The sequence below is a fragment of the Desmodus rotundus genome, chromosome 8 (genome assembly GCF_022682495.2).
Source record: "Desmodus rotundus isolate HL8 chromosome 8, HLdesRot8A.1, whole genome shotgun sequence".
Lineage (NCBI taxonomy): Eukaryota > Metazoa > Chordata > Mammalia > Chiroptera > Phyllostomidae > Desmodus > Desmodus rotundus.
The window spans coordinates 52,818,646-52,879,593 of record NC_071394.1 but is presented as its reverse complement, the minus strand read 5'-3'; the positions used below and the strand labels follow the sequence as shown (position 1 = coordinate 52,879,593).

The 60,948-nt window shown below is 43.3% G+C and overlaps 1 protein-coding gene and 1 non-coding gene across 2 annotated transcripts; both read right to left on the bottom strand.

The window, feature by feature from the left end:
- Window positions 1-11,574: 11,574 nt before the first annotated feature.
- On the bottom strand, window positions 11,575-19,251 carry LOC139441095 (ral guanine nucleotide dissociation stimulator-like). Its single transcript, XM_071222138.1, has 6 exons — window positions 19,205-19,251; window positions 16,836-16,958; window positions 15,338-15,448; window positions 13,292-13,485; window positions 11,796-11,973; window positions 11,575-11,634 (listed from the first exon to the last, which is right to left on the bottom strand). Exons 1-6 carry the CDS (start codon window positions 19,211-19,213, stop codon window positions 11,575-11,577), a joined length of 675 nt encoding a protein of 224 aa, XP_071078239.1. The 5' UTR covers window positions 19,214-19,251.
- Window positions 19,252-54,030: 34,779 nt separating this feature from the next.
- LOC128781560 (U2 spliceosomal RNA) lies at window positions 54,031-54,222 on the bottom strand. Its single transcript, XR_008427581.1, has one exon. It is a non-coding gene; the product is annotated as a U2 spliceosomal RNA (small nuclear RNA).
- Window positions 54,223-60,948: the final 6,726 nt, after the last annotated feature.

Below are 60,948 nucleotides of genomic sequence, written 5' to 3'. Positions count from 1 at the left end.
TACATGGCTGATTTCCACTTGCCTTTCCAGAGACAGGAATGTTGCCAATGCCTTTTAGCGAACTCCTGCCTATGAAAAACCCCTTCCCAGATCTTCTTCCCACATTGCCGTTCCCTCACCTTCTGGTGTTACATTCTGGGGCCCTGGATACTCCAGATCCACACAAAGAAAATGGGCCTGACAAAGGTGCTGTGAAGTAGGGATGTTGAACTTCACCAAGGCTTGCTTACAAAGGAACAAGGACAAATGTAAGGGCTCGCCAAACCCTTGCATCTGGTCTGGCCAGGTTCCCACTGTAGAAGCCATGGCCCTGTGGAGAAACAGATGGGGATCAGAGTCAGAGTCTGGAATCCTCCTTCAACACACCATCCCCGGACAATCTTGTCTGGGATGGGGCCTTTGTGCATGCCCATGCCCAACCAGGGCACAGCCCAATGCCACCCCTGACCCCTGTGTGGCTTTCCTGGGGAGAGCAGGCCTGGAAATGCAGTAGGTTTAGCATGGACACCCTGTGAGTCTTTTCATTCCAGTGACATATCTTCTCAAGGTCTACACACTGCCTACCCCGACTCTTCATGCACCTGCTCATCTACACTGAGGCTTGAGGGAGATTGCTGAGCAGGCTCTGACCACATGTCCTGTTTGGAGCCTGGGGATGGTGGTGAGGAGAGTTGATCTGGAGAGGGGAAGGCTGAGGAGGAGTGGACTGGGGTGGGTTAGGGACACTAGGGCAAAATGCTGCCCAGCATCTGTACAGTTCTATGAAGCCAGGGGCCCCATACACAGGTCTCACTATTCTGTCCTTTTGGGGTAGAAGCCACCAGGGATCAGGCTGCCCTGGAGAATCAGATGTGTGAGATCTTGTTTATGCCACCTTCCCTGTCACAGCCAGTGTGCTCTCAACAAAGGACGTCTTCCTTCTAGACCCAACACCAACCACCTTTCTATTTCATACCTTGGTAAGTGTCCAATTTCATTATAAGCAGGTAGACCTTCAGGTGCCGAGAAGACCTGGATCATCTCTGATCTAATGGGTAGACGACAGGAACTGAGAATGGTATCTACTGTGACTGAGTGATTTCTTGAGTAGAACTGAGGCCCTGGGATTCTGTCTCCTTCATTCATTGAGTTGTGCTAAGTGCCTCTAGAACAGCCTACTTGTAGTAGGTCCTTCATACACAGTGTCAAATAAATGAAGTCCAACCAGAACATCCCAGATATCTGATGGAGCTGGGGAACCCTGCTAACCCCAGAGAATCCAAATGTGGCAACGGTGAGGAAAAGGGCAAAGATCACCAAAGTGATTTCTCCAACTTCTTGACAGATTGTCTTCCACTTGCTTTTCCAAGCTCAGAAATGCCATAGGCTATGATGGGTGAGGCAGGGGAATTTCCATGGTGGGCAGAAATAAATAATAAAGGCCATGAACAGACACAGCATATCCAGAAGCCCTGTATGTGGAGCCAGGTGCCAGCTGAGACCTGCGTCAGTTGTCCCCACAATAGTCCCTGAGAGAACCTTATGAGGTGTGTCCTGGGTCATCCCACATTTCAAAGGAACAAACTGAGGCTCAGAGAACCATGGTGACATTTTTACGACATACAGCTAGCAGAGGCAGAAACACAGCCATGCTGAAAAGGGGGCATATGCTCACCGAGAAAGCAGATCTTCCAAGAACATTTGGGCTCTGGAGAAAGCCTGGTACGTGGACGTGAAGGTGGTGAGGTGTGAGATGTTCCCACCGAGGAAAGCTGGAGCCACGACATCTGCCACCTTCATCAGTGTGCCTCCCTTGAGGGCCTGCCATTTGAAGGATTCATACAGGTTAAGCATGAACTCGGCTGCACTGTGAGTTGCAGCAGTAGAGACATCCCATCAGTGGCATCACTGTGAATCCTCAGGAGTACTGAGGTCTGAAGCTCATCCAAAACTCCCAGCCCCTCAAGGCCTTGTGCAAGAGAAGGGTCAGGAGTGCCCAAGCTGCACAGGGTTTTATCAATAGGTTTTAAAAGTACCACCTATGTTTGGAAGATGGGGCTGTTGATATAATTTTTATTTTCTAGATATTATTTAAAGATTTTATTTATTTTTTAGAGAGAAGAAGGGAGAGGAAATGTGAAGGAGAGAAACATCAATGTGTGTCTGCCTTTTGCATGCCCCCATCTGGGGACCAGGCAGGTGCCCTACACTTAGAATCTAACTGGCTACACTTTGATCCACAGGCTGCCACTCAACCACTGAGCCACAGCACCAGGGCATATTTCTAGACATTTTATTTAAGATGAGGCATAACAGACGTTCCACACTCATAGTCTATGAAGAGCTTTACACACACAGACCTCGAAGAGCACCCTCATTATAGAGATGAAATCCCACAGGTTTGGGCATGTCAAACGGCTGCTCACGGTCACACAGGTTAGAATGGAGAATTGTCCAAAGCTGGGGATGCATGGCATTTCCTCTTAGTTACCTGAGCCTTATCTGTTCCTCACATTGATGGAAATGATTGGGGAACACTGTCCCTCTCCATCTGGGAAGTGTGTACAAGAGGGAGAAACACAGCCTATGAAAACCAGTGACTTCCAAAGCACCTATTTCCCTGTCTTTTAGAGGAAGGTAATTTTGAGATGCAGAAACTGCACAGGGGGAAATTCCTGGGAACTCCTGACTGGGGAAAGCTTGTCACCAGCAGGAGTCTGAGCAGATGACTCAGGAAGGTCCAATTCCTGTGGATGGAAAAAGCTGACAGGTGAGTCATAGAAAGGAAGGGGAAATGAAAAGCAAGGAACACTGGCATTGCCTTGGAGAAGTTGAAATCAGATTGGTAAATTTTCTTCCTTTAAAAAATATTGTTGTTCGCTGACCATCAGCCTTATTTTCCCCACGTTGCTCTAAATATGAACGAGTGAGTAACCTGCGGGCCAGACCGGGCTCAAGGCACCAGCCGTCATCACAAAAGTTCTGTTGGCGCTGTCATGCCACAGACTTTTCAGTTTGGAATCTGGCTGTAGCCGCTAAAACTTTACATGTTCACTTCTCCCAGCTGAGGAGAGTGAGGTAAACATTGTGGTCTTAAGTTTGTTGACCAAATTTGATGACTTCGGAAATCCTACAACTTCAAAATGTGCCTGTATGAGTATGTGCTAAAGCAAGTTATTAAGGGTAGGGTTAATTCAGGGATATGGCCCTTAACACAGTATCACCTTACCCCTCCAGAGGGGTCAGGTAGACACATGGAAGCACAGAGGGGATTCCATGTGACAAAGAGTGAAAAGATGGCCATGGATAAGCAAGGAAGAAACCCCTCAAAAGGAACCAGCCCTGCCAACACCCTCACTTCGAAATCCTCTTCTCTGGAATTGTGACCAATTAAGTGTGTGCTCTGTGTGCCATCCCGTGGGGTCCTATGCTACGGCAGCCCCAGCAAACTTATTCTGGCAGTCGGACACGCTTGAGTGATCCTGGTAGCACTGCTGCTATGGCACATGCAGTGAGTGCCACAAGGTCCACCAGCGCTGAGAGGCTGCGGTGCTGTGTAAACAACGTGCATTATTGAAGAAGGTCTGCAGGTCTGGTGACCTCACTGCTCTGCAGGTATTTGGAGCATGTTGTTTAAAAAAGAACAGAAACTGAGAAGGAAGAAGGCGGAGCAATGAATGGGAGTCTCACTGACCTCCTCCCAGAACCGAGTGACAACTCAATTCTGGGGATACTTCCTGGAACAAACAACTGAGCAATAGCCAGAGAGAAGCATAGAACTTCTGCACAACCAGCTATGGCACAACCTGACTGGTAAGGAATGGGGTACAGAATGGAGGGGGCTGTCTGGGCTTGTAGAGAGAGTCCCAATGAAGAGGAACGCAAAGAGGCCCACTGTGAGACACATCATAATTTAAATGGCAAAATTTAAAGAAAAGGGGAGAATGTTGAAGGCAGCAAGGAAGAAACACAAAGTAATATACAAGGGAGCCCCAATAAGGCTACGAGCTGACTTCTCAAAGGAAACTTAGAAGCCAGAAGGAAATGACAAGTAATATTACAAGTGATGAAAAACAAAGACCTGCAACCAAGACTACTATGTCCAGCGAGGCTCTCAATTAAAATGGAAGGCCAAATAAGGAGCTTCCTGGAAAAAAGAAGGCTCAAAGAATACACCTCCACCAATCCAGCACTGCAACATATGCTAAAGGGTCTGCTTTAAGATGAGAAAAAAAGCAGTGAGAGAGAGAAAGGAACAAAGGTACAAAGGGAGTAAAATGGCAGTGAATAAGTACTTATCAAGAATAACCTTAAATGTAAATGGATTAAATGCTCCAATCAAAAGACATAGAGTAGGTGAATGGATAAGAAAACCTGACCCACACATATGCTGCCTACAAGAGATCCACCTGAGAACAAAAGACCTGCACAGACTGAAAGCAAAGCACTGGAAACAAATATTCCAAGCAAATGGGCAGGAAAAAAAAAGCTGGGGTAGCAACACTTATGTCCGACAAAATAGACTTCAAAACAAAGGCCATGAAAAGAGACACAGAAGGACATTTCATTTTTCTCAAGGGAAGAATCCATCAAGAAAACATATAAATTATAATCATATCTACACCCAACATAAGCGCAGACAATTATATGAGGAAAATTTTGCAGGAATTCAAGAGAGTTACAGACAGCAACACAGTTATATTAGGGGATTTCAACAGCCCACTGTCAAAAATCAATAGCTCTTCCAAACAAAATATCAACACGGATATTGTGGCATTGAACAATTGTCTACATCAAATGCATATATATATATATATATATATATATATATATATATATATCCTTTCATCCTAAAGAAGCAAAATACACAAGGAACACAAATGCATAGTACACATGGAACATTTTCAAAGATAGACCACATTATAGGACACAAAACAAGCCTCAACAAATTCAAGAACACAAAATCATATCAAGTATCTTCACAGACCATAAGGGCCTGAAAGTAGCAACCAACCCCAAGGAAGACCCTCAAAAAATTCAGACTCCTGGACATTTGCATAGCATGCTGTCAAACAATGAATGGGTTAGGAGTGAGATCAAGGACAAAATCAAAAAGTTTCTGGAAGCAAATGAAAATGAACTCACAACAGTCCAAAATTCATGGGACACAGAGAGGGCAGCCATGAGAGGGAAGTTCATAGTGATACAGGCTTACCTATAAAAGATAGAAACATTTCAAATAAACAACCTAACCCTACATCTGCAAGAACTGGAGGAACAACAACAAAGACAGCCCAGAGCAAGTAGAAGGAAGGAAATAACCAAGATCAGACCAGAATCAAATGATGTAGAGACTAAAAGCTCAATTTTAAGGATCAATAACTGAAGGAGCTGGATCTGAGAAAAGGTAAACAAGATCAACAAACCTTTCAGCAGACTCATCAAGAAAAAAAAGAGAGCTGAACAAATAAACACAGTCAGAAATGAAAGAAGAGACATTACAACTGACACAATGGAAATACAAAGCATTGTAAGAAAGTACTATGAAGAACTATATGCCAAGACATTTGAAAACCTTGGTAAAATGGCCAAATTTCTAGAAAAACACAATCTTCCAAAGCCGAATGAAGAAGAAGCCGAAAGCTTAAACACACCAATAACAGCTGATGAAATCGAAGCAGTAATCAAAAACCTCCCAGCACACTACACCCTGGACCAGACGGTTTCACTGGAGAAATTTTACAAAACATTTAAGGGAGAGCTAACCCCCATGCTTCACAGACTATTCCAAAACATCCAAGAAGATGGAAGACTCCCAAACTCTTGTTATGTAGCCAGCATCATCCTAATCCCAAAACTAGAGAAAGACACAAGAAAGAAAGAAAACTACAGGCCAATATCGCTGATGAAAATAAACGCTAAAATCCTCAACATAATAGTGGAAAAACGCATCCACCAATACGTTAAAGAGACCATACACCATGATGAAGTGGGATTCATCCCAGGGATGCAAGGATGGTACCATATTTTCAGATCAATAAATGTAATATATCACATGAACCAAATGAAAGCTAAAAACCACATGATCATATCCATAGATGCAGGAAAAGCTTTTGATAAGGTGCAGCACCCATTTACGAAAAATACACTCAGCAAAGTGAAAACAGAGGGAGCATTCCTCCCCATAATAAAGGCCACATACGAGAGACCTACATTTCCCATTTGTATGGGAAAATGTATTAGCCAATGAGATCTTGGACAAGGGTTTGATCTCCAAAGTATATGAAGAACACACATGACTCCACACCAGGGAGACAAATAATCCAATCATAAAATCCAACATCATACTCAATGGGCAAAAACAAAATGCTTTCCCACTAAGATCAGGAACAAGACAAGGATGCCCACTTTCACAACTTCTATTAAACACAGTATCAGCAGTCCTAGCCATAGCAATCAGGCAAGAAGAAGAAATGAAAGGCATCCAAATTGGAATAGAGGAAGTAATACTGTCATTGTTTGCAGATGCCATGATAGTGTTCATAGCAAACCCTACAGACTACACAAAAACACTACTCAACCTAATTGGTGAATTGGGCAAAGCAGCACGGTAATAGTCAATATTCAGATATTGAAGGCATTTTTGTACACACCAACAATGAAATATCAGAAACAGAAATCAGGACAAAAATCCTATTTGCGACAGCAACTAGAAAAATAATGTACCTAGGAATAAACCTAACCAAGGAGGTAAAACACCTGTACTCAGAAAACTATACAACACTGAAGAAAGAAATTAAGAAAGACACAAATAAATGGAAGCATATACCACATTCATGGATTGGAAGAATTTACATCATCAAATGTCCATACTACCCAAACCAATTTATAGATTCAATGCAGTCCCTATTAAAATGCCATGACATATTTCACAGTTATGGAACAAACATTTCTAAAATTTATATGGAACACAAGCGACGCCAAATAGCTGCAACAATTTTGAGAAAGAAGAACAAAGTAGGCGGGATCACCATACATGACATCAAACTCTATTACAAGGCCACAGTAATGAAAAGAGTCTGAGAATGGCATAAGAACAGACACATCGATCAGTGGAACAGAACAGAGAGCCCAGAAATAAACCCATGTCTCTATGGTCGAGTAATATCCAACAAAGGAGGCAGAAGGATAAAATAGGATAAAAATAGCCTTATCAACAAATGCTGTTGGCAGAGCTGGACAGCTACATGCAAAAAAAAAAAGAAAAAAGAAACTGTACCACCCACTTACACCATACACAAAAATAAATTCAAGATGGATAATAGCCTTACGTATAAGTCATAACACCATAAAAGTCCTAGAGGAAAAGATAGGGAGGAATATCTCAGATATTCCACACTGCAATTTTTTTAACTGATAAGTCCCCTAGAGCAAAGGACATAAAGGAAAGAATAAAAAATGGCACTTCATCAAAATATAAACTTCTGAATGGCTATAGAAAACATTGGGAAAATGAAAAGGGAAGCAATTGTATGGGAAAATGTATTAGCCAATGATATCTTCAACAAGGGTTTGATCTCCAAAGTATATAAAGAACTCACATGACTCCACACCAGGGAGACAAATAATCCAATCATAAAATGCTCAAAGGACCTGAACAGACAGTTCCCTGACAAAGACATACAGAGGGCCCAGACACATATGAAAGGATGCTCAGCATCACTAACCATCAGACAGATGCAAACTAAAACCACAATGAGACAGCACTTTACACTGGTCAGAATGGCCATCATAAACAAATCAGCAAAAAATAAATGCTGGCAGGGTTGTGGGGAAAAGAGAACCTTAGTGCACTGTTGGTGGGTTGAAAACTTGTGCAGCGTCTGGGGAAATCAGTAGAAATTTCGTCAAGTAACTAAGAAAAGAATTGCCTTTTAACCCAGAAAACCACCGCTGGGATTATACCCTAAGAATCCTGAAACACTAATTCAAAACATTCTATGCACCCTTGTGTTCATAGAAGGACGATTTACAATAGCCAAGTGGTGGAAGCAGCCTAGGTGCCCATCAGTAAATAAGGGGATGGATAAACTGTGGTCCAATTATACAATGGAATACTGTGCAACAGAAAGAAAGAAGGAGCTCCTACCCTTCACAACAACATGGATGGAACTGGAGAGCATTATACTAAGTGAAGTAAACCAGGCAATGAAAGACAAATGCCATGTGATCTCACCTATAAGTGGACCTAATTAACAAAGCAAACAAGCAAGGAAAATATCACCAGAGACATTGATATTAAAATCAAACTGACAGTAAGCAAAGGGGAGAGGAGAGGGAAATTACATGGGAAAGAAGAATGGTCATTAATGAACGTGTATAAAGGACACATGGAATAAGACAATGGGGGATGGGATTGAGATGCAAGGTAGGGGAGGGTATGGTGGGGAAAAGTGGTGGTGGGGAAATGGAGAAAACTGTATTCGAACATCAATAAAAATTAATAAAACATAAAAAGAAGAAAAACTATCAAAAAGATCAAGAAAAATACAACTATGCTTGGGGCCACTATGAAGAAAACTATTATTCCTAATAATACTATTACCAAAAGTACTTTCTATTTATCCTCACTTGTAGCTGCAGGGAGAATTTGAGGTCCACATTCCTGTGTACATGGCACTGTGGGACAGTGTAGGCAAAGCCATTGGAGATCCCTGGGGGAGACCATGGATCGAGTCTGGTCATGGGCACTAGAATGTAAACTCCATGTCACAGGTGTGGAGAACCTTTGCAGATAGCTCTAAGCTCAGTGTAACATGTGCTGGTGTCAGTGGCCTGATGCACCTGACCCTTGTCTAGCCAATTAGAGTACTTAAACCCATTGACAAGCTCCTGCAGGATGTCTTCGTTGAATCTCTAGAAACACTAACTCAGTACCAGGTCAGTGGGCATCAGGAACACTCCAAACCATCTCTGGTTCATCCTTATAGCAGCCCTAGCCAACGGATACACTTACAGGGACACAGGGAGGATGTTCCTGGCAGCCTTGCTGAGGTAGAAGCAGAATAGAATAATCTCAAGGTCCAAAGTCAGTGAATGGCTGAACACTGGAAACTACCTCTTTGAAGAGATAATATAGACACGAATAAGGTGCCATCTCCTACCTGACTATATTACAATGGTTCGCCCTGGTCTATGAAATGAAAACTTGCAAAGAAATAATCCAACATTTTAGTTTCTCTTCATGTCTATGTACGATGTCCCCCACCCCCATTCCATTGTGGTGATCTGTAAGACTTGGAGGTCTGCAAGGAGACTGGAGCTGACTAATGTACCAGAAACTTGGGGTTGTAGGAGAAACAACAAAACAGAAAACTGTAAATGTTCACGTGTTCTACTGTGAAGGGTGACATATTTTTTTCTCTAATATTCTTTCAAATGTGTGAGGAGTGTCTTTTTCGCATCCAGCCTAGCTGATGGGAGAAGTGGAAGTCCAGGTTCCTATGAGTACAGGATTGTGGGACACTATATAAAAATCACTAGGAGGACACTGATGTGGCCATCCCCATATTGCACCTCATATGTTTGGCCTCTCAGGTGTTCCTGAGTTCCTGGGTGTGAGGAATGCCCCAGCGCAGCTCTCACCTTAGACCAGCACTGGACTATTGTGTTGGCCTGGTGAACCTGCACTCTCTTCAGGTAAAAGTTGGAGTGGGACTCATGGACCACTTGGTGGATGATGTTACCATTGGACCTCTGCAAACATAGAGCTGGGTACTGAGCCAGAAGGCAGCAGGAACTCTCCACACAAGCATTTGTCCCATGAAAGGGCAGACCTAGCAAACTAGTACACAGTCTGTCAGGACACAGTGACGATGTACCTGGTCAGCCTGCTCAAATGCAGCAGAAGCGCATCATGGCAAGGTCTAACAATATTCAAAGGCTGAATCACTCAGGAAATTTACCATCTCTATAGGAAATGTGGAGATGAATAAGGCCACAGCTGATGACCCTGCTGGCTTAATATGGTTTGATTGCTTGATGAGATACCAAATACAGACTAATATATGAAATATGTTAATCCATCCCATTTTTGTTTGTTTATTCATAAAATGAACCCTCTCTGTGTGGTGATGTGTGGAGTTGAAGAGGTTCAAGGCCAGTAGAGTTGACTACTCAGCAGGATACATGTTACAGGTAGTTAAAAAATAGAAACGATAAAAAGGGAAAAAGGGTGAACTTTTTTCTCTACAATTCTAACCTATGTGAGGCTTGGATATCCACCGTGTCAGAAACCTAGTTAGTAGGATTGGAGGTACAGATTAATTTGGGAGTGGACATGTGAAATCCTCGATGCCCCAGATTGAGTCTGGGTTATGATCCCATCTCAGTCATCTCGGGGCTCTGGGTGTGTCTGTCTCTCAGCTCAGACAGACACTGGATGGTATCCCCGGCCTGGCACACTTGTGCCTTGAAGAGGCTGATGGCATAAGTGAACCCATCAGCCAACTGTGCTATGAAGTTCTCATTGGACTTCTGCCAAGAGGGAGCCCAGTACCAGCCTAGGTCTCACTGGCGGCCTGTCTGGGTGTTGGCATTGCGGTGATTCCCACCACAATTTCCGCTCCCAACATCAGGCAGTCCTTAAGCAACTAATTATGGTTAAGTGAATTCAGTGATGTGGGTCTTTCACCAATATGACCATTGTCCTTAGAAGGGGAGGTCAGGACACATGGAAGCACAGAAGGGATTCCCTGTGAGACAGCTTTAGAAGATGGCCAAGTATATAGAGCAAGGGAAGAACCTCTCAAAAGGAACCATCCCAGCTGACACCCTCAAGTCTAACTAATACTTTCGGGAATTGTCAAAAATTAAGCGTCTGCGCTAAACACGACCCAGTGGGGTCCTGTGTTATGGCAGCTACACAGACTTTTACATCTCTCGACAGTTATGTTATCCCGGCAGCACTGCTGACGTGGTTCTTGACATGGGTGACACCATGTGCTCCAGCAGTGAGAGCCTGCATTGCTCAGGCGAACAGCCTGCATTACTGGAGAAAGTCTGCAAGGACAGTGCCTCTCACTGTTCTGCAGAATGCCTGGGGCAGCTAGCTTAAAAAAGCAGAAACAAAAACAAACAAATAAAATTGGTAAAGAAAAATACAAATATGCTTGTTGTCTACTGTGAAATTAAACAACATAGGTCTCCTAATATTCTTATTAATACAGTATTTTCTTTCTACAACACTTGAAGCTGCAGAGAGAAGGGGAGGCCTGAGAACTTTTTACTTGGGACTGTGAGACACTGTAGGGAAAAGAACTGAAGGTCCCTGGGGGAGCCCCAGACTGTTCTGGGGCCCTGGCATATAATCTCAGGGTCACGGGTATGGAGACCCATGTGGGCTAGCTCTCACCTCAGAGCAGCACTCTCTGGAGTCATTGGCCTCATGAATCTTCCACTTGTCCAGGGAGGTAGAGTAATTGAACTCATTCAACAGCTCCCTGAGGATGTGCTCATTGCAAAGACGCCTGCATCCTGGCTTCTGCTGCTTCATGCCTGGTCTAGCCAGAGCAAGGCCTCTAGCTGAAAAAGGCACTAGCTCTTCAGCAGGTCCTTCCTGTAACTGTGCAGTGCATCTGAGCTCAGCTGGTAGATCTGGAGCATCAGAAAGAAACAGATTTAAACACATAGCTGATTTCCACTTGCCTTTCCAGAGACAGGAATGTTGCCAATGCCTTTTAGCGAACTCCTGCTTATGAAAAACCCCTTCCCAAATCATCTTCCCACATTGCCGTTCCCTCACCTTCTGGTGTTACATTCTGGGGCCCTGGATACTCCAGATCCACACAAAGAAAATGGGCCTGACAAAGGTGCTGTGAAGTAGGGACGTTGAACTTCACCAAGGCTTGCTTACAAAGGAACAAGGACAAATGTAAGGGCTCGCCAAACCCTTGCATCTGGTCTGGCCAGATTCCCACTGTAGAAGCCATGGCCCTGTGGAGAAACAGATGGGGATCAGAGTCAGAGTCTGGAATCCTCCTTCAACACACCATCCCCGGGCAATCTTTTCTGGGATGGGGACTTTGTGCATGCCCATGCCCAACCAGGGCACAGCCCAATGCCAACCCTTACCCCCGTGTGTCTGTTCTGGGAAGAGCAGGCGTGGAAATGCAGTGGGTTTAGCAGGGACACCCTGTGATTCTTTTCTTTCCAGTGACTTTTCCTCTCAAGGTCTACACACTGCCTTCCCCAACCCTTCATGCACCTGCTTGTCCACACTGAGGCTTGAGGTAGATGGCTGAGCAGGCTCTGACCACATGTCCTGTTTGGGGCCTGGGGATGGTGGTGAGGAGAGTTGACTCTGGGAAGGGGCAGGCTGAGGGGCAGTGGAGTGTGGTGTGTTGGGTCCCTGGGGCAAATCGCAGACCCCTCTGCTTCCGGTTGTATGAGGCCAGGGGCCCTATCCACAGATCACTCTGTTCTGTTCTCTTGGCATAGATGGCGCCAGAGCTCAGGCCTCCGTTGGGAATCAGATCTCTAAGAGTTTGTTGATGCCAGACCCTCTCCCCCACAGCCAGTGTGCTCTCAACACCGGAGCCAACACCTTCTACCTTTTTATTTGATTCCTTGATGAGTGTCTATTGTCACTATTAGCAGGTAAGTCTTCAGGCGTCCTGGAGATTCTGATTGTATCAGAACTAATGGAGAAAGGACAGGACCTGAAAAAGATATCTATTGTGACTGACTGGTTCATTGAGTAGATTTGATGCCCTGGGATTGTGTCTGCTTCATTCACTGAGTTATGCCAAATGCCTCTAGTATTGCCTACTTGTAGTAGGTGCTTCACCCACATTGTCAAATAAATGAAGTCCAACCATAACCATCCCCGATATCTGAGTGGGCGTGAGGACCCCTGCTATCTCCAGAGATTCCTAATGTGGCAATGCCAAAGACAAGTGCAAAGATCAATGAAGTGCTTTCCCCAACACCTTGACAGATTGTTTTCCTCTTGCTTTTCCAAGCTCAGAAATGCCACAGGCCCCTATGGCTAGACAAGAATTTTTCTGTGGTGGACAGAAAAAACAAATTGCCATGAACAGCACATCACATCTAGAATCCCTGTCTGCAGGGCTACGTCCAACTAAGACCTGCCTGGATTGTCCCCACAGTAGTCCCTGCGAGAACATTATTAGCTTTGTCCTCTGTCATCAAAGGAACTGACTCTGGCACAGGGAGATTGATGACATTTATGTGGCACACTGCTTGCTGTGAGCAGAATCACAGCTGTGCTGAAAAGGGGGCACGTGCTCACCGAGTCAGCAGATCATCCATGAGCGTTGGGGCTCGGGAGAAGGATGGGTGCCTGGTCCCGAAGGTGGAGAGGTGGGAGATGTTTCCACCCAGAATAGCTGGAGTCATGAACTCCGCCAACTTCTTCAATGTCCCTCCTTGGAGGGCCCGCATTCTGCACGCTTCTTCTAATTTCAAGCTGAACTCAGCTACACCCTGTGTAGGACCAGGATAGACACATAGTCAGTGGCATCACCGTGAATCATGAGCAGTACTGAGGTCTGGAGTTTATCCAAAACTGTCAGCCCATCAGGGCCTTGTGGAAGAGAAGGGTCAGGACTGCCCATGCTAAATAGGGTTTTATCAGGAGGTTTTAAAAGTACCATAATTTGGGGTGTAAGGGGGTATCGATTTAATTATTCCGTTCTAGGCATTTTTTTTTAACATGAGGAGAAACAGACTTTCCATAGTCATAGTCTTATGAAGAGCTTAACACCCACGACACATTAAACAGCACTGCCATCATAGAGGTGAAATCCCACAGGCTTGGGAATGTCAAATGGTGGCTCAAGGTCATGCAGGTTACAAGTGAGAAGTGCCCAAAGCTAGGGATGCATGGCATTGCCTCTTAGCTACCTGAGCCTTACCTGCTCCTGACATGGATGGAAATGGTTGGGGAACACTGTCCCTCCTTATTTGGGAAGTATGTACAACATGGAGAGCCACAGCTCATGAAAACCAGTGACTTCCAAAATGACACTTATTTCTCATTCCTGTACACTGAATGTCATTTTAAGATGCAGAAATAACACAGGGTCAAATGCCTGGTGACACATGACTGGAGAAAGCTGGTCACCAGGCAGGAGTCTGGACACATGACTCAGGTAGATCCAAATGCTATGGATGGAGACAAGTTGACAGGTGAGTCAAAGGATGCTGGGGAAGAATGAAAAAGAAGGAACACTGGGATTGCCTTGGGCACGTTATAATCAGATTGGTAAATTTTTCTTTTTCTTTTTTTATTGTTGTTCAGTTACAGTGGTCCGTATTTTCCCCACATTGCTCTCACTGTGAATGGATGAGAAACGCTGGCTGGGTGCAAGGTAAGAGCCACCATCAAAAAAGTTCTATTGGCACTGGAATGCTACAGATTTTCCTTTTGGAATCTGGCTGCGGCTGCTGAAGTTTTATTTGTGTGTGTCCTTTCAGGTGAGGAGAGTACAGGTCAACATTGTGGTCTCAAGTGTGTCATCCAAATTCCAATGAGTTCGGAAACCCTCGCATTTCAAAATGTGCCTTTAGAAGTATGTCCTAAAGGAGGGTACTGGGGTCAAGTGAACTCAGTGATGTGACACTTAACCCAATATGAGCAGTGACCTTAGAAGAGGACGGGAGGACACAAGGAGGCACAGAAGGGATTGCATGTGACACAGAGATAGGGACAGCCATGTACGAACATGAGATAAACCAGTCAAAAGGAACTAGCCATGCCCACAATCCCTCTTCTAACTCTTAGTCTCTGGAATCGTGAAAAATTAAGTGTCTGCTCTCTACATGACCCAGTGGGTCCTGTGCTGTGGCATCCTCAGCAATATACACAGTTTCCTGGGACACACTTAAGTGATCTGGCAGGACTGCTGACACTGCACCTGAGGTGAATGACACCATGTCCACCAGCACTGAGGGCTGCGTGGTGTGGCAAACTCGCTCTGTTATTGGACATGGTCTTCAATGACTGTTGAACTTACTGCTATGCAGTAATGTGGGTCAGGTAATTTTAAAAAAACAAAACAATCAAAAAAAATAAGAAACATACAAATATGCTTGTGGACTACTAGGACAAAAGAATGTGTTCTAAGTATACCTATTACAACAAGTATTTCCTTTCTACTCTCGTAGCTGGAGGGAGAAAATGAGGTCCAGATTCCTGTGTATATGGCACTGTGCATCAGTGTAGGGAATGCCAGTGGAGGTCCCTGGGGGGGTCCCCAAATGGAGTCTGCTCCTGGGCACCTGAATGTAATCTCGGGGTCATGCGGATTTTAGACCCTCCTGGGCTAGCTCTCACCTTAGAGCAAAACGTGCTGGTGTCGGCAGACTGAAGCACCTTCCCCTTGACTAGCGAGGTGGAGTAGGTAAACCCAGTCACAAGCTCTTCCACGATGTCTTCATTGAAAATCTGCAAAGACAAACCCCATACCCAGCCAGTAAGCACCAGGAGCCCTCCAACCAACCTGTGGTTCTGCCCTGTGGCAGCCCTGGCAAACTGACACAGTCTATTGTGACCCAGGGATGATGTTACTGGCAACCCTGCTGTAGTAGAAGCAGAACTGATTCAGGTCAAAGGCCAGATTACAATGGTTGCCCTGGTCTGTGAACTGAAACGTTGCAGAGAAATCCTCCTATATTTGACTTTCTCTTAATTTTGTGTACAACACCCCCTAGTCCAGCGTGATGATGAGCAAGATTTGGAGGTCTGCAAGGACTGTGGAGCTGACTATTCCACCGGAATCTTGGGGCTCATAGGAAAATCAACAAAAACAGCAAAATGCTAATGTTCATGACCTCTGCTGTGAAGTGTAACTCAATTTTTCTCAAATTTCTCACAAACATGTGAGGAATGTCTTTTTCCTGTCTTACATAGCTGGAGGGGGAAGTGGAGGTCCAGATTCCTATGTGCATGGGACTGTGGGACACTTCAGAAACAGTACTGGTGGAGCCATGAGGAAGCCATCCCCATATTTGAGCCTAGATGCTTGGCCCTCTCAGGTCACCTCGAGTTCCTGGGTGTGGAGAATCCCTGGGCCAGCTCTCACCTGGCACATTTGCTGGATGGTTGCATTAGTGTAGTGCACCTGTGCCTTAACCTTGTAGATCTTATAGTCGGTCTCATGCACCAGCACCTCAATGATATCATCACTGGAGCTCTGCAAAGACAGAGCCGGGTACTGAGCCAGGAGTCCTCAGTAACCTTCCACACAGTCTGCAACCCTGTGTAATGGAGACCTAGCAAACTAGCACACAGTCCCTCAGGATGCATGAGGCTGTTCCTGGTCTCCCTGCTGAAATCACAGCAGAATGGCATCATGTCAAGTTCTCAAAACAGAATCACTGAGGAAAATTACCTTCTTTATAGGGTAATATGGAGATGCTTAAGGCCACAGCTGCTGACCTGGCTTAAATTGGTTTGTGTGTTCTGTGAGTTGCCAAGTTCCAGACAAATGTATCAAATATGTAAAATCCTCCCATGTTGGTTTCTTTGTTGTTTTACAAACACCACCCTCTATGAGAGTGTAGACTTGAAGGTGTTCAAGGACGGCAGAGCTGACTACTCTACAAGATACATGTTCCAGGTATTTAAACAATTGTAACAAGTAAAATGGAACAGCAAGAATATTTTTTTTCTCTATAGTTCTAACAAATATGAAGAACAGATTTCCACCCTCCCAGAAACCTGGTAGTAGGATTGCAGTTACAGATTAATATGGAAGTGGACAAGTGAAAACCTCGAAGCCCCAGATTTGAGCCCCATCATCTCAGGGCCCTGGGTGTGGGCCAGCTCTCACCTCAGACTGGCCATGGACAGTGTTTCTGGCCTGGTGCACTGGTCCGCTGTACAGGTTCAAGGCATAATGGAACCCATCAGCCAACTCTATGATGTTGTGTTGGGACTTCTGCGAAGACCGAGCCTAGTAAAGGGTCAGGTGATGTCATGAGCCTGTCTCGGCATTGCCACTGGGGCATATTCCCACCACAATTTCTCCTCCCCACATCTGGCAGGCACAGAGAGGCACCTGAAATCACCTCCAATCAGGGAAGAAATAAAATGACACCTTGAGGGACCAGATAGTAGAAGAGCTTGTTCCACAGCATTCACCTTCTCATCCTGCCTGCCATGACCTTGGGAATGACCATGACACTCCCTTCAGTTTTCTAGTACCTAACAAGCCTCTTGTACCGATAACGAGCACCCCTCATCCCGATTCCCTCACCACCTCACACACACACACACACACACACACACACATATATATAAGCAGGAAGAGGGGTACATGGTGTGATGCAGCCCAAGTGGGATCCCACTGGGGGCCTGTCCTTGATGGACCAGCCCTTCATTGCCCACCCTACCTGAGGGTGTATATTGCCAGGTGGTGGGAGCTGTTGATGACGACGGCTCTTGCGCCAGCCTCTAAAGCAAGAGAAACTTCTCTTGCTCTGGGCTTTCTTTGGCCTGGAGCCTCGAAAAAGAGGGAAACAACACAGAGACATCCTAGTCTCCTGACTGTGTGCAGTCAACTGACCTGGATAGGCAGTTGTAACTAGAATGTGGGTGCCTAGTTACCAGAGTTCTAGTTTCTCTTGGGGGTCTGTCATAAAGAAAGTGATGTCACCCCTTCAAGATTCTATGACCTAAACACTCAGCAAAGTGGGACTAAAGGGAGCATTCCTCAACATAATAAAGGCCATATATGAGAGACCTACAGCCAACATCATACTCAATGGACAAAAACTTAGAGCTTTCCCACTAAGATCAGGAACAAGACAAGGATGCCCTCTCTCACCACTCCTATTCAACATAGTATTGGAAGTCCTAGCCTTAGCAATCAGACTAGTAAAAGAAATAAAAGGCATCCAAATTGGAAAGGAGGAGATGAAACTGTCACTGTTTGCAGATGACATGATAGTGTACATGGAAAATCCTATAGACTCCACCAAAAAACTACTTGACCTAATAAATGAATTTGGCAAAACAGCTGGATACAAAGTCAATACTCAGAAATCAAAGGCATTCCTGTACACCACCAACAAAACTGCAGAAACAGAAATCAGGAACAAAATCCCATTTGATATAGCAACAAGAAAAATAAAGTACCTAGGAGTCAACCCAACCAAGGAGGTAAAAGACCTGTACTCAAAAAACTACACAACACTGATGAAAGAAATTAAGGAAGACACAAACAAATGGAAGCATGTACCATGTTCATGGATTGGGAGAATTAACACCATCAAAATGGCCATACTACCCAAAGCGATTTATAAATTCAATACAATCCCTATTAAAGTACCCATGACATATTTCACAGATATAGAACAAACATTTCAGAAATTCATATGGAACCATAAACGACCCTGAATAGCTGCAGCAATTTCGAGAAAGAAGAACAAAGCAGGAGGGATCACAATACCTGATATCAAACTGTATTCCAAGGCCACGGTAATCAAAACAGCCTGGTACTGGCATAAAAACAGGCACATAGACCAATGGAACAGAACAGAGAGCCCAGAAATAAACTCAAGTCTTTATGGTCAATTAATATTTGACAAAGGAGGCAGGAGCATAAAATGGAGCAAAAACAGCCTCTTCAACAGATGGTGTTGGGAGATCTGGACAGCTACGTGCAAAAACCTGAAACTTGATCAGCAACTTATGCCACACACAAAAATAAACTCAAGATGGATAAAAGACTTAAATATAAGTCATAACACCATAAAAGTCCTTGAGGAAAACATTGGCAGGAAAATCTCAGACATTCCACGCAGCAACATCCTCACAGACATGTCTTCTAAAGCTAGGGACATAAAGGAAAGAATAAACAAGTGGGACCTCATCAAAATAAAAAGCTTCTGCATGGTTAAAGAAAACAGCACCAAATTACAAAGAGAACCAACAGTATGGGAAAACATATTTGCTAATGATACCTCAGACAAGGGCCTGATCTCCAAAATATATAAAGAAGATTCTATGACCTGAGCCCCTTCCTCCAATCAGAGCCTCTCAAAGTCCCCTGTGGGCTGTTGAGTTCCCACCCTCCACTCCCATGTAATCTACATATCTGTACACTGATACCGAACACAGTCCTCTCCACAGCTCCCTGGGAACACATCAGGTCCATGGCTTGGGGGAGAAAGCTGAGTTCAGAACTCTTTTTCTTACCAGTTTCATGTCCTGAGGATGCCTTTGTGCTTCCAGGGCCTCCCCAGTCTCCCAAGCTGCACAATGAGGATGATGGTAAAAACCATGTCCTAAGGGCATCCTAAGGTGAAAATGAGATAATGTCTCTTAATGCCCTTGGTCTGACATCCCATGAATCTGATGCTGAAAAATAGAGATAAAGAGTTACAAGAAAGGCCCTGGCTGGTGTAGCTCAGTGGATTGAGTGTGCGCCTGCAAACCAAAGGGTGGCTTATTCAATTCAAAGTCTCAGTCAAATGCCTCAGTTGTGGGCCAGGTCCCCAGGAGGGGATGTCCTTAGCAGTGCACACTTTTTTAGTGTCATGGGTTTTTACTGGGAAGTGGTCAGTATGGCAGTGGCAAATGTATCCCAGCCCTGAACTGGAAAACCAGCAGGCATGAGGCAGCACACAAGACCCTGGCCTGCAGTTTGGCTTTTCCATGGGGAACCAGGCTGGCATTGTACCTAGGCTGTTTTAAGGCTTGCTTCTGCTAAAATTCCCTCACCCTGAGTTAAGACTGCAGATGTTTAATGTATATCGCTGAAGCGACTCCCAAAAGTCTGTGCTAAGCTATCCCAAGGATGCAATGTAACCAGATCAATCACTTTTATCATTACCTTGCATTTGCAACAATTTTTTCCTTTGTTATCTGTAAAAAGTAATCAATTAAAGTAAACCTCAGTATAATGAATAAGAACCTTCTTGGACGTAATGCTACTGGAAAGCAATAAAAGCCTGTCCAGGCAAGGGTCAAGGTGCTCTCTCTCTCAGAGAGTGGCTGTGCCATCCCTTTTTCTGCACAGGAGTTCTACAGTCTGTGTGAATTTGTTCATCGCATCCACAACACACAGACCCCAGGGGCCAGAATCCACATCAAGTTTTGCCAGGGATGCCACTTTGTTGGGGGTCCTTATTGTTTGCCTGTACTGGCCCTTGGGCACTCTCTGCCTTCTTTGTTTGACTGGTGCTTCAGTATTGCCCACTGCAGATAATAAAACTGAGCTAAGGTTGAAGAAATAATACAATGAAATAAGAAATTGAAATGCATGTTCTCCATATCAAAAAATGTTATAAAAGTATTGTTGGGGTCCCCAGTTATCTCAATAAAGCTAATTAAGCAGTCATATTTTGGATTGAAGACTCATTAAACCACATTCCAGGTAGACTATTGGATTGAGAGCTGTAACAAATCAAATTGCCTTTCACAGCAGTGTTTTCAATTCCTTAGTGTACTGGAAGTAGGTTTATCTCTACCAAAACATTCTCCTTCTTGTCGTTTGGCTCCTGGTGAAAATCATGGGAGATCCTTCTGGTGCAGATTTTCTTGCTTTGGAAGGAAGTCTATCTCTCTGTATATATGGTAATTTCTCCTAGTGAGCAACTGAATGAAGAGAGCTTTTATGAGAATCGTGAAATAAGAAACAGCAGAGGGAAACACAGTTAAGTGTTCTAAAATGTGTTGTAGGAAGAGTGTAAACTATTGGGGGGATTGTGGGAACATCTATTCATTTACTTCAGAGATGGTAGAAACTTCCAATAAGAAGTTGTGGTGACTCTCACAGAGTAAGGAGTTTGGACTCAGAGTCACAGATCTCTTCAACAGAATGTGGGAGACACATTACCATTTCCATTTTTGAATGCACAACTGGTAAATCACTAAATCTTATTAAGTCCGTGGAAGACTCTTGGGAGATGTAATTAGCAGTTTGTATGCACTGGGTAAAGTCTTAACAAACCGTAGGTTTCTGTCAATGTAGTTGAGACACTTTCCTCCAGATCCCAAAGCACATCATTGCCAACACCGAGAAGCATGGAGACTTTACTTCTTTCATGTTTGGTCACAGAGGACAACACCTATGGTTGATTTAACCATCCAGCTAATTAGTGAAATGAGATAATTTCTGGATGATTAGAAATTTTTTATGGTGACTCTATTGGCCTAGTAATAAAGAGTCTACAGATATATGCTTCTGCATGAATGTAGGTGAAGCACATGGTGGAAAGACCCTGACCAAGTATCAGTTTGTTAGAGCTTTGTCCCTATACTCCAAGGCCATGGGTTCAGTCCCCAGTCAGGGCACATACGAGAATCAAGCAATGAAAGCACAATTCATTGGAACAAATCAATGTTTCTGTTTGTCTATTTCTCTCTCTCAAATAAATAAGTAGACAAATCTGTTGAAAGAAAGAAAGAGAAAGAAAGAAAGAAAGAAAGAAAGAAAGAAGAGAGAAAGAAAGAAAGAAAGAAAGAAAGAAAGAAAGAAAGAAAGAAAGAAAGAAAGAAAGAAAGAAAGAAAGAAAGAAAGAAAGAAAGAAAGAAAGGAGATGATGGCCAAGTAAGTGCAAGATGAGCCCACTTCCTTTAGGGCCCAGTATAAATTTAGCATTGAGAGTATTCAGCCATGTTGACATCATGGCCTCTACATCATGGCCTCTTGATAGGATGTGTTCTCTCTATTCTGTCAACCTCTAGTTTTGCGCTCTTTCAAACCATTCTCTACCTTCCTGAAGCCTGGATGATCTTTTGAAAATGTAAATATAATGCCTTTTATTTAAAACTTACACAGATTTCTTGTGGCCTTTAGAAATAAGACCAAAATCCTTAGTATGTCCTTCAGGCCCTCCATGATCTGACTTATGCTTCTTTTTCCATTTGAGTCTCTCCTTTCACCCCATCTATCTGGTCACACTTTGTCATTGTCTTTGGATGGTGCTCTTTAACATCACCTTACAGTTGTGGCATTCCTTGTGTCCTAAAGTTTCCTTCTGGAATAGTTGAAAGAGTGTTGATACTTCTTTCAAGCATCTCCCATATTCCCTCTATATTCCTCTCTGCTCCATCACTTACACAGTTCTCTTCTTTTAATTTAAAAAAAATATATTTATTGATGATGCTATTACAGTTGTTCCATTTCCCCCCCTTCACTCCACTCCATCCTACCCCCCCTCCCTCCCACATTCCCCCCCCCCCATAGTTCATGTCCATGGGTCATACTTATAAGTTCTTTGGCTTCTACATTTCCTATACTATTCTTACCCTCCCCCTGTCTATTTTCTACCTACCATATATGCTACTTATTCTCTGTACCTTCCCTCCTCTCTACCCCTCCCACACCCCTATTGATAACCCTTCATGTGATCTCCATTTCTGTGGTTCTGTTCCTGTTCTAGTTGTTTGCTTAGTTTGCTTTTGTTTTTGTTTTAGGTGTGGTTGTTAATAACTGTGAGTTTGCTGTCATTTTTACTGTTCCTATTTTTCATCTTCTTTTTCTTAGATAAATCCCTTCAACATTTCATATAATAAGGGCTTGGTGATGATGAACTTCTTTAACTGGACCTTATCTGAGAAGCACTTTATCTTCCCTTCCATTCTAAATGATAGCTTTGCTGGATACAGTAATCTTGGATGTAGGTCCTTGCCTTTCATGACTTGTAATACCTCTTGCCAGCCCCTTCTTGCCTGTGAGGTCTCTTTGGAGAAATCAGCTGACAGTCTTATGGGAACTCCTTTGTAGGTAACTGTCCTTTTCTCTTGCTGTTTCTAAGATTCTCTCCTTCTGCTTAATCTTGGGTAATGTCATGATGATGTGCCTTGGTGTGTTCCTCCTTGGGTCCAGCTTCTTTGGGACTCTCTGAGCTTCCTGGACTTCCCTTTGCCAGATTAAGGAAGTTCTCCTTCATTATTTGTTCAAATAAGTTTTCAATTTTTTGTTCTTCCTCTTCTCCTTCTGGCACCCCTATAATTCGGATGTTGGAACGTTTCAAGATGCCCTGGAGGTTCCTAAGCCTCTCCTCATTTTTCCGAATTCTTGTTTCTTCATTCTTTTCTGGTTGCATGTTTCTTTCTTGCTTCTGGTCCACACCGTTGATTTGAGTCCCAGTTTCCTTCCCATCACTATTGGTTCCCTGTACATTTTCCTTTGTTTCTCTTAGCATAGCCTTCATTTTTTCATCTAATTTGTGACCAAATTCATCCAATTCTGTGAGCATCCTGATTATCAGTGTTTTGAACTGTGCATCTGATAGGTTGGCTATCTGCTTAGTTGTATTATTTCTGGAGCTTTGATCTGTTCTTTCATTTGGGCCTTTTTTTTTTTTTTTTTGTCTTGGCGTACCTGTTTTGTAAAGGGGAGGAGCGTTAGGTGTTCACCAGGGCAGGATAACACTAGTTGCTGCGCTGTGATGCTGTGTGTGGGGAGGGCCGAGAGGGAGTAATGGCGCTTGCTCCACTCTCAGCTGGATTTCAATTACTCCCTCTGCTACCCACAATCAAACTGGGTCCCTCTGGTGCTGATTCCCGAGTGGGTGGGCTTGTGCATGCTCTAGGCCCCTGTGGATCTCTCCAACGACCTCTCCTGTGAGGCTGGGAGTTTCTCCCACCGCCGCCTCAACCCCCATGGGTGTTTTCAATCAGAGGTTTGAGGCTTTATTTCCCCGAGCTGGAGCCCTGGGTTGAGCAGTCTTTTTTGCTCCCCCACCATTCCTCCCGGTTTATCTATGTGCGAATGTGGGGGCCACAGGGTCTCTTAGCTGTCGCACTGCCTGCTCTGTTCTACAATCCGCCACCTCGCTGGGTCCACCAGCTGCCACCTTGCCATGAGTCCTCTCTGCCCTGGCTGCCAGGCTGCACTCCCCCCCCCCCCCACAGGTCTGGATGAATGTTTCTTCTTTATCTCCTTGGTTGTTGGACTTCCGTGCAGTTCAATTTTCTGTCAGTTCTGGTTGTTTTTTGTTTTTAAATTGTTGTTGTCCTTCTTGTGGTTGTGCAAGGAGGTGCAGTGTGTCTACCTACATCTCCATCTTTGCTGGAAGCTCCACTTACATGGTCTTGAAATACCATGATATGATACAACCTTGCCCACCATGCGTTGCTTTTGAATCTCATTCAGCATGGAAGCTGGGCACTGCAAGCAACACAATACTGATGAAAAGTGGCTTAAACATTTATTAGGCATTTGTTTGTATCACAACATGAGAAATCCACAGGTAGATGGTCCCAGAATAGAATTCAGCTGCTCAGTGATGTTATGGTTGGCTTCTTCCTCTTCACTGTTCCCTCATGGTCACAACTGCTGCCAGACCTCAGAAGGTAACAATAGCTCCCAGCGTAAATTAGGGGAAATGTCTTGTCTTCACTATTGTCCTTTTTATCGGGGAAGAAAATACTGCCTCAGAAATCAAGTCTGAGTGTCTCTTACATGAGCCCCAGGCCGAAACTGTGCCAGCAGCAAGGGACATGGTGCACTTTGCTATCAAACTGCTACTGAAAGAGGCTGCCTCTGTGCATCAGGAAGAGGTCTGGGAATGGCCAGTGGAAAGTGTTTGATCATGATCTTCCTGTTTACACCGTGAACATTGATGGCCCTGTAATTATTATAAATATATGGACTTGTGGAGAAAAGGTATCTGTAATCCAGGGAGACCATCTCCATTTTATTTGCTAGGATCTTGAACTACTCTGTCCATTATGGTCACCATTAGCCACATAACTTTTCAAAATTAACATTTCATGAATTAAAATTAAGTGAATTTTAAAATTCAGCTTGAGCTGGCAGTTACATTTTTCCTTGTGGTTACTTGGGGAGTGTTGACTTGGTTTATGGACCTGATGGTTTTCATTAAAAATAAGTATGAATCAAAAGGTAGGAAATGTGTCTCCACTCAGAGCAAGACAGAAACATGAGGATGACTGCCTTTGGATGACCCAGTCTCATATCCGTATGGGTATACATGAAGAGTCTCCAGTTTACACAGCACGCTTTATTTTGAAATATGCACCTAGAGATTGCCCTCAAATTCTCTCTTTTTGCTTAAAATATTTTGACATGTTGGTTTTAATTTTAATTGTAGGTTGTTTCAGTGTGTCAGTGAATGATGGCCCTGCAGTAGGACTAGGAATGTTTACCTCATTTCCATACAACTGTGTCCCAGTGGAAATGAAGCAAGATAGGGAGAAGCTAGGAAAATTCCTGGGTAAGTGGAATGGGGAAACTGAGGCAAGGAAATTTAAAAATGCCAAACAATTTGACAAACGTACAGGAAGCTAGTGAATCACAAGACCTTCTCTTCCCTAACCAAGGACACTCGAGAGCACATGGTTTTTACCTCTCTTCCCTAACAAGATAATACATAGCTCTAAACCCTGCTCCTGAGAGCAGGAACACATACACAATTAATGACATTTGTGCCACCTAAACTCAAGGATGAAAGAAGTCAGGGGAATAAATAACAAAAATCCAATTAAACCCAGATAGACCCAAGATAAAAGTAGAACAGTAAAGCAGAACAAGGAAACCTCCCCAAAGTCCCATATGCACTCCTTTAGTTGCATTAGCATATTAAAAACACACCAGGAAAGCTAATATATATATTACTGAACACCTCCTAGAAGATTCTCACCTGCAGAGAGAGAGGAAAACCCTCTAGACAGAGAGCCAGCTTGGGTTCCCTCTAGGGCACTCCCATGCCTCTTCTCAGGCCTGAATGTGTTACTTCCTCCTAAACTGTAAGGGTCCCTGTGAGACTTGCAACCAGGGGAGCGTCTGGCAGCAGCAGCTCATCCTGGATTGATATCTGATTCTGTGTCTGGCTTCCCCGTGAACTAAAGGCAGCCCTGCCTTGGCTCACTTCTTTTCTATAAACTTTGTAGGAAACCAAAGAAGAGCACACATATGCTCTCTCCTGTTGATTCCCATGGTCTAAGTCCTTCCTTTGTTCCACTGTCCTTGACTTTAATATGAATACTTTTAAAAGCACCTGAACTTTTGTTGTGAAATATTTTCTTTATGAAGTCAAGAACCCACACACTACAGGCCAGCCTGAGACAAACCACCCCAGTCCTGGGCCAGCTCAGTAACACAGACATAGCCTATTCTTAAGTTGAATTTGTTTGGTGTGTTAAATCCTGGGCTCAAAAAGAAGATTGAGTATGTAAGGATTGACTGGAGGAGGTTCTTTTGAATTATTTTCGTTACATCCAAAGAAATGTTCTTCTATCCCTAGTGATTTTAAGCATTGGTAATAGCTACTCTAGTGGTTTATGTTGCTCAAATAGTATATCAACTGAAACATTGAGGAAAGCAGAATATAATCCAGTAAGTAATTTTGGCTTTTAATTAAAGCATTTCAAGATATAAATTGGAACTTTAGGTGTAATAAATAAAAATGTTTCATCTTACTATATGTTATTCTGAATACATGATGCTTGTAAAAAACCAGAAAATATACTAAGCAAAAAGGAAAAGATAGTCACCTGTAGAAGTCCCACTTTCTAAAGTTCACTAGCATAACATTTTGGCGTATACATTTCCAAATTTGCTTTTACCATTACTTTATATCTGTATAAGTATCCTAAAATCTAAGTCTGTTTTAGATATTATTTAAAAATATATGAATAGTGAGCATTTTTCAAAATCCAGCACATACATGTATGGAATTATATTTTACATAAGTACATATTATGTACACAGTTTTAATTAACAATTTCACTTCTATTTTTTACACTATTTTATTGAATGAAATATATTTTATATAAACAATGTGGTATTGTTGAAAATTATCCTTTTTGTTACTATAAATATGTTGTTGGGTTGTATTCCTCTCATGTATTTATGATAAAGTTCAGAACTTCTAAGAGAGCAAGGTAAAAGGCTCAAAAAGACACCTCCATCCTGGCTTCAGGTATAGCTTCAGGCCAGGCAAGGCCAGGGCAGGGCCTCTAGCTGGACCAGGCACGAGCCCTTCAGCAGGTCCCTCCTGTGGCTGTGCATTGCTTTGAAGATCTGGAGGTGGATCTGGAGGAGCAAGAGAAGAACAGATTGACAAACACATACCTGATTTTTCCTTGCCTTTCCAGAGAGGGAACGGTGGCTCCGTCCTTAGGTGAACTCCTGGCCATGCACTTCCACTCCCAAGATCATCTTACCAACTTCTGTTCCCTCATCTTCCAGGGATGCTGCAGTTGTCTCTAGGTTCTACCAAAAAACCCCAAAGAAGGTATGCCTGGCACAGGTGCTGTTAAGTATGGAATGCCCTACACCAAGGATTGCTTCAGATGGAACAAGGGGAAACATAGGGGTTGGCTGAACCCCTGAACCTGGCCTGGCCATGTTCTCACTGTAGAAGCAAAGGCCCTGGGGAGAGGAATTGGGCAGCAGAGCTAGAGTCTGGAATTCTACGATGTCCTCCCAGGGCAACCTTTTTTGGGACAGGGCCTCTGTGCATGCCCATGCTGAGCCAGGCGACAGCCCAATGCCAACCCTGACCTCTGTGATTCTGTCCTGGGAGGAGCAGGATGGGCAATGCAGTGGGTTTAGCATTGAGACCCTGTGTCTTTTCTTTCTAATGACATTTCTTCTCAAGGCCTGTACACCACCTACCCAAAGCCTTCATGCACCTGTTCATCTGGACTGAGGTTGGAGGTAGATTGCTGAGCATGCTCTCACCACATCTCTTATTTGGAGCCTGGGGTGGTGTTGAGGTGAGGTGGCTCTGAAGAGGGACAGGTCGAACAGTAGTGGACTGTGGTGGGTTAGGGATGCTAGGGCAAAATGCAGCCCAGAGTCTGTCCAGTTCTGTGAGAACAGGAGCCCCATCCACAGTTCTCTGTTCTGTACACTTGGGGTTGAAGACACCAGAACTCAGGCCTCCCTTGGGAATAAGATGTGTAAGACCTCATTGATGCCAGACCCTCCCTGCCAGAGCCAGTGTGGTCTCTACACAGGGGGTCTTCTTTCTGGATCCAAACACCACCCACCTTTTTATTTGATCCCTTGGTGAGTTTCCACTGTCATTATAAGCAGGTACGCCTTCAGGTGTGAAGACCTTGACTGTATCAGATCTAATGAATAGAGGACAGGACCTGCAAATGATATCTATTGTGACTGATATATTGAGTAGAACTGAGTTCCTGGGATTGTGTCTGCTTCATTTACTGAGTTATGCTGAGTGCCTCTAGTAGGGTCTACTTGTGATAGGTGGTGCTTCACACACATTGTCAAATAAATAAAGTCCAACCAGAACCATCCCAGATATCTGAGTGGCCCTGGGGACCCCTCCTATCCCCAGAGATTCTTAATGTGGCAATACTAAAGTCAAGGGCAAAGATCAGCACAGTGCTTTCCCGAACTTCTTGGCAGATTGTTTTCCACTTGCTTTTCCACACTCAGAAATGCCACAGGCCATGATGGGTGAGGCAGGAGGTGAATTTTCATGGTGGACAGACACACACACACACACACACACACACACAAAACAACAAAAAACAACTGCCATGAACAGCCACAGCACATCCAGAAGCCCTGTATGCAGAGCCAGGTGCCAGGTAAGACCTACCTGGATTGTCCCCACCATAGTCCCTGTGAGAACATTGAATTTTGTCCTCTGTCAGCCAACATTTCCAAGAAACAAATTGAGGCTCAGAGATACGTGGTGACATTTTTATGACACAGCTAGCCGAGGGCTGAATCACAGCTGTGCTGAGAAGGGGGCACGTGCTCACTGAATTAGCAGATCACCCAGGAGCATTTGGGCTCCAGTGAAGGCTGGGTGCACGGACCTGAAGGTGGTGAGGTGGGAGATATTTCCACACAGGAAAGCTGCAGCCACGAAAACCACCACCTTCTTCAGCGTGCCTCCCTGGAGGGCCCACATTTTGAAGGATTCACGTAACTTAAGCATGCACTCAGCTGCACCCTGGGTGGGACCAGGACAGGCATCCCGTCAGTGGCATCACCGAGAATCATCAGGAGTACTGAGGTCAGGAGCTCACCCGAAACTCCCAGCTCCCCAGGGACATGTGCAAGAGAAGGGTCAGGAGTATTTATACTGTATAAGGTTTAATCAATAGGTTTTAAAGTACCATCTAAGTTTGGAGGATGGGGCTGTTGATACAATTTTTACTTTCTAGGCAATTTTTTCAGAGGAATATGGGACTTTCCATACAAAGACTCTCTGTGAATAGCTTTGTATCAATGAGACCTTAACAGTATTCCTCATTAGAAAGATGAAATCACACAGGTTTGGGGATGTAAAATGGCTACTCAAGGTCACTCATGTCAGAACTGACAACTGTCCAAACTTAGGGATGCGTGACATTACCTCTTAGCTACCCGAGACTTACCTATTCCTGACATGGATGGAAATTGTATGGAAAACACCATTGCTCCCAACTTGGGAATTGTGTTCAAGATGGATAAACACAGCCTATGAAATCCAGTGACTTCAGAAATGACACTATATCCCTTTGTTTTACATTAAAGGACATTTTGAGATACAGAACCAGCACAGGGGGCAAATGCCTGGTGACACCTGACTGGAGAAACTGGTCACCAGGCAGGAGTCTGAGCACATGACTCAGGTAGGTCCAATCCCTGTGCATGGAGACAAGCTGACAGGAGAGTCAAGGGACTCTGGGGGCAAATGAAAACCAAGGAACACTGGGATTGCCTTGGACACGTTGAAATCAGATTGGTCAATTTTTTTCTTTTTTTAATTTGCTGTTCAGTTACAGTTGCCTGTTTTCCCTCATTGCTGTAAATTTAAGGGAATGAGAAACACACTGGCCAGGCTGGGTGGAAGGCAGCAGCCGTCATCACAAAAGTTCTGTTGGCACTGACATGCTACAGACTTTCCATTTTGGAATATGGATCCAGCTGTTAAAATTTAACCTGTGTATGTCCTTCCAGCTGAGGAGAGTACAGGTAGACAGTGTGGTCTTGAGTGTCACCCAAGTTCCATGACTTTGAAACCCCTAGAATGTCAAAACATACCCATAGCTCAGTATGTCTGTAAGCAGGCTGTTAAGGTTAAGAGAATTCAGTGATATGGGTCTTAGCCCAATATGACCAGTGACCTAAGAAGAGGAAGGGAGGACACATGGAACCACAGAGAGGATCCCATGTGACAGTTAGAAGACGGCCATGTACGAACAAGGGGAAGAGCCGTCAAAAGGATCTAGCCCTGCCGACATCCTCTCGTCCAACTCTTCTCCTCTGGAATTGTGAAAAATTAACTGTCCGCTCTATACATCACGCAGTGGGGCCCTATGTCATGGCTGACCTGGCAAACTTTTACCCCACTCGGACGCACTTAAGTGATCCCGGCAGCACTGCTGAGAGGGCACCAGTAGTGAATGACACCATGTCCACCAGCACTGAGCGGCTGCATCGCTGTGGCAAACCACCTCCACTATTGTAGAAGGTCTGCAAGACTGCTGACCTCACTACTGTGCAGAATATCTGGGGCAAGTAGTTTAAAAAGAACAAAAGCTTCAAAAAAAGATCAACAAAAATATAAATGTTTTTGATCTACTGTGAGAAAATTTCCTAATATCCCTATTAATGCAAGTATTATCTTTTTATCCTCGCTAGTAGTTGGAGGGAGAAGTGGAGGATCAGAATCCTTTGTACGTGGTAAAATGGGACAATACACATAAAGCCACAGGAGGTTTCTGGGGCTGCCCCAGATTGAGTCAGGTTATGGGCACTAGAACGTTATCTTGGGGTCATGGGCTAGTCTCATCTCAGCTCGGCACTGGCTGTTGTCAGTGGCCTGATGCACCTTCCTCTCTTCAAGAGAAGGACCCGTTCACCGGGTCCTTCAGGGCGTCTTCGTTGAAACTGTACAAAGGCAAACCCCGTACCAGGCCAGTAGGCATCAGGAACCCTCCAACCTACCTGTGGTTCTGCCTTACGGCAATCCTGACAAACTGAGACAGCAAGGACTTTCCTGGTTGCCCTGCTGAAGTTGAAGCAGAACCGAATAATGTCAAAGTCCAAATCAATGAATGGCTAAACAATGTGGAAACTACCTCCTTCATGAGGTATTATTAAGATGAATAAGGTCACATCTCCTAACCTGGCCAGATTACAATGGTTGGCCCTGCTCTGTGAACAGAAATGTTGCAGGGAAATAATCCAACATTTTAATTACTGCACATTTTTGTGTACAAAACCCCTTAATCCAGTGCAATCATGTGGAAGATCTGGAGGTTTTTAAGGACAGTGGACATGACTGCTTCACCAGAAACTTGGTGCAGGTAGTAAAAAGAATAAAAGAGCAAAACAAGTGTTCACGTGGTCTACAGTGAAGTTCAACATATTTATTTCTCTAATATTCCTTTGAATATATGAGGAGTGTCTTTTTCCCATCCAATGTGGCTGGTGGTAGAAGTGGAGGTCCAGATTCCCATGTGCATGGGATAGTGGGACACTTTATAAAGAGCACTGGGAGGGCCCTGAGGAAGACATCTCCATATCGAGCCTAGATGCTTAGCCATCTCAGGTCATCTGGGGTTCCTGCCTGTGAAGAATCCCCTTGCCCAGCTCTCACTTCAGATCAGCACTGGGCAGTGGTGTCAGTCTGGCGCGCCTGCACCTTCACTCTGTAGAAGCTGTAATGGGATTCGTGCATCCGTTCCTCAAGGATGTCATCGTTGGAGCTCTGCAAAGAGAACCGGGTACTGAATCAGGAGTCCTCAGGAACCTTCCACCCAATCAGTGGTGCTGTGTAATGGAGACCTAGCAAGCTAGCACACAGTCTATCAGGACACGTTGGGGCTGTTCCCTGTCATACTGCTGAAATCACAGCAGAATGACATCATGTCAATGGCTATCAACAGTAAAGCCCAATTACTGTGGAAAATTCCCTTCTTTATAGGGTAACATGGAGATGAGTAAGGCCACAGCTCCTGACCTGGCTGGCTGAGAATGGTGTGTGCTCTGTGAGATGCCAAGTTACAGACAAATGTATCAAATATGTAAATTCCTCCCATGTTGGTTTCTTTGTTGTTTTACAAACACCACCCTCCATGATTGTGTAGACTTGAAGGTGTTCAAGGACAGCAGAGCTGACTACTCCACAAGATACATGTTACAGGTCATTAAACAAAGGAAACAAGCAAAATGAGAATAGCAAGTGTTTTCCTCTGATTCTAACAAATGTAAAGAATGGACTTCTACTCTACCAGAAACCTGGTTAGTAGGATTGCAGGTACAGATTCATTTGTGAGTGGGCACGTGAAAACCTCGAGGCCCCAGATTTGAGTCTGGCTTATTGTCCCACCCAGTCACCTCAGGTCCCTGGGTGTGGGCCCCCTCTCACCTCAGACAGGCACTGGATGGTGTCCCTGCCCTGGTGCTTTTCTCTCTTGTAGTGGTTCATGACATAAGGGAACCCATCAGCCAACTCCTCTATGAAGTCGTCATTGGCATCCTGCAAGGTACAAGCCCACTGTCGGGCCAGGTGTGGTCAGAGGCCAGTCTGGGCATTGCCATGGGGGGGGATTTTCCAACCACACATTCTGCTCCCCACGTCAGGCAGTCCTTAAACAAGTAACTAAGGTGAAGTGAATTCAGTGATGTGGGTCTTACCCCAATATGACCAGTGTCCTTAAAACAGGACACATGGAAGCACAGAGGGGATTCTGTGTGACACAGAGTCAGAATACGGCTATGTGTGAGCATGGCAGAGACCCCTCAAAAGGAACCCGTCCTAGGGACACCCTCACCTATAACTCCTCATCTCTGGAACTGAAAAATTAAGTGCCTGATGTATGCACTGCCCAGTGTGGTCCTATGTCATGGCAGCTCCAGCAAACTTTTACCCCACTCGGACACACTTAGGTAATCCCGGCAGCACTGCTGACATGGCACCAGTAGTCAATGACACCATGTCCACCAGCACTGAGAGGCTGCATCGCTCTGGTGAACAACCTCCATATTGGAGAAGGTCTGAAAGGATACTCGACCTGACTTCTCTGCAGGATATTTGGGGCGGGTAGTTAAAAAAAAACAAACAAACAGAAAAGATCAACAAAAATACATATACTTGTGGTCTGCTGTGAAATAAAACAACATATGATTCCTAATATTCTTACTAATACCAGTATTTTCTTTCAACCCTCACTTGTAGCTGGAGGGAGAAGTGGAAGTCCAGAGACCTTTGTACAGTGTAAGAAAGCCACTGGAGTTCCCTGGTGGAGCCCCCAGATTGAGTCTGGTGCAGGGCAATAGAATGTAATCTTAGGGTCATGAGTGCAGAGAGCCTTCTGGGCTAGCTCTCACCTCAGTGCGGCCCTGGCTGTTGTCAGTGGTCTGATGCACCTTCCCCTCTTTGAGGGAAATAGAGTTGTTGAACCTGTTCACCAGGTCCTCAATGCTGTCTTTGTTGAAACTCTACAAAGGCAAACCCTGTACCAAGCAAAACAGCATCAGGAACCCAACAAACCTGTAGTTCTGTGTAATGGCAGTGCTAGCAAACTGATAGAGTTTTTTGGGACACGGTGAGGATGTGCAAGGCAGTTCTGCTGAATGAGAAGCAGAATCGAATAATGTCAAAGTCCAAAATCATTGAATGGCTGAACACTGGGGAAACTACCTCATTTACAAGGTATTATGGAGATGAATAAGGTCACATCTCCTAACCTGGCCGGATTACAACTGTTTTCCATGGTCTGTGAACTGAAAGGTTGCAGAGAAATAATCCGATATTTTAGTCCCTCCTCATTTTTGTGTACAACACCCCCTAATCCAGTCTGATGATGTGCAAGATTTGGAGGTCTCCAAGGACAGTGGAGCTGACTACTCTACCAGAAACTTGGGGCTGGTAGGAAAAACAATAAAACAGCAAAATGTAAGTGTTCACCTGGTCTACTGTGAAGTGCAACATATTTTCTTCTCCAATATTTCTTCAAATATGGGAGGAGTGTTTTTTTCCTGTCCAATGTAGCTGGTGGCAGAAATGGAGGTCCAGATTCCTAAGTGCATGGGATGTGAGACACTTTACCACAAGCACTGAGAGGGCCCCGTGGAAGCCATTCCTGTATTTGAGCCTAGATGCTTGGCTCTGTCAGGTCATCTTGAGTTTCTGGGAGTGGAGAATCCCCCAGCCAAGCTCTCACCTCAGACCGGTAGTGGACGGTATCCCTGGCCTGGTGCACTTATCCAGAAACAGGAAGGGTGTTGCTGCCTTTAAGGGAAACCCTGCCCATGGCACTCCCCTCCCCAGATCATCTTCCCAGACTGAAGTTCCCTCACCTTTCAGGTATGCCGCAGTTGTCTCTAGGTTCCCCAGAAGGACCCAAAGAAGGTGCGCCTGGTACAGAGGCTGTGAAGTAGGGAAGGTGACCTGCACCAAGGCCTGCTTCAGCCGGAACAAGGCAAAATGTAGGGGCTGGCTGAACTCCTAACCAGGTTCTGCATCCAGTCTCCTACCACAGAGGCCAAGGCCCTAGAGAGAGGCAGTTGGGCAGCAGAGTTCTGGAATTCTCCTTCTAAACTGCCTTCCCATGGCACCCTGGTTTGGGACACTGCCTCTCTGCCTGCCCCTGCCCACCTAGAGGACAGTCCCATCACACCCTGACCCCTATGTGGCTGTCCTGGGAGTAGCAGGCTGGGTAATAACAGCAGGTTTAACATGGAGACTGGGTGAGTCTTTTATTCCCGCTGACATTTCTCCTGAAAGTCCTGTACACTGCCCATTCCAAACTGCCATTCACCTGCTCACCTGGACTGAGGATTTAGACAGATTCATGCAGGTTTGTTACCACACTTCCTGTTTGGAAGCTGGGGAGTGCTCAGCAGAGAAGACTATGGAGAGGGGCAGTCAGAGCAGGACTGGACTGCAGTGGGTTTGAGACTCGACGGCAAAAAGCAGCCGAGCCGCCCATCTGATTCTACCAGGTCAGACACCTCATCCTCAGTTCTCTTCGAATCAGGTCCTCTTGAAACGGAAGCCACCAGAGCTCTGGCCTCCCCTGGGAATCAGATGTGTAAGACCTCACTTTTTGCCACACCATCCCCATCCACAGCCTCTGCGCTCTCGACACACGAGGTCTTCTTTGTGGAACCAAACACCACTCTCCTCTTTATTGGGTCTTGTGGTGTGTCACCTTTGTCATTATAAGGAGGTATGCCTCTAGATGTGGAGAAGACCTTGATGGGATCAGATCTGATAGATGGGAGGACAGGGCTGGTGACTGATGTCTATTGTGACTGTCTGATTCACTGAGTAGAACTGAGGCCCTGGGATCGTGTCTACTTCATTTACTGAGTTATACTAAGTGCCACTAGTAGGACCGACTTGTACTTGGTGCTTCATACACGTTGTTGAATAAATGAACTCCAACCACAGCCGTTCCAGATACCTGGGTGGGACTGAGCACTTCTGTTATCCCTAGAGATTCCTGATGTGACACCACTAAAGACAAGCATGAGGATTAGCTAGGTGCTTACAAGATCTTTGACAGGTTGTTTTCCATGTGCTTCTTCACACTCAGAAATGGCCCTGACCACTGATGGCTTCAGCTGGTCCGTTTCCATGGGAGACGAAGAAATCATTGCCATGAACAGCCACGGCACATCCAGCAGCCCTGTTTGTACATGCCAGGTAAGATCTGCCTGGACTGTCCCCACAGTAGTCCCTGAAGAACATAATGACATTGATCCTCTGTATTCCCCTTTTCAGGCAACAACACTGAGGCTCAGATAGACGTGGTGACTCTTTTTAAGACACAGAGTTAACAGTTGGCAGAATCACCACGGTACCGAAAAGGGGGCACGTGCTCACCGGGTAACCAGCTCATCCAGGAACTGCTGGGCTCTGAAGAAGGCCAGGTGCATGGACTTGAAGGTAGTGTGGTGATGTTTCCACCTGGGAAAGCTGGCGCCATGGACACCACCACCTTCTCCAGTGTGCCTCCCTGAGGGACCGCATTCTACAGGCTTCTTGCAATTTAAAGATGAACTCAGTTGCACCATGGGGGGGACAAAGATGGACATCCCATCAGTGGCATCACCATGAAAAACCAGGAGGACTGAGGTCTGAGGCTCATCCAAAACACCCAGCCCCTCGGGGACGTTTACAAGAGAAGGCTCAGGAGTGCCTATGCAGGATGAGCATTATCATAGGTTTTAAAGTACCATCTAAGTTTGGTGGATGGAGGGGTGTTGATACTACTTTTAGTTTCTAGGTAGTTTTTTAGAGGTGGAACAACAGACTTTGCATACTAATAGTCGGTATGAACAGCTTTTTTCTCATGCTCATTTTAAAGCATCCTCATTATAAACATGAAATCACTCTGGTTTGGGCATGTCAAATGGCTGCTCAGGATCATGCAGGTTAGTACTGAGAACTGTCCAAAGGGGGGGATGTTGGCATTTCCTTGTAGCTGGTTAAGACTTATCTGCTCGTCATGTGGATGGAACGATCTGCTACACCAGAAAGTTGGGGAAGGTAGAAAAAAAAAACAAAAAACAGCAAAATTAAGTGTTCATATAGTCTACTGTGAAGTGCAGCATTTTTTTTTCTCTAATATTCCTTCAAATATGTGAGGAGTGTCTTTTCCCATCCAATGTGGCTGGTGGTAGAAGTGGAGGTCCAGATTCCCATGAGCAGGGGATACTGGGAAACTTTATAAAGAGCACTGGGAGGGCCCTGAGAAACCCATCCCCACATTGGAGCTTGGCCCTCTCAGGTCATCTTGGGTTCCTGGGTGTGAAGAATCCCCCAGCCCAGCTCTCACTTTAGACCAGTACTGGATGGTGGTGTGGGTCTGGCTCACCTGCGCCTTGACCCTGTAGATTCTATAATGGGACTCGTGCGCCAGCTCCTCAAGGTTGTCATCATTGGAGCTCTGGAAAGAGAGAGCTAGGCACTGAGCCAGTAGGCATCAGGAACCTTCCACCCAATCTGTGGTCCTGTGTAATGGAGATCTAGCAATCTAGCACACAGTCTATCAGGACGCAGTGAGGCCGTTCCCTGTCTTACTGCTGAAATCACAGCAGAATGGCATCATGTCAAGTTCTAACAACACGAAAAGGCTGAATCACTGAGGAAAATTCCCTTCTTTATAGGATAACATGGAGATGAGTAAGGCCACAGCTCCTGACCAGGCTGGCTGAGAATGGTGTGTGCTCTGTGAGATGTCAAGTTACAGACAAATGTATCAAATATGTTAATCCCAAACAATAATGTTTGTTTGTTGTTTTATGAAAACCACCCTCTATGTGTGATGACGTGTAGACTTGAAGAGGTTCAAAGCAAGTAGAGCTGACTACTGCACAGGACACGTTACAGGTCGTTAAAGGAAACAAGCAAAATGAGAATAGCAAGAACTTTTTTCTCTAAGATTCTGACATATGTAAGGCTTGGATTTCTACCCTATCAGAAACCTGGTTAGTAAGATTGCAAGTACGGATTAATTGGGAGTGGGCATATGAAAACCTCGAGGCCCCAGATTTGGGTCAGGTTTATGATCCCATCCCAGTTATCGTGGGGCTCTGGCTGTGAGCCCACTCTTACCTCAGACAGTGTCCCTGCCCTGGTGCACTTCTCCCCTGTAGCAGTTTATGGCATAATTGAATCTATCAGCCAACTCCTCTATGAAGTCGTCCTCGGAGTTCTGCAAGAATGAGCCCATTGTCAGGCCAGGTGTGGTCAGGAGCCTGTCTGGCAATTGCCACTGGGGGAAGATTACCACCACACATTCTGCTCCCCAAATAAGGCAGTCCTTAACCAAGTATTTAAGGTGAAGAGAATTCAGTGATGTGTGTCTTACCCCAAAATGACCAGTGTCCTTAAAACGGGAGGGGGGACACATGGAAGCACAGAGAGGATTCTGTGTGACACAGAGTCAGAATATGGCCATGTATGAGCATGGGAGAAACCCCTCAGAAGGAATCCATGCTGGGGACACCCTCACTTGTAACTCTTCGTCTCTGGAATTGTAAAAACTTAAGTGTCTGCTCTATACAGCACGCAGTGGGGTCCTACGTTATAGCAGTTGCAGCAAACTTAAGAGTCACTCGGACAGACTTAAGTGATCCCGGCAGCACCGCTGACATGGCTCCAGCAGTGAATGACCCCATGTCCGCCAGCACTGACAGGCTGCATCGCTCTGGAGAACAACCTCCATTGTTGGAGAAGGTCTGCAAGGACAGTCTACCTGAGCGCTCTGTGGGGTATCTGGGGAAGGTAGTTAGAAAAAGAAAAAACAGACATATGAACAAGATCAAGAAAAATACAACTCTCTTGTGGTCTGCTGTGAAATAAAACAACATATGATTCCTAATATTCTTACTAATACCAGTATTTTCTTTCAACCCTCACTTGGAGGGAGAAGTGAAGGTCCTGAGACCTTTGTACATGGGACTGTGGGACTCTGTAGGAAAACCCATTTCAGGTCTCTGGGGGAGCCCCCAGATTCAGGCTGGTCCTGGGCACAAGAATGTAAACTCAGGGTCATGGGGGTAGATACCCTTCTGAGCCAGTTCTCACCTCAGTGCGGCACTGGCTCTTGTCAGTGGCCTGATACACCTTCCCCTCTTGGATGGAGGTAGAGCAGCTGAACCCATTCATCAGGTCCCTGATGCTGTCTCTGCTGAAATTCTACAAAGACAAACCCCAAACCGGGCCAGAAGGCATCAGGAACCCTCCCATCAACCTGTGGTTCTGTCTTATGGCAGCCCTGGCAAGCTGATACAGTCTACAAGACACAACGAGGATGTTCCTGGCAGCCCTGCTGAAGCAGCAGAATTGAATAATGTCAAAGTCCAAATTCAGTGAATGACTGAACACTGAGGAAACCACCCCCTTAACGAGATATTATGGAGATGACTAAGGTCACATCTCCTAACCTGGCCAGATTACAACAGTTTGCCCTGATCAGTGAATGAACAGTTGCAGGGAAACAATCGAACATCTTACTTTTTCCTCATTTTTGTGTACAACATCCCCTGACCAGTGTGATAATGTGCAAGTTTTGGAGGTCTACAAGGACAGTGGAGATGACTGCTCTACCTGAAACTTGGAGCGGGTAGTAAAAACAACAAAAACAGCAAAATGTAAGTGGTCACGTAGCCTACTGTGAAGTGCAACATATTTTTGCCCTCTAATATTCCTTCAAGTATGTGAGCAGTGTCTTTTTCCCTATCAATGTAGTTGGTGGGAAAAGGGGAGGTCCAGATTCCTAAGTGCATGGGATTGTGGGAACTCTATAAAAGGCACTGGGAGGGCTGTACATAAGCCATCCCCATATTTGAACCTAGATCTTAGCCCTCTCAGGTCATCTTGGGTTCCTGGGTTTGAATAATTCCCCGGCCCAGCTCTCACCTGAGACCAGCATCAGACGGTGGTGTTGGCCTGAAGCACCTGCGCCCTGTCCCGGTAGATGGTGTAGTGGGCATAGTGGAGCAGCTCGTGCACGTTGTTGTCATGGGAGCTCTGCAAAGAGAGAGCTGGGTACTGAGTCGGAAGGCATCAGGAACCTTCCACCCAATCTGTGGTCCTGTGTAATGGCAGACCTAGCAAACTAGTACAGTCTATCAGGACACAGTGAGCAACAGAATGGCATCATGTCAAGTTCTAACAACAGTAAAAGGCTGAATCACTGAGGAAAATTCCCTTCTTTAGAGGATAACATGGAGATGAGTAGGGCCACACTCCTAACCTGGCTGGCTGAGAATGGTGTGTGCTCTGTGAGATGTCAAGTCATAGACAAATATCAAGTATGTTAATCCCTCTAATGTTTGTTTGTTGTTTTATGAAAACCACCCTCTATGTGTGATGACGTGTAGACTTGAAGAGGGTCAAAGCCAGTAGAGCTGAGTACTCCACAGGATACATATTACAGGTTATTAAACAATATAAAAAACCCAAAATTTGAATAGCAAGAATTTTTTTTTATAGTTCTAACATATGTGAGGACCGGATTTCTACCTACCAGAAACCTGGTTAGTAAGATTGCAAGTATGGATTAATTTGGGAGTGGGCATGTGAAAATCTTGAGGCTCCAGATTGGAATCTGGGGTATGGTTACACCTGTCACCTCGGGGTCCTCAGTGTGGGTCCGCTCTCACCTCAGACTGGTAGTGGACAGTGCCTCTGGCCTGGTTCACTTGTCCCTTGCCGCAGTTGAAGGCATAAGTGAACCCTTCAGCCATCTCCTCCACGATTTCGTCATTGGAGTTCTAGAAAAACTGATTCTAGTACCGAGACAAGTATAGTCATGGGCCAGTTGGGGCATTGACACTGGGGGAGATTCCCACTACAAATGCTGCTCCCCACAGTCAGGAGGCAGAGAGGCACCTGCAAACACCTCCAGTCAGGGAAGGAATGAAATGACACCTTTAGGACCCAGTGAGTAGAGGAGCTTGGTCCCCAGCACTCACCTTCCCATCCTGCCTGCCAGGACCTGGGGAATGAACAGGACAGTCTCTTCAGGCTTCTAGCACCTAACACCCATCTTGGACCCAGAATGGGCACCCCTCATCCTGATTCCCTCACACCCCCACACATACATACATGCAGGAAGAGGGGTAAGTGGTGTGGTGTGGCCCAAGTGGGACCCCAGTGGGGGCTGGTCTGGATGGACCTGGCCTGGGTTGCCCACTGTTACCTGAGGGTATATCTTGCCAGGTGGTGGGGGGTGTTGATGACGAAGGCTCTTACACTAACGTCTAAAGCAAGACAAACATTTCTCACTTTGGGCTTTCTTTAGCCTAGAGCCTCGAAAAAGAGGGAACAAACACAGAGACATCTCAGTCTCCTGACTGTGTGCAATGAAGGGACTTGGACAGGAACATGTCTCTAGAATGTGGGTGCCACATTACCAGAGTTGTAAACTCTCTTGTGGGTCTGCCACAGAGGAAGTGAGGTCAACCTCTTCAAGGTACTATGACCCGAATCCCTTCCTCCAATCAGAGCCTCCCAAAGTCCCCATGGGCTGTTGAGCTCTCACCAGCCTCTCCCATGTCATCTCGTACCTGTACACTGATGTCTAACACAGTCCCCTCCACAGCTTCCTGGGCATGTATCACGTCCTTGGCTTGGGGGAGAAAGCCGAGTTCAGAACTCCTTTTTCTTACCAGTTTTGTGTCCTGAGGAAGCCTTTGTGCCTTTCAGGGCTTCCCCAGTCTCCCAACCTGCACAATGAGGATGAGGCTACAAACCATTTCCTAAGGGTATCCTAAGGTGTGAATGAGATAATGTCTCTTAATGCCTGTGGGCTGACATCCCTTGAATCGGATGCAGAAAAATAGAGGTAGAAGAGTTACAAGAATAAGTGGGGCACAGCGTGGAAGACCAATCTAAACAAGCTTAAGGTCACGCTTTGGAGCCTGGGAACTCAGTGCCCACCTTGGCCTCATTTTCAGGTATGCACCTTATGGGGATTAAATCACTGGAAATTCACTTTTTGTCCTCCACCTACAACGGTCTTTTGTTCAACTCAAAAGCAAACCAAGTGCCTCAAGTCGTTCATTGTGTTGGGAACCCTCCAGTGGCTTCTAGTGAAACTGAAACCGCAAGAGCTGGAGTTCATGCTACCTGTCACATACCGGACGCAAGAAGCAGAGACAGGGATTGAATCTTTATGGGCTTTATTAAGATGGCTGGCAATCTGAGAAGGCGGGTGTGTACCCTAAGGGACAGTCCTACACTTCCTCTCAAGCCAGCCTTTTTATACAACAGAGAACAAAGGGCTCTAGTGGTTTCAAAATTCAGGGAAAATCAGATTAAAATAACGGCAGGATTTTCGCCCTGGGTGGTTAGTTGTGCAGGGGCTGGGTGGGCAGTCGTCTGTCTCTCCCTGGAACACAATGGCTCCTATGCCTGCAGCTGAGCTCCAGGGCATGGTCTGCTGTCTCTGCCGGGGGTGGTAGCTGCAGTACCTGCAGCTCCTGAAACAATAGCTGTAACATATGCATTACCTACTAGGCTTATTAACTATTTACCTTAAACTAAAATGGAGTCCTCTATCATTCCTCCACTGTTAGCTTTAAAATATCTTATTCTATAAGGTCACTTGGCTTGAAAAAGCAGAATCCTTTAAATTCTTCATATCCATGGTTATGTCTTAAAAGGAGGTAGTCTACAGCTGCATGATTCCCTAATACTGATCCTCTAACTTGTCCTAGTTCTTGACTATGACACTGATGGCTTGGGAGGTGGCATTGAAAGCTTTTGTCATAGCGCAGGCTAATCTACTTATTTGTACATTCAAATAGGTTACCATGGCTGATATCACAAATATGGTTAAAGTCACATATTCAGCGGGGCTAAAAAGGTATAAATCACTGTCACAATCAGGTGTGAGGAGGCTTCTGAGGCATAAACACCAGCAGTCTTCCCAGAGAGCATGGTCCCCCAGAACTGTTTGCTGGAACATAGGAATAAACAGTCCTTCCACATGTTAGAAGCCATCCTGTGGGCAATATAATGGGACTAAAAGCTTAAGATACATCAGTGGTGGCGATGCAATTCGTCTTCACACCTTCTGAGAGCACCAAATGGTTTTTAGTACAGTTGACAAAGTTGCACATGCTCTAGCTGGGGCTACATTAGCGACCTTCCAGGCAAACTTTTCCCTGTGTTTTATAGTTACTACTGGTCCCCAATTATCCATATCAGAGCAGGTCATTTTCTTTTTGGTATGCTCAAACACAGTATAATTTCTAAGGCATTCATTCCCAGGGAGTACAAATACCTGTAAGACATGAAGTGAAAGGCTGTTGAACATAAGTCCCTCCTGTGAGACAAAAGTCAGAAATATTTAGAACATATTTTGCTAAATATACCCAAATACCCCTGGCTCGTGTGGCTCAGTGGACTGAGCACAGGCCTGTGGACCAAAGGGTCACCAGTTCGATCTCCAGTCAGGGCACATACCTGGGTAGCCAGGTGGTCCCCAGTAGGGTCATGTGAGAGGCAACCACACATGAATGTTTTCCCCCCTCTCCTTCTCCTCCTCTTCCTCTCTCTCTAAAATTAAATACATAAAATCTTAAAAAACATTTAGCCACTAAAATCATTTTTCCTCAAGTATTTGTTATTCAACATTAATTCACTCTTTACAAGCATATGCAGTTTTATTTACATACAATGCCACTGGACTCTAACGAGTGTCTTCTCTTTATTCTTAATGGCATTTGGTTATGAAATAAAATTGGGTTTCCACTAAATGAAAGCAAACAAAAAGTTTATGCAATACAATCAGAAACAGAAGGAACATCAAAACTTGAAATTAAGAAACTTTCTCTGGGATGGACACAAGATGGCAGAAATCTAAGTGGAAGTTACACTAACCTCCTCCCAGGACCAAACTGAAACTACAACTAAATTAAAGAAATCATCCTGAAAAAAGAAAAAAAAAATACCTGAACACTAGCTGGAGAGAAGCCTTATAGCCAAGGACATGAAGAAAGACACTACCCCAGCACAACATGACTGGTAGGGAGTGTGGGGGAGGCGCTAGAGGACTGGCTGGGCTCCCAGGAGCAGCAGCTAACTTGTTGGAGGGATACCTCAGCAGCCAGGAAGGTTCCCCCTGAGAAGTGTGGGATCTAAACTTCAAGCTGGGCTCCCCAGCCTAGGCACCAGAACTGGAAAAGGAACCCAAATAACATCTGGCTGTGAAAAGCAGCAGGGTTTCTGTCCATCAAGGACAGACAACTAGAGACACAATGAGCCTCTTAAAGGGCTAACAGACCAAATTGCATTTATAGCCACTTACCCTGGACACTGGCAAAGGGATGGCAGAGTCGACTACAAATGCAAAAATCTGAGGTTGGTGGCCCTGGGAGGGAACGGAATGATCAGCCACTGGGAATTCTGTGCTGACTCACTCCACATAATGCAGAGACCACCTTTCTGGGTCAGAGCACTCCCCTCCAAGTGGCATCAGCCTGGGGAGAAGCAATAGCTCCACCCACAGGAAGCCCTATTGCCCCACCCTGTGAAGCTACAGCTGGAGGCTATTCAGTGATCAAGTCTAGCAGCTAAGGCAGACCTGTGGGAGCTCTGAGACTTTAGCTGACCGTCTCCCACGCCCGCTGTTGTTAAAATCCTGCCTTGGTGCACAGCCTGGTTCTTCCTGCAAACACACAGGCTCAGTACAGGGAGCCACAAACTGTCGATCCCTGACACTCCAAACCTGAAGCCCAGGTCCAGTGACAGAGAGCTCCTGACATGGGTCTGCACTAGAGTCTTTGCAGACCCACCTAATACACAAACAAATTCAAAGAAACAGCCAAAATGGAAACACAAAAACAGACCCCAAATGCAAGAAAGAGAGGATTCTACAGGAGAAGAGCTAGATAAAATTAAGGCAGGCAATTTATCATATAGAGAGTTTACAGTAATGATTATAAGGTTATTCAACAGCATGAAAAAAGGCATAGAAACCATAAAAAAGGACCAGTCGGAAATAAAGAATGCAATATCTGAAATAAATAATACACTGGAAGGAATAAACAGTAGGTTGGATAAAGCAGAGGATCAAATCAGTGATTTGGAAGACAAGGTAGTAAAACCACCCAGGCAGAGCAGCAAAAAGAAAAGAGAATTTAAAAAATGAGGACTGCTTAAGAACTATTTTGGACAACACGAAGTATAACAACATCCGCATCCTGAGAATACCAGAAGGAGAAGACAGCGAGCAAGGGATCGAGAACCTATTTGAAGAAATAATGATTAAAAACTTCCCTAATCTGCTGAAGGAAAAAGACATACAAGTGCAGGAAGCTCAGAATCCCCAACAAGTTGGACCCAAAGAGGCCTACACCCAGACACATCATAATTAAAACGGCAAAGCTTAGAGACAAGAAGAGAATCCCGAAACTGCAAGAGAAAAGCAGATAGTTACCTACAAGGAAGCTCCAATTAGACTGTTACCTGATTTCTCAACAGAAACATTTCAGGCTAGAAGGGACTGGCATGAAATATGCAAGGTGATGAAAGCCAAGGACTTAAACCAAGACTACTTTACCCAGCAAGGCTATCATTTAAAATTCAAGGAGAAATAAAGAACTTCCTTGACAAGAAAAAGCTAAAGGACTTTGTTAACACCAAACCAGTACTGCAACAAATGTCAAAGGGCAAAATTTAAAAAGAGGAAAAAACCAGGGCAGGGGGGAGGGACGAGTAAAATAGTTAAAAAGTAGAATGGCAACAAATCTGTACCTGTCAATTATCACCTTTAATGTAAGTGGCTTAAATGCTCTAACCAAAAGACAGAGTAGCTGAAAGGATAAGAAAGCAAGACCCATATACATGCTCTCTCCAAGAGATGCACCTCAGATCAAAAGATACACACAGACTAACTGTTACGGGATGGAAAAAGATATTTCCTTCAAACAGAAAAGAAAATAAAGCTGGGGTAGCAGTACTTATACCCAACAAAATGGACTTTAAAACCAAGGCTATATAGTAAGGGACAAAAAAGGATACTACTTAATGATATTGAGAACAATCCAACAAGAGAATAAAACCCTAGTAAACTTTTTTTAAAAACATTTTATTTATTTACTTTTAGAGAGAGGGAAAAGGAGGGAGAGAGGGAGAGAAACATCAGTGTGAGAGAGATACATCAATCGGTTGCCAGCTGCGTCTCACACATCCCTACCTAGGGACTTGGCCCGCAACCCAGGCATGTGCCCTGACTGGGAATCGAACCAATGATCTTTTGGATCACAGGCCAGCACTCAATCTTCTGAGCCACACCTGCCAGGGCCCTAGTAAACATTTATGCATCCAACAAAGGAGTACCTACGTATGTAACGCAAAGCTTGATGGGGCATAAAAGGAGAGGTCAACAGAAACACAGTCAGAGACAGGGATTTTAACACCCCACTTACTTCAGTGGATAGAACTTGCAGGCACAAAATCAACATGGAGACAGCAGCCTTAAATGACACACTAGAGAAATGGATTTAATTGATATCTTCTGAGCATTTCAACCCACACCAGCAGACTGTATGTACTTTTCAAGTGCACATGGAATGTTTTCTAGGATAGACCACATGTTAGGACACAAAACAGGTCTCAATAAATTTAAGAAGACTGAAATCGTATCAAGCATCTTCTCAGACCACAATGCTATACGACTAGAAAGCAATCACAAGAAGAACACTGAGAAACATGCAAAGACATGGAAGCTAAATAGCACGTTATTAAGCAATGATTCAGTCAACAACTGTGATCAAGGAAGAATCAAATGATACCATGAAACAAATGAAAATGAGAACACAACAACCCAAAATATGTGGGACACAGGGGAAGCAATCCTGAGAGGGAAATTTATAGCATTACCGGCCTATCTCTAGAAATGAGAGCTCAAAGAAACGATCTAACTTGACATTGAAAGGAACTGGAAAAAGAAAAACAAAGTCCAAAGTGACTAGAAGGAAGGAAATAATAAAGATCAGAGTACAAATAAACAAAATAGAGTAAAAAAAATGACACCAACGTTCAAAGAATCGAAGAGCTGGTTCTCCGAAAAGATAAGTAAGATTGAAAACCTTTAAACAGACTCATCAGAAAAAAGCAAAAGGACCCAAATAAATAAAATCAGAAATGCAAGAGGTGGAGTAACAACTGACACTAAAAAAAATACAAAGGATTGTTAAGAAAATATTATGAACAACTATATGCCAACAAACTGGACAACCTGGATAAAATGAATAAGTTCTTAGAAACATACAATTTTCCAAATAAAATCAGAAAGAATCAGATAATCTGAATAGACAGATTACACCTAGTAGAATTGAAGTGGTAATCAAAAAAACTCCCAAAAACAAAAGCCCTAGACTAGATGGCTTTACATGTAACTGTTTCCAAACATTCCAAAATGAACTAACACCTCTCCTTCTCAAACTATTTCCAAATTTCAAGAGCAAGGAAGAATCCCAAAGTCATTTTATGAGGCCAGTAGTATCCTAACTCCAAAACCAGATAAAGAGAATAAAACCCCTCACAAAATTGTAAGCCAGTATCACTGATGAATATAGATGCTGAAATCCTCAACAAAGTATTAGCAAACCGAATACAGCAATACAGGAAATAGATCATACACCATGATTAAGTGCTATTTATTCCAAGAATGCAAGGTAGGTACATTTGTAAATCAATAAATGGGATTCACCACATGAACAAAATGAAGGATAAAACCCCATGATCCTATCAACAGTTGCAGAAAAAGCACTGGATGAAATCCAGCACCCATTTATGATAAAAACTCTCAGCCAAGTGGGAATAGAGGGAACATACCTAAACATAGTAAAGATCATAAATGACAAACCTAATGCCAACATCATACTCAGTGGGCAAAAACTCAAAGTGTTCCCCTTAAGATCCGGACAAGACAAGGATGTCTACTTTCACTTCCCTCATTCAACACAGTACTGGACTCCTAACCACCGCAAGCAGACAAGAAGGAGAAATGAAAGGCATCCACATTCGAAAGGAAGAAGTCAAACTGTCTTTATTTGCAGATGACATGATATTCTACATAGAGAACCCTAAAGATTCCATGAAGAAACTACTAGAACAGATAAACACACTCAGCAAAATAGCAGGATACAAACTAAACATCCAAAAAAGTTGCATTATTATGTGCCAATAATGAACTATCAGTAAGGGAAATTAAGAAAAAAATCCCATTCACAATTGCTTTAAAATAAATAAAACACCTAGGAATAAATCTAACCAAGGATGTAAAAGACCTGTACTAGGAAAGTTATAAGCCACTGAAGAAAGAAATTGAAGAAGATACAAATGAGCGGAAGCACATACCATGTACAAGGACAGGAAGAATTAACACTGTTAAATGTCCATGCTACCCAAAGCAATTTACAGACTCAACACAATTCCTATTAAGATTGCAATACCTTATTTCACACAACTAGAACAAATATTTCAAAAATTTATATGGAAGCACAGAAGGCCCCGCATAGCAACAGTGATCCTGAGAAAGAAGAACCAAGTTGGAAGAATCACACTACTTAATATCAAACTATACTATAAGGTCACAGTAATCAAAACAGCATGGTACTGGCATAAAAACAGAAACATAGTTCCATGGAACAGAGTTGAGATCCCAGAAATGAAAGCACAATTTTACAGTCTGTTAATATTTGATAGAAGAAGCAAGCACATACAATGGGCTAAAGATAGTTCACTTAATAAATGGTATTGGAAAAATGGATAGATATGTGCAGAGAGATGAAACTACAAGACCATCTTACACCACACACAAGAATGAATTCAAAGTGGATAAAGATTTTGTTACACCTGAAACCATAAAAAATCCCATAAGAAAACACAGGCAATAAAATCTCACACACTGCTCATAGCAATATTTTATCTGATATACAGGGTCCGGCACAAATAACACCCCTTTTTTATTACAAAATCTTTTATTACAAAATCATAAGCATGTAATTCTGTAACATAACAGTATCACACTCAAGCATACCCTGTGATGTGTTAGGTGAAATATTCAAATTAAAACTATAAATTCTCACATCCATAATATTACCCTACCAACCACACTGAAGCAGGTTTTACCTCTGCTGTATCCTGTATATCCTCAGGCAATGGAACCAAAAGAAAAAATTAAGAAATGGGACTACATCAAACAAAAATGTTTTTGTACAGCAAAGAAAACCATCAAAAAAAAAAAAAGACAACCCACAGAATGGAAGAATTTATAGGCTGATACATCTGATAAGGGCTTAATATCCAAAATTTATTAATTTATAAAAACATGGGGGAATGCTGGAGCGAGGGGGATACAGGGGGGAGGGGAATAAAGGAGAGAAAAAATGGGACAACTGTAATAGCATAATCAAAAATTATATTTAAAAAATACATTTGCTCATTAAAAAGGCAACTCCTTTTGAAACAAGCTTTTGAACATAAAATTTTATTCTATTTATTCCAATCAACATGCCTCATATCTGCTTATCCGAAGTGTTGAGTCTAACAGCACCCCAAACAATTGCTATGTGGAAGTTTCCACACATGGGCAATCTTTGCTTTTCACAGTTTTCACTGTGCAGGATTCCAGTGACCATGGTTTTGTGAAATAACACCAGTTTCCCAACAACACAGTTCAGACCTCAGTACCACCATACATTAACTATGAGTAACTGCATAAAGTACCAACTGTGCTGCTATTTCTTCAGTCCAGAAATCACTATGCAAGTAACAGTTGGGCATACTACAGTGACCAACCGCTTCACATCCTTCAGTCTGTCTGATGATGAGTCACTGCGCGTCTGTCACTCAGTTCACTTAGACAGCAAAGCATGTAGCAGTGCTGCCTCCTTGTCTAACAGTGGGAAGTAAAACCATGCGACATTCTATAAAAATAGCCAGAAAAGAAAATCAGCCAACAGAGGAATGTGCAGGAAAGAAACAAAAACTGGTAATGCTGGAAGTGAAACATAAATCAAATGGAAATGGTTATAGAAGAAATACCCCACCACGTGAATGCTAGAGACTCTAGAGGAGCAGCCAGAGGAACTTTGCGAAGGTGAGTTTATGCACAGAATGAGGAAAGTAACTGTGAAGAAAGGATGATAATGTTCCAGAGAAGTGGAAAACTTCAGAATAAACTCTCAGAGAGATTTCCTAACAGTGAAAGCACAAAGGAGGAAACACTGGAAGCTGATCCTAACTTAGGAGTATGAGAATTCACCAAAGCATAGAAGATATGCTGTGCTGCATCACAAGCTGTATGATCAGAAGAAAAAGGCATGAGTTGTTCAAACTGCACTTGGGGAGAGAACCAAGATGGTGGCGTAGGTAGACACTGCGCCTCCTCGCACAACCAGAACTGACAGAGAATCGAACAGCAAGGGGGACCAACACCAAGAAAATAGAAAATAACCATTCATCCAGACTGGTAGGAGGGGCGGAGACGGGCACCGGGGTGGAGAGGACTCGTGTGGCTGTGGCGGGACTGAGACTGGCAGAGTGTGGGACAAATGGCGCAGGCAGTCCGAGCACTAGCAGACCCTGCGGCCCCACATTTGCACAGATAAACCCAGAGGGCCGGACTCAGAGTGGCGGAGAGCGGGGCAGGCAGAGCAGCGGGTAGCACCCCGCGGCACCACATTCGCCCACAGATAAACCGGACAAACGGCAGGGAACAAAGCAGACCGCGTAACCCAGGGCTCCAGCTCAGGGAAATAAAGCCTCAAACCTCTGATTGAAAACGCCCGTGGGGGTTGGGGTGGCAGCAGGAGAGACTCCCAGCCTCACAGGAGAGGTTGTTGGAGAGACCCACAGGGGCCTAGAGTGTGCACAGGCCCACTTACTCGGGAACCAGCACCAGAGTGGCCCAGTTTGATTGTGGGCATCGGAGTGAAGGACTGAAATCCGGAGGAGAGTGAGGCGGGCGCCATTGCTCCCACTTGGCCCCTCCCCCTTGTACAGCGTCACAGCACTGCGACCAGCATTACCCCGCCCTGGTGAACACCTAAGGCTCAGCCCCTTAAAGTAACAGACGCACCAAGACAAAAAAAAAAAAAAAAAATGGCCCAAATGACAGAACACTTCAAAGCTCCAGAAAAAATACAACTAAGCGAGGAAGAGATAGCCAACCTATCGGATGCACAGTTCAAAGCACTGGTTATCAATATGCTCACAGACTTGGTTGAATCTATTCGAAAACCAGATGAAAAAATGAAGCCTATGCTAAGAGAAACAAAGGAAAATGTACAGGGAACCAATAGTGATGAGAAGGAAACTGGGACTCAAATCAATGGTGTGGACCAGAAGGAAGAAACAAACATCCAACCAGAAAAGAATGAAGAAACAAGAACTTGGAAAAATGAGGAGAGGCTTAGGAACCTCCCGGACGCCTTGAAACGTTCCAACATCCGAATTATAGGGGTGCCAGAAGGAGAAGAGGAAGAACAAAAAATTGAAAACTTATTTGAACAAATAATGAAGGAGAACTTCCCTAATATGGCAAAGGAAATAGACTTCCGGGAAGTCCAGGAAGCTCAGAGAGTCCCAAAGAAGCTGGACCCAAGGAGGAACACGCCAAGGCACATCATAATTACATTACCCAAGATTAAATGCAAGGACCTACATCCAAGATTACTGTATCCAGCAAAGCTATCACTTAGAATGGAAGGGAAGATAAAGTGCTTCTCAGATAAGGTCAAGTTAAAGAAGCTCATCATCACCAAGCCCTTATTATATGAAATGTTAAAGGGACTTACCTAAGAAAAAGAAGATCAAAAATTGGAACAGTAAAAATGACAGCAAACTCACAGTTATTAACGGCCACACATAAAACAAAAACGAGAGCAAACTAGGCAAACAACTAGAACATGAGGGTTGTCAATAAGGGAGTGGGAGGGGGACAGGGGGGTAAAGGTACAGAGAATAAGTAGCATAGATGATAGGTGGAAAATAGACAGGGGGAGGGTAAAAATAGTGTAGGAAATGTAGAAGCCAAAGAACTTATAAGTATGACCTATGGACATGAACTATAGGGGGGGAATGTGGGAGGGAGGGGGGTGGGCAGGATGGAGTGGAGTGTGGAGGGGAAATGGGACAACTGTAATAGCATAATCAATAAATATATTTTTTAAAAAAAGAAAAAAAAACTGCACTTGGGAAATTTATACAGAAACAAAACACTAATTCTTAATGTCGCTAGTGTTTAAAGTACAGTATACTAAACAAATATAAGTTTGCTATTTTATTATTTCCTATACACTGTAACCACAAGAAGTTTTTGACCGCTTAGCATACATTTTCAAATGTCACAGAATGATCATAACTTTTCTCACTTAGTAGGACTCATTTGAAGTTTCAGTTTGAATGGTTATTTTTGCCACCCCATGCTAATGTGCCGAGGGGGGACTGCCTGTATAGTAAAGTATTATTTAATGACGTTGTCAACAGCAAAGGTTTACCAAGAGCATCCCGGTTCCTAACTAACCTAGAAAAATGCACTCGGCCTGTTACTGAAGACTCAAGACAGAAATACTCTGGCCTGCTGCACTTCAGCTCTTCTGTTATTTACTTCCCAGGCTCCACGTTATGATCTACGCGTGCAAATCTCTTCCATTACTATTCCCCAGTGCTGATCATATCCAAGTGTCTTCATCTCGAAGGTGGGAAAACAAAATCATGTTGTCCAACCTTTGTGTTAAAGTGCTAGGGAAAGCCAGGCTTATGAGACAGAGTGGCATGCCTCGCATGGCACAGTTAATCAATCAGGAGCAACAGGGGCATTAAAACACAGTTCTGGTTCCAGCATACACAATGATGCTTACTTCTGAAGAGGCTAATTAGGTTTTATTTTCCACCCACATGATTACACAGACATACTAGCAGAGAAAAAATATTCCGTATTTTTGGGCCTCTCATTACTTAGACATTTGAACTCATCTGCATTCAGAGCTCTCTTGTAACACCAGTAGAACTCAGTAAGAAATTTTAAAACATTTCATGCTTCAGTGTATTGGATGGGATATTGGGACGCAAAATGGACTTTAGGTAAAAACTAAGAAAATGTTAGTATCCTATAGACTTCAGTTAATAATGCATACGTATTGTCACTATTAACGGTTCGTGACACTAATGTAAGAGTACAGGAAACTGAGTATAAGGTAGAAGGGAATTCACAACTTTCCTGTAAATCTAAAACCAAGGTAGCATAAAGATTTCTTTAAAGACCTATTGCACATACTCTTTATCTAACACTAATTTTTTACTAGTACTGGGATATAATGAAATTTTTGAATCACAGGTACCGTATGTACTAGTTTCTATTCCCTAGAGTGGTGTTCCTTAAGCTACACCCTGAGCAATCTGCTAGGAAGTATGAAAGCCACTCTCTAGTAAGAGGCCTGATTTGAGGAATAGTCCAATTCAAAGTTCCTCAAAACAGAGAGAGCACTAAACTGAGGGTAAAACAAAACCTCATTCTAATACTGAATTAGTAACCAACTATGTAAAACATTTCATTTCTTTAAGCCTCAGTTTTCTCATCTGCAAAATAACAGGACCCAAGTATGTTTCAGCTTAACAGTCTCAGTCCGACTAGAATTTTTCCCCAAAATGTTTCTTCTACTAAATGTAAAACATATGATTTAGACAATGACATTAAAATACAATGCTTTAATAAGGATCAAATTCTATTTGTCAGTTTTTTTTCCTCTTTGTGGCCTACTATCAAACTACTGTATTTTTATCAAGAGTATTCTGACTTAAAATCTAACTCACCTCATTTTACATTTCAAGCTATATCGCATTTATTTCATAAATACACAGGTACTGTGTACCTCCCTGACTACCAAGAAGCAAACAATACAAAACATAGCTAATAAAAAATATAATTTAAAAATAGTTTCAAAACACAGTCCAATATTTTTTCTGCACTCATCTGTCTACCAATTCGATAACGCTGTCAATGCGTTAAAGCATGGAAAATGGACAAATGTAATCATTTTAAATTCACCAGGGCAAATTTTTAGCAACAGTTTCCAAACAAATTTTAGTTGTTTAAGAATTACCTGCCCCAAATACCTTCTTTTTAATTATTCTAAGTTTCAAATTTCATAAATCCAAAGACAGAATTAAACTGGAACAATAAGAAGACTAAATATAAACTGGAAAATGCAGATTTCCTATGTAAAATATGCTAATAATCTAGAAGCAACTTCCTCAGAATTTACATTGGATGTCCAAAAATGACTAAACATGGCTAAAAAAAGCATCTTCCATTAATATCATCTAATATTTGGTCTTTTCAGAGTATTTTCACTCTCTCTCATATGTTTAATGTTAGACAAGCGTGTTTAAATGAACAATACAATCCATAAAATGAAAACTATCAAATTAAAATGCACCATTTTATTACTACATTTTCAAGAACCTACACGTACTAAGTATAATTCTTAAAAAGTTATGGCTCCATCACAAGCACACTCGATTTTAAACATCAAGTACATTAACTGAAGTTGTAACACGAAAAGGTCACTTTTCTTTGCTTCCCCCTTCCCCAGGGGGCGCACCCTTCCCAGAAGTACTGCAATACCTGCTCCATGCGCGGAGTGGACGGAGCAAGCTCCTATTCCCTGTCCCAGCTCCAAAATTCCATTTAATATAATGTCCTCAGACAGAGGGGATATCAGATATTAAATTGATTAAGAACAGATACTACACTTAATCTCAGCTGAAAGGCCGGGAAGCAATGAAAGGCCACTTTTTTAAATAACCCTTGCTTTATTAGTTGCTCTGACCCGAAGTATACTGAAATATTTCCCCAAAGCTAACATCGTTGAAAATCTTATCACCCTTGACACCCGTACAATAATAAAGATGGGATTTAAGGCAATTTTTCACTAAGGTGTATGTAGACTGTACCCTTAGGGATTACACCTTAAAAGTACCGATCACAATACACTGAAGCCTTCCATTTCAGCACATAATCTGAAAATTGTTTTTATTATGCAGTGAGAGCATGAAATATTAAATCACACTGTTCTATAATCTGGTTTCCAAAGGTCATACGTATTAATACTTCTAAGGATTAAAGCATTTTTAACATTTTTTAAATGGTCAAATTTCTACAACCTCATCGTTAAAACTTGCTCTCAAAGTCCGTGCTCATAGGAAAACTAAATACTGTATACAGGAGTTGAGCAGCTGATCTAAGAAACCACTTTTATTCAGTTAGCTTTCATTTACTTGAGCTTTTATTTTGTTTGCACCGAAGATTTTCACTTAATGAAAAAAAGGAGTATGTATTAAATCAGGTAAGAATGGTAATCTTTTTATTATTACAAGGAGCAACAGTCCTCTTCTTAGTCCTCTCCTCCTCTAGCCTTGTCAAGGAGAGTTCAGGGGATGTGGACCTCCACTCGACCAGGGTTGCTCTAACCAGACACCTCCGCGCGCACTGGAGGTTCAGACCCGCCCACCTCCTGCCATCCCACTTTCCTCCTACTCCGCCTTCCACCTAAGATTCGGACAGGCACCCACGGGCCCCTGCGAGTGCGCTAGCGTCATCCCGCCCAGGCTCGCGAACGCGCGGCCGACGCGCGAGCACGACCCGTCGCCAGGGACGGCCGCCCCGGGACCTCGGCGCCGGACCCTCCCCAGTACCGGGCTTCTCTGCGCGAGGAGCCCGCCATCTGAGAAGGCGCGCTCTGGCTTCACCCACATGGTCAGCGCCCAGCTGCCAGCAGCAGACGGAGGGACAGAGCCCGGTCGAAGTGGGAAATCATTTAGCCCGGCCCGGAAACCGACCTGTGGAGACCGCCATCTTCTCCTGCACCCCGACGCAGCGGTCTTCACTCACGGCGACGTTGTGCGTCCCTGTCCGGAGCTCGCCGACCCGCCCGCTGCGCAGCTTTTGTCCTCGCAGAACCACGGACCCCGCCCTCTGCAGCCGGTGCTTCAGCTTGGTGGGGAAGTGGAAAGGGAGCTTTCCTGCCCTGTGGCTGCTTTCCGAGATTCTATGAATTCAAAATAAAACGTTAAACAAAGAGGTTTTTTGGAAGGCAAAGCCGAGTCAATCACCATGATATAAAGCAAAGGCAGGGAGAAAATACCTTTTAAACACGTGCTATGGGGCTCGGTAAGCCAAGACAGCCTGTCTGGAGAAGTGCTGGAAGGGAGACTATGCACAGATTTTCAAACTCTTGGTGTAAAGTTTTATGCACCCAGTAGTTTGCCATGTATCACGCGCACTTTGTTGTCCACATTTTTCAGGGGAAAATAAGGCTGTGCATTATACAGGGATAGTACCTGAAATAGCATGTGTCTGTTCTTGTGTTTTGTAGTATTCGTTCCATAAAATTACTTGTACCATAACATGTTCAAAAGTAAATGCTAAAATTCCTTTCTAATACAAAAAACAGGTATCTATAAGCAAAGATTTTTTTTCCCTGAAAGCTTGGCCTAAAACGTGGGTGCACACTATACACAGCAAAATATGGTCCGTATAAAACGTCTCATTAAGAAAATAAAAAAGGAGGAAATCTTACCATTTTGCCACAGCATGGTTGGATGTGGAAAGCATTATTAGTTAATTACATCAGAGAAAAGGCAAGTACCATAGGATTTCACTCGTGGAATAAAGTGAACAAAATAAAAACACTCATACATACAGAGAATAGAATGACAGCTGTCACAGGGGAGGGGAGTTTGGGGGCTGGATGAAAACGGTGAAGGGATTAAGCAAAAAAAAAAAAAAACTTAATAGACGCAGACAATAGTACAGTGATTACCAGAGGGAAAGAGGGGCGAGGGAGGTAAAGAAGATAAAGCAGAAGTAAATTGTGAGGGACAGAGACTTGATTTGGATAATGAACACATAATACAATATACGGGTGATGTATTATATAATTGTGCACTTGAAACTTATATACCAGTAACTATTTCTGAAATTTAAATTTTTTTATCCTCAACTGAGGGTATTTTTTCATTGCTTTTTAGAGAGGGGGAAGAGACAGAGGAAGGGAGAGAGATTCATCCATGAGAAAGAGAAACATTGATTGGTTGCCTCCTGCACGTGCTTGGACCAGGGATCCTTGGTGCCTGATCTGGGATCAAACCCGTGACCTAGTGTATGACCTGACCAGGAATCGAATCCACAACCTTTCAGTTACAGGACAATGCTCTAACCAAGTGAGCCATACAGGCCTAGGCCATATGTAATTTTATTAACCAATGTCACCCCAGTAAGTTCATAAATAAATTTTAAAGGGAAACAAAAATGCTATATATAGATTAAATATTGAGATGAAAATAATTTTTATATATTGAATTAGGGTACATTATTAAAATAAAAGCCCAAACAAAATATGGGCATTGACAATTCTATGTTAAAAAATGATTCAAAAGAGTTGAACAAAAAATGTCAAGAGGCCCTAAGAATTAACCAAATTATTTCATTTCTATTTTCCTTTTGAGATATGCATACTAGTGAAAAAATTAAAATCCACATATAAATCTGAATAGTGGTTACAAACAATATAAAACAAAATTTCTAAGTAACTAGGAGGAATTATGTGTTTAAAAAGCAAAGATTTTGGAGGGATGGGGAGAAAAGGCATACAACTGTAATTGAATAACAATAAAAATTAAAAAAAAAAAAAAGCAAAGATTCAAAGATTTTACATCCTGAGTATGAAACATTTGAACCCCTAGAATTTTTGGTTGCGTTTAAAATTAGACAGAGGTGAGACAGGCCAGTAAGACAGGACAAGTATAATAAGGAAACTGAGATAGATAGATTTAAAAACTGGCTGAGCAATTTACAGCCAGACACGAAAGGTCATCTCCCTAGACATAATATCCAGGCCTCAGTTATATTTCAGCTCCAGGCCCAGAAAAGCAACAAAATCAGGTGGGCAATGCCAGGACCAGCTGCGATGACAAACGACCTCCTACTCTGGTATAACTGTAAAACAGTAGGGGGAGCAATAAGATTTATTTATGCAGCAACAAGATTCTAATACACTCTCCCCATTTACTGTTATTGAACACTGGCTAACCTTATAAATATTGTTTTAGTAATCATTATTATACACATTTCACAATTGTCCAACCCAATTGCTCTTGGCTATTGATGAACCTCTATAAACATATATTTATTATTTTATTAGGGCAGACTGATGGATAATGGCAAGTGTAAATATTATCCCTCCACCTCCCCCCAAAAAATCAAATTTAACAACTGGCAAACCATTCCCCAGATTCAGTTCTACTTTACAAACTGTAAATATTTTCTTAAGAAATGCTAACATTTTAATAACAAAAAACATAAATATTTTCTTTACATTTTGTAAAAGACTTGCCAAGTTGGTAGTAATCTTATCATCTTTCTACGTATTGTTCTTTGCAGAGTAAATTAGAGTAAATGAGAGGAAGTCAGATTCTGTGAAACATGAAGAACAAAATGTTCAATTTTTGCTTACTTTCAATAGTATGTAAAGCAACAAGCCTCAGTGACAACGAGGGAAAAGTAGGGTTGAAAAGTGCTTTAAATATCTTGGGAGACAAACAAGAAACTGAAATAACCAGAAAAAAACAGATGAAAAAGGAAGAAAATCACAGAAACAAAAAATTAATAAAACTAATAAAACTTTGATCAATATTGGAATGAAATGGCAGAAAACAGTGGTTCGGAAGATATCTGGATGGTTAGACAGAAGCCATCAAAGAACAACTGTGGAAGCCAAAAACCTAGTATGTGTGAGGTAACAGCACAAGGCAAGGGGCAATGTGAAAACCTCAAGGATGCAGTAGAGGCAGTGAAGGCCAAGGTGAGCAAGGCGTATCAATCTCCCCATTGTTTTCCCAGCACAGCTTACTCAAGTCATGAGTATACAATGAAGAAAGATGATAGACTTGGAACCAGAGAGACTAAGTCCAATAATTTGTTTACTTGTGACTTTACAAAAGGCATTTAATCCCTATTTTATCATCAGTAAAATGGGGGTAACCTTAAGATTTATACTTAACACACTTAACATAGTCTGGCACATCAAATGTGCACCATAGATGGTTGCCATTAGCCCTGGTTGGGCAGCACCTTTGGTTGGAGCACCATCCTGATGTGCCAAAGCTGCAGGTTTGGTCACCAGTAAGGGCACAAAGAAGAATCAACCAATGAATGCAAGAATGGGTAGACAACAAATCAATGTCTGTCTGTCTGTCTCTCTCCCAAATCAATAAAATAAAAAGCATATACATGGTTGCGATTATTAGTATGGAGAAAGCTATTCTTTTTATTTAGGCACATAATTTTTATAGGAATTTTGTCTTTTCCTCTTGGCTCTGGCTTCTAGGAAACACAGAGCTGAATCTCTAGTAAATATGGTATGTAATGTATGTACTGAATTCAGCTCTCAGTTCCCGTCTTTCCTATTTCTCCCTTATATTTCATACTTATTTGCTTCCTTATTATGGCATTTAATATATATATCTGTAAATTATGTAAAATAACACAAATTTTCTTCTCTTAGAAAGAGTGTTAATAAATTTTTTAAAATCTAGTTATAGGTTTTTGATTTGTCCATAATCACTACATTACCAATTCCTGATATGTGTCATTTTATACTCACACCCTACGCAAAACAATATCATATGTTCTAGTGGAAGCACCCAAATCTTTTTCTCAAACAAAAGTGGTCAAGCTGAAACATGTAAAACACTTCCTGTGTTCTTTGCAGTATTATTTATAATGGCCAAGATATGGAAGCAAACACCTACATGTCCATTGCTAGATGAATGGATAAAGAAAAGTTGTGTATACATACAATGGAATATGACTTAGCCATGAAAAAGAATTAACCATCTGCAACAACATGGATGGACCTGGAAGTTATTATGCTAAATGAAATAAATCAGGTGGAGAAAGACAAGTACCATGTAATTTCATGTGAAATTTTTATGGGAAATTGAATAAATAAATAAATAAATAAATAAGCAATATACCAAACTGAAACAAACTCATAAAACAGAGAACAACTTTATGGTTGTCATAGGTGATGAGGTTTGGGGAGATGGGTAAAAAAAAATGAGAAAGGACTAAGAAGTACAAACTGCTAGGTATGAAATTAATCAGAGGGAGGTAAAGTACATCATAGGGAGTACAGTCAATATTCACATCACTATATATGGCATCAGAGGGCTACTAGACTACTCAGAGTGTCACTTCATAAGGCATGTGAATATCTAATCACTATGTTGTACACCTGAAACTAGTACAATATTACATGTCAACTGTAGCTGAAATAAAACATTTTTTAAAAAATAGATATTTTAAAATATAGTGATTTTTATCCTCATTGTTATGTACCCAAAACAGGTAGTTCTGATTTAATTTTTTGAAGAATCTCTATATTATTATTTATATTGACTGCACTGTGACTTGTCTTTAAACCATAGAACGTGACAGTGATGGGTTGGCACTTGTGCAATTCTGAAACTATTTTAATTCCCATCATGCAAGAAAGTCTTTGATGTTTTGTTTTGTTGCTGGATTTCAGAAGCAAGCAGCCATGCTGCGATCTTCATTTTGGAGAGGGCCGGGAGAATGGAAACTGAGGGCGGCCTCTGGCTGACAGCCAGGGATAGATTGAGGTCGTCCATCTGACAGCCTGGAAGGAGCTGAATGCTGCCAACAACCTTGTAAGCTGTAAGCATCTCCCTCCCCAGTCGAGCCTTGCAATGAGATCACAAACTCTCAACTGAACCTGCCCAGACTCTTCACCCACAGACACTGTAAAAAGTAAAGGTGTGCTGTTTCAGCCACCAAGTTTGTGATCATTGGTTATAGAGCAATAGGAGACTAATAGGTTACCCTCACAGCAAGCAACCAATATGTGACAGAAGAGCCTGACACAATAACCTAACTAAAATTTCTTACCAGTGTAAAAAATGATCTAATTATTAAATATACGTTCCTGGAGTTTATCTCCTCAATTTCTGTATTACTAGATTGCAATAACCTCTGAGGTAACCTATCCTGAATATCAATGTTTCTTAAACATTGCTTTTTTAAAACTCTTTGTTTTATTTGTTGATATTTTTGAGAGAGAGAAACATCGATTTGTTGTCCCACTTATGGATGCATTCATTGGTTGCTTTTTGTATGTGCTCCGGGATCAAACCCACAACCTTGGGGAAATGGAAGGAAGTCCTAACCAACTGAGCTACCTGGCCAGGACTTAAACAGTGCTTTTATTATAGCCTTTCTTTCTTTATTTTTTAATAAAATTAAATTTTATTTCATTCAATACATAGAATTCTAAAAGGATATACATTAAAATATTTTTTAAGTATATGTTATGGATTATGCTCTTACTGTTGTCCCATTTTTCCCTCCCTCTTATCCCCCTTGGCCCTGCACCCCTTACTTCATGTCCACAGATCATACATATGAGTTCTTTGGCTACTCCATTTTTT

Excerpts from the sequence above, each read along its gene's own strand:
- LOC139441095 (XM_071222138.1), bottom strand. Across the intron at positions 15,449-16,835 it reads CTGTCCATGGCCAGTCTGAG|ATTTTCAATGAAGACATCGT; the intron begins GTGAGAGCTGGC and ends TTGTCTTTGCAG. Across the intron at positions 13,486-15,337 it reads CCAGCACGTTTTGCTCTAAG|GGTGTAGCTGAGTTCAGCTT; the intron begins GTGAGAGCTAGC and ends GGTCCTACACAG.